The 60,948-nt window shown below is 41.6% G+C and overlaps 4 protein-coding genes across 6 annotated transcripts; 2 read left to right on the top strand and 2 right to left on the bottom strand.

Annotated features, from left to right (window-relative positions):
- Positions 1-421: 421 nt before the first annotated feature.
- On the bottom strand, positions 422-6,522 carry GMNN (geminin DNA replication inhibitor). 3 transcript variants are annotated; one of them, XM_065832500.2, is made up of 7 exons: positions 6,413-6,522; positions 5,808-5,871; positions 3,806-3,904; positions 3,299-3,437; positions 2,492-2,574; positions 2,302-2,412; positions 422-883 (listed from the first exon to the last, which is right to left on the bottom strand). In XM_065832500.2, exons 2-7 carry the CDS (start codon positions 5,850-5,852, stop codon positions 680-682), a joined length of 681 nt encoding a protein of 226 aa, XP_065688572.1. In that variant the 5' UTR covers positions 5,853-5,871; positions 6,413-6,522; the 3' UTR covers positions 422-679. The 3 variants fall into 3 exon arrangements, with proteins under 3 accessions (XP_065688572.1, XP_065688571.1, XP_065688573.1); XM_065832499.2 differs by lacking the exon at positions 6,413-6,522 and adding an exon at positions 6,148-6,204; XM_065832501.2 differs by lacking the exon at positions 6,413-6,522 and adding an exon at positions 5,961-5,984.
- Positions 6,523-16,792: 10,270 nt separating this feature from the next.
- C2H6orf62 (chromosome 2 C6orf62 homolog) lies at positions 16,793-23,859 on the top strand. The gene is made up of 5 exons (XM_065832201.2): positions 16,793-18,350; positions 20,269-20,445; positions 20,859-20,981; positions 21,903-22,037; positions 22,580-23,859. Exons 1-5 carry the CDS (start codon positions 18,222-18,224, stop codon positions 22,703-22,705), a joined length of 690 nt encoding a protein of 229 aa, XP_065688273.1. The 5' UTR covers positions 16,793-18,221; the 3' UTR covers positions 22,706-23,859.
- Positions 23,860-31,221: 7,362 nt separating this feature from the next.
- On the bottom strand, positions 31,222-38,584 carry ACOT13 (acyl-CoA thioesterase 13). Its single transcript, XM_065830687.2, has 3 exons — positions 38,434-38,584; positions 34,081-34,265; positions 31,222-31,944 (listed from the first exon to the last, which is right to left on the bottom strand). The coding sequence occupies exons 1-3, from the start codon at positions 38,512-38,514 to the stop codon at positions 31,788-31,790; spliced, it is 423 nt and encodes a 140-aa protein (XP_065686759.1). The 5' UTR covers positions 38,515-38,584; the 3' UTR covers positions 31,222-31,787.
- A 28-nt stretch (positions 38,585-38,612) lies between these two features.
- Positions 38,613-46,307, top strand: TDP2 (tyrosyl-DNA phosphodiesterase 2). Its single transcript, XM_065830690.2, has 7 exons — positions 38,613-38,876; positions 38,962-39,062; positions 42,158-42,325; positions 43,581-43,672; positions 44,145-44,263; positions 44,641-44,811; positions 45,622-46,307. Exons 1-7 carry the CDS (start codon positions 38,658-38,660, stop codon positions 45,901-45,903), a joined length of 1,152 nt encoding a protein of 383 aa, XP_065686762.1. The 5' UTR covers positions 38,613-38,657; the 3' UTR covers positions 45,904-46,307.
- Positions 46,308-60,948: the final 14,641 nt, after the last annotated feature.

Raw genomic sequence — 60,948 nt, 5'->3', positions numbered from 1 at the left:
AAGTGTAGGCTGCCTTGTCTCCACCTAAATTTTCAGTACAGCTGCTATTACGATCAAGAACACACAACCTTTAATTTACAATAAATGTAATTCTAAAAGAGACTGTCTAATACTTTGTCTTAAGCTCTCATCTGTACATCTTGGAAAAGTCTCCCTTAGAAGACAAAGGCAATTATTTCAAAACTCCTGAAACACATAAATCTAACAAGATTAAGTCTTGGCTCTTATTATCCATTCTTGACTTTCTGAAGCCTCACCAACAGCACACAAGTTTTGCTTTCCCCATCCACCAACACCATCTTCTCCAGAATGCTGCAAATCTAAGGACTTAAACTGCCCAGGCACTCCCTAAAAACTTGAAATCTTCCATCTATAGTAGTCACAATTGACTTACAAACCTAGAACTAGCCACTCAAAAGGCTGATTTGGTAAGGCAAAGATTTATTTATCAATTTTCATGTATCATGTCAGACCAACTGATATTTACACAACAGTTTGAAATACGTAGTGCGTTTACTATGCAGTATCCTGATACTCCCACTGATACATAATATTATTCAGTTAAAACCCAACATCTGTAATGCTTCCACAGGAGTTTCTATACCTGAGAAGTTTCACTATGTCCTTTCAAAAGGAAGTCTGCAATTAAAAGCCACATACATAAGCCTATTTAAAGTTGTCATTCCTGTTGCAAATGAGTTACTTCCTTTGAAGCAAGATCTGATATACTTTCCCTTAAGCCACATGATACTTGTGCTGGCCCTTCCTCAGAAGTGCTGTCTGCATTGTCTCCACAGTTAAGCTCTTCATTTTCTTGTTCAGATTCCTCTAGAGCCAGACTCTTCAGTGTCTCAAGACTGTCAGGTGCTTGACCAGTTAGCCTCTAGGGAAAAAACAAAAACACAAGTGTGAACTTAGTACTTTTTCTACTTAATAGCCATTCAGGTAAGACTGTTGTTGATATAATTAAAACATTCCTCAGTCACAAGTCTTAGACACTTGAGTTCAAGCCAAATTGCTACTTCCAACTCAGACCACATCTGGTTTGTTGACTATTAAATATTCCTTAGGTTCTTCAATAGGACAGGTTTTATCTTATGCAACATGGGAAACAGCTTCTCAAAAGTAAAAGTTACTGTAGAACTCTAAAGGTTTAATTTTAGAAAAATTACTACAGATTAAGCTTATAGTTTTCAATCAGAGAAAATGAAGCTACATTAAGTCTAGCTGAACTATAAGACCCAGCAGTTTCTAGCATTTGATGATCAGACTAAAAGTCTCTCACCTAACCTGATCCCAGGAAGAAAAACAGGACTGTAAGAGACAGCTTTTCAGGCTTCTAGTTGTTTGATGTATCACTTAACACTCATTAAAGCCTCAGAAGTGAGCAAAATCAACTCTTCAGGAACTGCAGAGAAGTTTCCAACATTAATCCTGAAGTAATTTAATTTCCCCCTGTGGGTTTATTACTATCAAGCAGCACTCCCTGAATTTTAAAAAAAAAATTGTAACAAAACAGGAGTCTTTCAAGACTGATCTAAATAATTGCACTAACTAAAAATCAGCTTGATTAATTCTTAGCTTCGTATCCCAGTTGAGAGCTCAATCCTTACAGAAACAACCTAGATTATGATTTTAATATCAAGGTTCCATGGCTATATACTTAGCTTCAGAGACTGTTACAGACAATATAATCCTGCTTTCATGGAGTCAGTAAAACAACTACCTGTCCCTAAGGAATCCTCAGAGGAAGCTGTTTTGAAATGTACAAATTTATGAACCCAATAGAGTTTGTTTGTGCACTGACCCTTTTTTGGGGCCACAAAACTAGCAATTCCTCACTGAAACCTTGACTTTAAGGAGCATATGTGCTCCTTCTTCCTCTTACCACTGTACTTTGTATATCACTTTTTCAAGCTTAGATCCTCAGGGGACAAAAGCAGAACACTTCATTTAGCCAGAAACCTCACACAACCTATTAAACACTCGAATTTAAATACTCTTGGAAGAGTGAAAACAAACTCTTCCTTCCCACATCACCATCTCTAAGATGCAAAGCCTGTTAAGACAAAAGGCTGAATCTTCCCTTCAGAAAAATGACCCTCTTAAGAACTTTCTCATTACTCCTGTTGAATTCAAACCAGAACTCCTTCTGTAGGAGCAGCTTTATGTCTCTGGATCAGAGCAATCCCACAGGCAACAGCTTAGATAATTTAAAATAAAGAGTTGTGTGAACACATAGAATTCACAGTTAATTAAAAATATTTTTGCTCTTTTCTCACAAACTGAAAATTCAAGTACCTCAATCATGCTGGTCATATAATGCACATGTTCAGCAAGGGACATCAGCTCTTCATTTTCTTCTTTCAGGCGGGCAATTTCACCATCTTTCTGTTCAATTTCTTTGTGCAGCTGTGTTCCAAGAACAAAATGTTAAAAACAGGAGTACAATAGCTAGTGGTACAGAAATTAGTTATCTTTCACTAGCTACCTTTTCATTTTCTTGAAGTACTTCATACAGAGCCTTCCTCCTTTCTTCAGCCACTTCTTTCCAATATTGAGATGAAGGGCTTCCTGAAATAGGCCACAATAAATCTGTGCTAAGACTGAATTCTTGAGATCTTAAGATATCTACCTTTTATACATGTGTTCTATAAAGTAATAAGAACTCACCCTGTATAGTATTTTCCCAGAGATTAGTTGTAAATTTACAACTAGAGACCTAATTTTACAGAAACCAGAGATCCTATACTGTATTAATGGCTATACAGACAGAGTCTTCAAGAAGCTGCCCCAAGCATGACAGCAGGCTTTGCAAAATGATGGTCACATTTGCAATTGTCAGTCTTTACAAATACTTTGTGGAAGACCATTCTTACTTCCAAGTCACTCTCCACACACTGGGCTTAATCAGCCTCTCACTGAACTTGAGATACTTTCAAACTGGTTCTGAGAAACTGTACACACAGCACACTATGCCAAAACAGACTTTCATTTCAATTTAATTAGACACTTGAAAGCTTGTCAATAAGCCAAAGGAACAAACTACAGGGCTTCTTAACACTAGTGCACATTGAGTTTATAGTAACTAGTAGATGAGACTCGCTCTTAAACATTAGATATCTATATTCTATTTACTATACTACAGAGGATATGTACCATTAATTCCTGTAAGCCATTATATAAAAACACTAAGGCCTCCTTATCTAATTGACAAAGTAACCATGTTTCAAGTTGTATTCCAATGGGAGCACAGCATTTTTAAGTGGACTAAAACATTTCAGGAAGTACCACATACCTTTTATCATGAGATCTACAGCTTGAATGGCATCATTCATATTCTCATTTTCTTGCTCCTTGTCCACAGATACCTCAGCTTTACAAGTCTTTGAGGTGACCTTGTTATTCAAGAGTTTCCTTTTGACTGAAGATTTCTTCTGCATAAAACACAGGAGGGTTTAACTTCAGAGCAATATTTCAGCTTTTTTTCTTTTTTAAACAACACAAACTTGTAAGCCTGCTCTCCAATGACTGCAAGTAAGTCTTTAAGCCCAGTTTCTTCACGTTACAAACATCATCCTTGATACCCACAGGTTTAACAAAAAAGTCCCATTTTCCCAAAGTACTCAAAATTTTCTTGTTTTTAATATTGCTCACTACTAAAATAATAGTAAGCTGAAGTTGTGACACACTAATTAGCAAATTACATTTTTCCAAATACTAGTTTTGAGTTCAAAAAACCTCAAAAGCACTTCACTATGAGTAGAAATAACTACACATGTACAGGTTATCTTCTAATTCCTACCTCATTACGTCTGCCAACCAGGCAGCCTGTTGCTGAAGGCTGGATCATTTTAAGAGTCCGTCTTGGGGCAGCATTGCACGTGGTGTCTGTGAGGTACTTCTAAAGAGACAAATATGGCTTCAGACTCTTTTCTGAATAAACAAACTTAGAGATTTGTCATATTTTCATTAAGGTAACCCACAGTTCATCTTATAAAAGCAAAAAGATTATACTCTAGTCTATGTTAAGGCTTGCACAAAGAAGGGGATCTAGTTATCTGTAGCAGAGATGGACTGTAAACACATGAAGCTACACTCAGTCCCTGTCTTGGAAAACCCTGTCCCTTTGTCAAGGAACTCAAACAGGTCTCATAACAGAAATATTCTGACTAGACTTCAAGGCCAGTTGTGGTGCAGCGATACATGTAAGCTTTATCTGAAGCTCCCAAAGTTGTATTTGTCAACAGGGGAAAAACAAAAGTGACTGTAATCACAAGTTTACTTGGTAAAGTCATCACTTTAGGCAGTATCTACTTTTGTTACCTGTGAACACACCTTCAAGTAGTGTTCACTTCAATAGATGTGTTGCTTCAATTATCCTTTAAAATGGATCTAAAGCTTGCTTCCATCCAGACAGGTTATTGTTTTGTATAAACAGTATGTTTATCGACTTTCCTATCATGTATAAATACCCATTTCCTTCATTAAAGCTTTCTGACCCGGTTGGTTACGCTGCCACCATGGGATAGCAAACAATGGCAGACAACCAAGCAAGAATAGCCAGAACACAATGCCACAGCAGCGTGAGAAAGTCACCGTTCCACACCGTACTTCATATGACAAGAGTTCGCCTTTCCCACGGTAGTTTCTGCCACCAATTACCCTCCTGTTGAACAAAAGGACAAACACTAACTGCTGTGGGAACAAGCAGCACACCGTCTCAGACACCACTTGCTGCTACTGAAGTTTAGGGTTGAGTATACTCTGCCAATAAATTACTGACTAATACCTGAGTTAACCCATTGAAAGTGCAAAAAGTCACACAGCAGAATTTATACCCTAGATTGACTGTAGGACAGGACCACCATGTGTATAACTCAAACTTAGCAAGTGGCAATTTTCATTAATCTCACTCCTGTGTGATCTGCTCTGGGTGAACCTACTTTAGCAGGTGGGTTGGACCAGATGATCTCCTGGGGTCCCTTCCAACCCCAACCATCCTATGATTAAGACCAGAAGTTCTAATTCACTCCTTCATGACAGAAGGCTACTAGTCTCTATTTTATATGGTATTTGTACAGTTCCAAGTAGTGCCTACATTAAAATGCTTAACAAATGAGTCTTGCAACAAGACTGGAATAGATATAAGCTTTAGTAACATCTTGGCAATCACTTCTTAAAAAGTTAAATCCTTTAAGCACTTCCACCAATTCCAAGGCAACTATGGTTCATGAGAGTGAGTTTTAAAAACACAGCTCCCTGCATTAATATTTCAATTAAGACATGCTCAAGTCAAGGCAAATTTAACTCTCAGTAAGTTCACTCCTATGAAGGACAGACCACAGAACCTACTCCACAACCCCTTAGCAGCCAGATTGAGTTAATAACTGAACTGAGGCAGATAATCACCAACCCACACCACACAAACAAACCAACCAACAACCACATAGAAAGACAGTAAGCTCAGTGTCAAACTAAAAAGGACCTGCTGAGCAATAAGAAAAAAAGTAGTCATAAGCACATATGCCCCAGCAGGACACAGTGTTCCCAAGTCCCACTGCGTGCCAGCTTATTGAAGCAAACAGGACATAAACCAGGTAGAAGCACATTGCAACAGATCCCTTTTGTATTCCTCCAGCGGATATAAAACTTCTGTCAGATAGAGAAACCATTTCCCAGAGAACTGAGCACAAATCCCTGAACAAAGCAAATCCTGTGTTTTGAGATACTCCCGATAAATTTAATCTTCTATTTTCTATCCCTTATCTGTTCCTGTATTCTAGCTTCGAGACTTTAAAGCATACCTGTAAAGATCCTGATGATTTTTCTGTGTTCGGTTTCTGTTTCATCTTGGAATTCGCAGGATCACTGGGAAAAAAAAAAAAAGTAGTCATATCTGGCTGCAACTGAAGTTCAGGCACACTAGCTACAGAACATGACAACTACAGTTTACCAACTTTTAAAACAGCATTTAAAACTCGGTCGTGAACCGCGTGTCCAGCAAGCTGTGGCAGAGCCCTTGGAGCCCCTCTTGGGGTTCCGCCCCCCCGAGATATAATCTGCAAACACCCTAAAACCGAAAGCCCTGAGGGGACACCCCGCGCGGTGCCACACCAGCCCACCACAGAAAACAGCCCCACACACCTCACCACAGGGATGGCGGGGTCGCCACTGACGCTCACCCAAGATGGCGGGGAGTGGGGGGGGGGGCGGCACCCTCACGCTCCCGCCAGCCGAGCTCGCAGCGCCCCGCCCCCGCTCGGCGGCGTGGCCAATGAGGATGGGAGCCCGGAGCCCGGCAAAACCCAAACGCGGCCACGAGAGCCTGCGGCCCCCACAACCGCCCCCAAGCGACACCAAGCCGCCGCCGAGTCTTCCCCCATCCCTACAGCTCACTGACCCCGCCCACCTCCAGCCGAACTCGTACGGCTCCCGACACCACACGCACCCAAAAACTATCTCCTGGTGCCCGGCGTGCGACTATAAGGAGGGCGGAGGGCGGGGTGGTCATGTGATCCGCCGGCCGCTATCTGAGCCAATCGCAGGCTGCGCTCCCTCATCCTGCCGGCGGAGCCACGCCCCGCGGGTCTCTGGCGGGAGGACGGGACCGGACCGGACCGGGGGGAGAGGGAGAGGAGGAGAGGGAGAGGAGGAGAGGGAGAGGGGGAGAGGGAGAGGAGGAGAGGGAGAGGGGGAGAGGGGGAGGGGGAGAGGGGGAGGGGGAGAGGGGGAGGGGGAGAGGAGGAGGGGGAGAGGAGGAGGGGGAGAGGAGGAGGGGGAGAGGAGGAGGGGGAGAGGAGCCGGCCTGCCTCAGGAGTCCGAGCCCTACAGCTTCACAGAATGTTCAGGATTGGAAGGGACCTTGAAGGAACATCTAGTCCAATCCCCCCGCCGGAGCAGGAACAACTAGATGAGATTACACAGGAATGTGTCCAGGTGGGTTTTGAATGTCTCCAGAGAAGGAGACTCCACAACCTCTCTGGGCAGCCTGTTCCAGTGCTCTGGCACCCTCCAAGTAACAAAGTTTCTCCTCATATTCAGGTGGAACCTCCTGTGTTCCAGTTTGTACCCATTGCCCCTTGTCCTGTAATTGGTTGTTACCAAGAAGAGCTTGGCTCCATCCTGTGACACTGACCCTTTATGTATCTGTAAACATTAATGAGGTCTCCTCCAAGCTAAAGAGCCCCAGCTCCCTCAGCCTTTCCTCATACGGGAGATGCTCCACTCCCTTAATCATCTTTGTTGCCCTGCACTGGACCCTCTCCAGCAGTTCCCTGTCCTTGAACTGAGGGGCCCAGAACTGGACACAATATTCCAGAATATTCCACAATATTCCTTCAGCTTCAGCAGAGCAAGTGCCATGGTAGGTGCTCCGGGGGCAGCTTTTGATTGTGAGGAAGGTGAGGAGAAAACTCAGCACTAGGATATGAGACATGTCAGCTGTGAGCTGCACATCATGGCCCTGCCGGTGCCTCTGTCTGGTGCAGTCTGACCCCCCTGGGCCAGAAGCGCCGGGGCTGAAGCTGTGGGAAAAGAAGCACTCAGGTATTGCCTGGTGCTTGTCTTGGCTGGTAACAAGTTACATAGAAAGCTGGTTCCATGTTCGAAATCTCCCTGAACTTCAAAACTAGACAAGATCTCTCTTGACTGCTTTCTCACTCCCATTATTCATTGTATTTTAGAAAGATACTTTACCAACCCAAATTTAAATCATGTTTCCACTTTATTGTTATCACCGCTATCTAAGTCACAGAATCACAGAATGGTTGAGGTTGGAAAGGACCTCTGGAGATCATTTAATTCAACCCACCTGCTAAAGCAGGTTCACCCAGAGCAGATCACACAGGGATGTGTCCAGGTGGGTTTGAATGTCTCCAGAGAAGGAGACTCCACAACCTCTCTGGGCAGCCTGTTCCAGTGCTCTGGCATCCTCAGAATCTGATGAAAGAAAGATAGAATATAAAAAATGATGAATTGGGAAATCTTTAAACAAGGGTAAGGAAATAAAGCTGATCTCTTTTGCATAAACTTGTTCAGTTTCCCATTGACCCACTTAAACTTTTATTGTTCATAACATCCTTTTGCAAGTAGTTCCAGAGCACAAATAGGCATTGTCTGAAGAACCCTCTCCTTCTTCTGTTTTTTCTTTTGAACCTGATTCCTATAACTTCAGTTGATGTCCCCAGTGCCTGTACTGGAAGACAAAGCAAACAACTGGTCCTCATCTAGGCTGCTGTTACACAGATTGCTCTCCAATTTTCTCTCCCAGGTCTCCTTAGCCATTCCCTACATGAAAGCTGTTCCATCTTTCTGCTCTTTTGTGAGCTGTATGTCCCTTGATTTGCTTTTTAAATCACTGCTGAACATCACGCTGACATTCTTGTGGAAATGTCTGTCATAACCCTGAGCTCTTATTCTTGAATGCTGGTCAGTTCGAAGTCTGTTATTTGATATATGAAATTAAGATTTTTTTTTCCTATGTATGTTCTCTTATGTTTATCTACATTGAATTTCATTAGCTGCTGTATTCATCAGTTACTGAACTCCATAATGCCCTTCTGCAGTCGTTCAGTCAGCTCCATTCCTGTTATCTTGAATCATATAGTGTCATCAGCAAGCTGTCACCTCAGTAAGCTTTGTCTTCTATCAGGAATATAAAAATAACATGGGCAGAAATGTCTATCTAAATTGGTATTGTTCTGTTATATTAGTGAAAAAATTAAAGAAGTGTTCATTTACAGTTCAGAACTGGAACAACCGCTTTTGGAAATGTTGATAATTAGAAAGGGCCTGAGGTAATGGGAGATGGTTCTGATGTGACAGTTCTATTTGTTTTCCTTTTAAATTTGTTCCTTGCTGGAGGCAAATGATCTGGAGGTTTATTGCAAAGGTGCCACTCCCTCAATTTATCCAGCTGAAGAACATGTCCTATTATGAACCACTGTGTCTCCGAGTTTTCCTTCAGTTCAGTTTCTTCAGTTTGAAAGGTTTGTAAAGAACCCCTTCATCGTGTCAGAAAGAACACCAAGAGCTTATTATCGGAAGCTTATTCATAGTCTTAACTGTGGGAAACCAGTATAATTATATAAAAATCTCACAAAAAGATTTCAGGTTACCTTGTTGTATGAATTGCCATTTTTGTGGCTGAAGGTTAAATTTAAATAGGGGTTATGGCCTTTTTACGTGTAAAAATCTGTCAACCCACTACTAGAGGAATCTGTCTTCAGATTGAGTGCAATATAATGCATTTCAGCTTGTTTGTTTCATAAAAAATAAAACTCTCTGTCATGAATACTTATGACTATTTGCACTTCAAGTGAGCTGAAGCAAACACGATGAGGTTTCCCATAGAGCTCAGCCAATTTGTTAGATTATTCATGGCAGTTGAGAAGGTGTACTTTTTAGAGCTTTTATACTCCACTGCTATTGATAAATGTTACCAGTTTTTACAGCAAATGACAGCAGAAAAAAAAAAAAAGCTTCTTGGTAGACTTCAGGTGCCTGGGGACGTGGGAATGGGTGGGAAGGCACTTCCAGGTCTCCAGTGGCTGTGGGGTCTTGCTTAAATTTGGCGTGTGGAAACTACCTAAGCATTACGCAGAGAGAGTTCGGACTTTGCTACCCAAATCAAGTACTCGCAAAACAGTATTTCTACTTGACAGTCACATTGTGCCTTTTGTCAGGGCCTATTGTAACCCACAGATAATTATCTAGCTCTGGGGTACTTACGGTCTCTTTATTTCTACCTGCCACATTGGGTACAGGTGAATTACATTGTCATTTTCTATTTTGTAAATTACGTTCTTATGTAAATATCATAAATGCTTTCCAAGTTATTAATATTTAATGCAAGCGACTCCTGTAACTGTTTTAGATGCAGGGAACTGCTGTGGAGAGCGTCAAGGAACTCAGCACAGTGTTGTGCCACTGGAGCATGTCAGTGCCATTATCTCAGCCCTGCCCTGGGTGCAAGCCCCGCAAAAGGGTCCTGGGAGGGAACCCCGAGACTGGGTTTGGGGTTTCTGACTCAATCAACAGGAGCTATGGCTCTCAGGGTCCCGTGGTGCTGTTCTCCTGGCCTTTCTGTCCAACAAAAATACCATTTATTTCAGGGCTAGGACTGCTCTCCGCACTCTGCCGGGTGACACTAGGTGGCAGCGTGGCATTATGTGTCCTAACCCTTCCCTCCCTTAGCCTTTTGTTTTTGGGGTATTAACGTTGTATTAGAATCATAGAATCATTTCAGTTGGAAGAGACCCTGAGGATCATCGAATCCAACCATAACCTAACCTAACTCTAGCACTAAACCATGTCCCCAGGAACCTCGTCTAAACGCCTTTTAAACACCTTCAGGGATGGTGAGTCCACCACTTCCCTGGGCAGCCTGTTCCAATGCATAGACGAGTGTTTCTTATGTTACCAACAAGTTAATGTTTTGTCTTCTTTTTTCTAGGCTGATCATCACAGAAGGCTGCACGTTTGTAAAACTCTGTCCAAAGAATGGATTATATACACAGGAGACTCCAGGTATAACTTATAATGCAAGCTGGTTTTCAAGGATGGCCACTGCTATTAATTCAATCTCCCCAGAGAGTCTGCAGTTTTCCTGTTTTAGAATAAAAGATTGTCCTGTGAACAGTGATCCTGAGTGCTTCAGAGGTGGAAGGTTAGAAGAAAAGTCTACATCTCGTCTTCTGAATTTGTCCCTAATTAAGTACTGTGCGAGTCACTAACACATCCCTTACACCAGTTAGATCCTAACCTTCTCAACTATGGATTTGCCTTAAAAAAAAAAAAACAAACACGAACATCATTTTGGTAGTGCTTCTAGATTTAAAAACAAAAAATTCTCTATAAAGGCTAGGAATTGCTAATCTAAAGCTACTTCCAATTCTGCTGACTACGAGTATTTAGAATATTATTTGCAGACTGAATAAATAAAATAAGTTGTTTCAAGTTTTATTCTTGCAAGCAGCTGCTGGGCAAACACAAAACTTAAACTGGAACCTGAGTCTGGTTTTGATACATCAAATCAGTCCAATAAAGACATGCATTTGCATAGCATTAATTGAGAACTTGAGTTAAAAATGAAGCAGCAGAGTGACAAAGAGTCACTAGTCTTTCAGATACCAAAACACTTTATCCTGTGAAATCTGAATTGCAGGTTTATGTACAAATTGGAAGCAATGTGCATTTCAAATATTTTCAGAATAAATGAAAAGTTTTAGAGACAGGACATGCATTTGTTATACTAAACAAAGGGCCAAGCTGTTTAACAACTCATGACTACCATATTTACAGAAGCAATTGATTGGGTGTCAGTGTTTTGGGAAGACACCCTCTCAGCGAATGCACTGAGAACCTTTAGTTACTTTTGACATCATAATCACCCATACTCAGCAGTCCTAAACAAGTCAGGAAAGCACAACCCAGACAAGCAAAAAATAAGACTAGACATAATCAAGTGTACTTAAATATATATCATAGAATCATTTGTTTGGAAAAGAGCTCTAAGATCATCAAGCCCAACCATTAACCTAACAGAGCCAAGTCCACCTCTAAACCATGTCCCTAAGAACCTCATCTACACATGTTTTAAACACCTCCAGGGATGGTGACTCCACCACTTCCCTGGGCAGCCTGTCCCAATGCCTGACAACCCTCCCCATGAAGAATTTTTTCCTCATATCCAATCTAAACTTCCTCTGGCACAACCTGAGGCCATTTCCTCTCATCCTATCACTTGCTACTTGAGAGAAAAGACCAAACCCCTCCATGCTACAACCTCCTTTCAGGTAGTTGTAGACAGCGATCAGGTCTCCCTCCCCTCAGCCTCCTTTTCTCCAGGCTAAACAGCCCCAGTTCCCTCAGCTGCTCTGCACAGGACTTGTTCTCCAGACCCCTCACCAGCTTTGTTGCCCTTCTCTGAACTAGCTCCACCACCACATAATTACTAAAATGGAACAAACCCAGCAAGACAGTAGTTGTAGTTCCACCAAAGTTTACGACCATATGCCAAAGAATACCTTGTCCATTTTATGACCACAGCCCTACAACTAGAAGGCAGGACATACGGAAGTCATGAATGAAGCTTCATATTGTAGCAATAGCTCTGCAGTGGGTATATAGTTGTCCACAGCATGATGTAAGGACTGTTTTCCACATGAAACATTTCCATTTCTCTACACAGAAGCATTCCCGTTGTGCCTTGGCAACTAATATTTGCTCTCAAGGCAGAAAGAGTGTACTCTGAAGTGTCTGAAAGAGTTTTAATTAATACCTAATTTGTCTTGTTTGAACTCAGAAAGGAATGCTACTTTATTTTTGTCTGATGCATAAACATTTGGCACTGAATTAATCACAGTTCTGTTTTTGAAGCAAGTAGCTTCAGGGCTGATACTACTTCTAACAGCCAGTACAGTATGCACAGAAAGTATAAACGGAACAATAATAGAACCCACCTCATCTCTTCCTAACAATGTTTATAACTAATATCTCAAGCTGCTACAATCTGTTAAAAAACTAATTATTAACTAGAAAATATTGTTTTAAGTAACTAATTATTAAGCTGGAAATTAAAAGCAGAGGCATTAGAGTATAATCTTGCCCACATGCTAAAGAACATTTAGCAGGAGTTAGACTCTGAAATCACATAAATTTTGGAAAAGGTGTTTCTATTTAGTTTTCAATCCTTTTCTATTTACAGAAAACACCACAACTTACTATGCAACTGAAATGTGAAAAAACCTATACAGTGCTTAACTTCACTGAAAACAGCAAGGAAACAATAAAAAACACAAATAGAAAACAAGCTTTTCAGAGCAGAAAAGGAAAAAATATCCAAGCAACCATGTGCATGCACTGGGCTCCCCAAAGACTACAGGACTGCAGCTACAAGGTAGCTGAGTGGGAGAAAGACCGAAAAACATCAGCTTGTCTTTGCTGTGTTAACCAAGCAGAAGCTGACTCACTCCACTGTTTTGCTCAGCTCAAATTTAACTCGCACAAGAAACACTACTTTTGCTGTGCCAAAGGGATTAAATCCTAAAAAAAGGATAGTTACATATTTTGCATACACTGCCACAACCTACTTGTGGGGTTTGTTTTGTATGCCACCCACATTGCTCTCTCCTTAATGATGAAGTTTATATAGTTTTAAACTAGATTTGAAGAGAGGCAGTCTGTCATTAGACCAAGTATTACAACTGTAAAACACACATGAGCTTTCAGGCACGCAAGCCTCTCTTATAAATGATACAACATTGCATAACCAGTAAGCAGCATAACAATCATACACAATGATCTCATTAAGAGAATTATGGATCAATAGCATACAAATATTTATTTTGCTAAGTCTTAGCCCTCCAGTCAGTAAGAGATTTTACTCAAGAATATATATTTTAACTAAGATGCTGATATTTTTCTACTATATGAGCTTCTTCATTGTGCACAGTGGAGGAACAGAACTACGATTTTATAAAAATAGAACAAGACTCAGCTATTACAGCTTTAATAATGCAGATACTTCTGTACGTATATGTATAATAAACATATCATGGTTGGTTGATGTACTCACTTGTGTAAATGCTGTCAGGATATCTTTATTAGCCAGTGAGCAAAAAGAAAATAATCTTCTCTGAGTTTGTTACGGGAGGTAGTTGCCTATATAAGGAGGAACAGAAGTCTATGCAGAGGGAACCTGGAGTGATTTCAGTTCCCCATCGCCTTCTGAAATGTTGTGAAAGGATCTGAGCAGCCTGTGTTTGCCAGAGACAGCTGGTGGCTGCTTAACACGTAATACTCTGTCCTCGATCTCCCATTTCCTTTAAATATATACATATATATTTCCTCTAAGTATATATATCCCTCTCCTCATAGCTCTTCTGCAAAGTCCTCCAGAAGAAAACCTGTTCTTGTGCCAGCACAAGAATTGTGGATGCATTTCTCAACCTGGGGCTGGGCAGCTGCCCAACCCCTTGTGACAAAGGGCAGTTGCTGTGGCTGCATCCCTGAGCTCCAGAGGGCAGCTGGAGTTACTGGGCTGGAAGAAAACTCCTTCCTTTCTCCTTTGCAGGTGGGCAAGGCGCCAGTTCCCTCAGCGGCCATTCCGTGCCGGGGCGAACCCTGCGTCAAGCAGAGCTGCTGTGCCAGGCCGCCTTTGCATCGGCTATGCCAGCACAAAGAGGGTCACAGGCCAAGCGTGAGTCATGGCTTAAAATAGCAGCGGGCACCGAAGGGAATGTCAGGCTGTGGCGCAAAATGCCGTACAGGGCAGCTCGGCAAGCAAAATCACTTGGAGTGAAAAAGCAGGTATCTAAACACAGCTCTCGTTGAGGCCAGGCTGATATTACAGATTAAAAATGTTGGCATTCTGCAGTAGTCCCAGCAGTGCACAGCTGATGTAATACTGTTACTTAGATGCCTTGCTTTTTGCCTCCAGATACGGTGTTATTTTCAATAGGCATTGCCCTTAGAGGTGAACAGCACTCTGTAAGTGGGTTTCAGCTCTGTTTCTGTTGAAACGAGAGGGGAGCGTTCTGGGTGGTGCCTGTGACAGGGAAGGCAAGATGGAGTGTTTGCACCAGAGGGCCTGACTGATACTGGGTGAAGACAGTGAGGTCTAAGGGCTGAGCCATGGCAGCTGCCCACCAAAAGACAGCCAGGAGGAAAAGTCAACGGGGTGACCAAGGGGAAGTGTGTGTAAAGGAAAGGTGCGCTAAAGAGGAATAAAGAATATGACAGGTCAGGAGAGAACAAGGGAAAACAGCAGAGACAAGTAAGAGCAGAGACCAAGGGGAAAAAAAAAAGACTGAAATCTACTGGAGATTATGTGAGAATGTCAAAACCACGGGCTTTGAAACACAATACAGTGCGATAGACAGTGCCTGTGCTTGTCTTCTCCTTTGTAATCTTTTTAATATCGTTGCAGTTCAGTGAGTCACAGGCTCCAGTTTACAGAGGGGAGGGGGGAGCGACACCTTCACCCTCCCCGGCAGCCTGTTCCTGGCCCACAGCCCCTTGGCGCACTCTGGAGCAGCACAGGGCGAACCAGCATTTTAGCAGCACCTCCCGTCTGGGCAGTTTTGGATGGTGAGGCTTTCCCTGGCACGGGTTGGGTGAGACACAAGGGACAGGCCACGGAGATGGTGGTTCCATCCCAAGGTAAAGCCATGTCCTGGCTCCTCTGTCGCTGCAGGGAAGGTGAAAGGTGGGAGGCACGAGCCTCTGCTTTTGGCACAGAAATGAAAATGCTTTGCTTTTCTCCCAGGAGCAGGTTTGCGTCTCTGGGACATCAATTCCTCAGGTCTGTAAATGAGGGAACACACATTGTCACACACAGCTGTGCACTGGGCTGTGCTGCAAGAGTAGCGCTGGAGGCACACCATCACCCCGACAGCTTTGGGTCAAGGGCTGCATTTATTTGTAATTTATTTACAGTTTACTTCACCAAAGCATGCTGGGCTGAATACAAACCCCAGCGAACGAAATGAAACACAAGGCACCACTGCAAAACTTAAAACCTTGTGTTTTCCAACAACAGTGGGACGCTTAAGGTTGAATCAAGTCTAAGTATTCGCTTTATCTACGACAGGACCCCAACAGGAGAGGGAAAGTTCGAGTTTGGCAAAGAGCCGCTGCTCGTGGGAGGGGAGCGGGGGACAGAGGCCCCGGGCAGATACCACCTCCGGCAGGGGAGGGGGGACAGGCAACGCTCCCTTCCCCCCGCTTTGCCTCCCTGCCCCCCTCCCTGCCCCCGCCCCGCCTTGAGAATTCCGTTGAGCAACTCCATCCGGGTCCTTGTCCCGCGGGCTGTGCCCGACTCGGCATCACGTGGGACATGAGGGCGGTTACACGAGGAGTGGCAGTGCGGGGGGAGAAGGAGCAGGGAAGCGCGACCCGGATTCTCGGCGTGGCGGCGGCTGGGAGGTGCTCTGCCGCTGTTGTTCTCGCTTCTATCGTTTGCCACACAGAGAGTGTCCGTGTCTAGTGAAGTTAACGCTGAGCCTTCCTGCCTGGAGCTCAACATTCTGTTTCCCCCCCGGGGAACCGAAGCGCTTGGTACGCGCCGGCAGAGCGCTGTCGCGCGGTGCGGGCAGGGCGGCGCCTGTGTGACTCAGGCGCTGCCATTTTGAGTGGTCGGTGCTGACCGCGCAGCTCCGCTCCGCGCTCGCTCCCGGGCCGAGGCTCAGCCGCAGACCCCGGCGCTCCCGCTCGCTCCTCCCGCCGCCTTCGAGGACGTCCCGGGGGCCGCGTGGGCGAAGAGAGGCTCTCAGCCCTTTCGTCCTTTTCCCGACCGCCCTCCGCCGCCGCTCCGGGATCTCTATGCCTGCCGCCCTCCGTGGGAGTCACTAGCGCAGGGACCCGCCGCCTCCTCCTGCCGCCGCCGCCACCGCCGTCGCCTCTTCCTCCTTCTCCTCTTCCTCTCTCCGCCACCATTTCCCCACTCCCCGGCACCGGGGCGCTGAGCTAGACTATGGGGACCAGGTTGGGGCCGAGCAGCGGCAGAGCGGGCGGCCCGGTCACCGTGTCCACTGCGGCAGGGATGGGGGGGCTCCGCGGCTTCGTGGCTTTATCTTGACATGGCTCCTCTCCGTGCTGCCAGCAGCGCCGCCGCCTCCACTGCTCCTCCTGCGCCCGCCGGCTGCGGGTAGCGAGCGGGCCGCGCTCTCGGCCTCCTGCCCGAGTCTCTCAGTCTCTTGCTTAAGTTGGGGGGGGAAGTTTTGGGAGGGGCTCCCTTTTTTTTGTTGTTTTTCTTTTCCTTTCTTTTTCAATTTTTTTTTTTTTTTTTTTTTGTTGTCAGGAGAGAAAAGGGTATACTTTACCCCCGTTTCTTAACCTGGTCTGACAGATTTGCTAACAGAAAAACTTTTTTTTTAACCTCGACTAATAAAACACCTTGGGGAGGGGAAAAATGTCTGGAGAGAGGAAGAAAATAACCTGATAATTGGGGATTTGCCTTTTTTTTTTTTTTTTTCTTATTTTAAGAGGGGAGGGTGTTTTAGAGGTTTAAAATTGCAACCTAGGCTTGCAATTAGAAAACCTCGCGAAAATTTTGGACACCGAAAATTTTTGGGAGCAAAACTCTCCATGTTTTCCAAATCCTGACCATGAAGTGAGAGGGGAGGCACCGCGCTACTGGGGGTGCCCCGGGCACAGGCCACCCGCTGCAGCCTCCGCTAGCTCGTGTAGGAGACAGAGGCCTCAGGAGAAGCCAGAAGCGTTTGCCATGCACAGCCAGGGCTAACCGTGCTCGCTGCGCAGCGCATCAGCGGCGGGGAGAGAAGGATCCCCCGGGAATCAGCAGCCTAGGGAGTGTGTGAGGTGTCGGGAGATGTAGGGTTCTCCCACCCGTAAAAGGAGCCCAGGTTTGGGGCGCTGGTTTGGGTTTTAGTCTCTAGGTGAGATAATACTGCCCCTTCAACCCCTGCCTGCCCCTCGTCTGTGGCCATCATGATCCCTCTTCTCTTTGGCAGCAGCAGCCTCAGGGCGATGATGTGCCTGATGATGAGCAGGATGAAGTTAGAAATGACTCCGCTGTTTTTTCTCTTTGCTGCCCTGCAAACCAGCGCTGTGTTGTCTGTAGTTGATTTTGTTGTTGGCAGAGAAATCTCATATCTCCCAGGATGTGCACTCCTCCTCTGCACCCTTTTCTCTGCTCTCCACCAAGTGTAATAATTTTAAAGAAAAAGAGGCAACATAGCAATAGCAGAAAGCTGAGTATAATAATCAGTAGAGTCATGAATCTGGCTGGGGTAAAACGCAGTTTGTGATTTCAGCTTCATTTTTTTTTTTTTTTTTTTTTGTAAGCAGAGCAAAAGTACCCCCCCATGGATTGGGCTTGTGCCAGTTGCTTTTTATTGTACACATAAATTGTGATAAGATTTTTTTTTTTCATTCTTACCCACACTTATTCCTGCAGCTTAACTGTTTTTCTTTTTTTTTTTTCTTTCCATGTTTTTTGTTTTTTCTTGATTTATTGTAAAACCTCTTGTCCAGCCATGGCTGGACAACTACTTATTTTATTTCTTGGCCCCTCTGATACGACATTCTCCTAAAAAATTGCCGGAGGTGCGGTTTTGGGTTACATTCGCATTTTATCTGTTCAGTCCTATTAGCAGGAATAAAACGACTTGTTTCTGTTGTACTTGAGTCTTACGAAAAGGTGCCCATAGTTTAGCAACAGTTTCCAAAGGCTTTAGTACCACCTATACTGCAAAATGGGGGACCCAAACTCCCGGAAGAAACAAGCTCTGAACAGACTTCGTGCTCAGCTTAGAAAGAAAAAAGAATCTTTAGCTGACCAGTTTGACTTCAAGATGTACATTGCCTTTGTGTTCAAAGACAAGGTAACTTGGTTTTAGTGTTTCTCTCTGTGTTGTCTATTCCGATGCATGTTAACTATGCTGTGCAAAGTCTTGCTGCCTGATTCCATCTTACAGTTTGTCCTTAATAGATTTCATTGACTTCTAAACTTTTTTTTTTTATTGCTGATTGCCGTAATATTTACTTCACGTTTGTCATTTTGGCTTTTTGTATGTTTGTAGTTTTGTAATGCAGAGGGTGTCAGTGCCTCATTAGATATATACCGAATACAAAAGTTACCAAGTAATCATTTGTTGAAGTTAATACTGTAATTCTTTAAGCCTTATTGGGGTCTGAATTGCAGAATTGTTGTCTGTGAAGAGTTGAAAAGGCAGACCTGGCTGGAGCGATTGCTAAGGTTTCTGCATTTATCTGGTTAAAGCAGAAGGGAGAACCTGGCAGTTTAAGCGAGGAGTCGCAAAATGCGATATTGAAATGGCCTCAGTGCGCTGGCACATATGAAACTGCTGCTGTTGTTTTGGGAGGGAGGGGGGAGGGCGAAAAGGAGCTGGTGTTTACTGTGCCAGCCTGGGGAGCCTGCTGGTGTTTCTGAAGCTCACTGGAATTGTAGGAGGGTTTCTGTCCACAGGTGAATAAAAGTAGGTGCTTATAGTAAGTGAATGTGCTGAGCAAATGATGAGTAAGTGAAGGTCGAGGCAAATACCAACATAGTAGATAATGCAGGAAGTGCATGTAGATGAGCGCTGAAATTGTTTGATCCCCTCAAATGTATAGTTTTTGCCTTCACTGTAATAGTTATGTGGTTTTTTTAATCAGGACTCTGAGCTTGTTAAATTTTATTTTTTTTTAAATTTCTGACTCCAATTTGCTTTTGTTTTTTGCAAACAGACATGGATATAGTGGGATGTAATTTCTTGGTACTGTCTCATAGTAATAAAGAGAAATACGAATGTTTAAGCAGTGGTAGCAATTAGATTTTTCTTAGATAATGACTTCAGTGGTTTTAGTTGGAACATTCGTACTCCTTTCTGGCTGCTTTGTAGAAATTCATTGCATATCTGTTTTAAATCCTGTAAAATTAACTTATCACAGTGAACTGAAGATGTCCATCCAGTACCAGTTTGCTTGAAGTAGGAGTTTAGCTCAGTGTAGCTTGTTCAGCAAATAGTTGCCTGTTATGTCTGTTCTGTCTGTGAGTGTGGAGGGTTATTTGATTAAATATGCTTTGTCTGTCATGTGATCCTTAAATAGGTCAAGGCTTTTTATGAGCTGTAAGAAAACTGTTAGAAGGAGACATTACAACTTTAAGTGACTTTTACGTACAGCAAAAACTGTTTTTACAAATTCCCCATAATGTTTTTACCTTGCTTGAGAGATATTGAAATATTTGTAGCGAGTATAAAAGTTATTTAGCAAATAAAAACAGTCATTTTTGAGGAGGTTATGGCTTATAGCTGACTTCTGGTTGGATCTCGTTCACCATTTGTTACCAAATGTGGCACTGAAAGACTTCACTCCTCTGAAAAGGCCAAATTTAAAGTGTCGAAAGAGGAGAAAAAGGTTACTTGATTTGTGAAGAGAAGCTTGATAGAGGGCTCTTGGTCAGCCCGAAATCATGTATTTTGTGTGATGAAAGGGTGGTGCTGTTAACGTTTAGATACAGCCTTAATGTTTGCAAGATTGGTGTGTAGATTCATGTCTTTGGAGACTACAAAAACATGTTCAACTTTTTTTGTAATAAAAAGTTGTTGGACTGATTCTGTTAAATTTCTAAATGTTTGCATGTTAATTTTAGTGTGGTTTGTGTCAAGTCTTAACTTGGGATATGCATTTCATACATGTATGCTAACAAAACCACAAATTCTGAAATAAACTGTTACCTATAATTGCCTAAAAAGGATTGTAATCCTAATGTAACCTGTGCTTTTTTTTTTTTTGTAGAAGAAAAAGTCAGCGCTTTTTGAAGTGTCTGAAGTGATACCAGTCATGACCAATAATTATGAAGAAAATATCCTGAAAGGTGTGCGGGATTCCAGCTATTCTTTGGAAAGTTCCTTAGAGCTTCTGCAGAAGGATGTAGTACAGCTTCATGCACCCCGCTACCAGTCTATGCGCAGGGTAAGGTTACTCTTTACAATTGCTGACTCTTAGTTTGTTTTCAACACTTGTGCTTTTCTTGGTGAATGTTAAGGATAATTTGGCTGTTTTGATTTTTCTCAACTCTTCTGCTGCACAAGGGTTCTGGTGGCCTGTGTTTATGGGGTCTGGGTTGAAGGATAACAGCACATGTATTCTGTAATTTTGTGTAAATATGTAATGCTCAAGTTTTACTTTTCATCCGTCTCATTCAAATATGCTTTGAGAATTACATCATCTTGCTGTCCTTGTATTACTGTGATCAATACAAATGAAAAATGACACAAACATGGTAATAAGTACCACCTTTAAATTATGTGCCTGTATAGAAAAGTTGGTTATCTGTGTCTTTGACTAATGGAGGGACTGTAAGTATGGAATTTTACTGCTTACAGGATGTGATCGGCTGTACCCAGGAGATGGACTTCATTCTTTGGCCTCGTAACGATATTGAGAAGATAGTCTGTCTCCTGTTTTCTCGGTGGAAGGGATCTGATGAACCCTTTAGGCCTGTTCAGGTATTTTGTTTTTTTTCTTTTTTAACTTCAATATGTAACTTACACCTGAATGGAGCATAAGTACTCTCTCTTAACCAGGAAGCTGATAACATATGACTTTTGTGGCCGTTAAAAAGTATGTTGTCTTGTTTTATTTATAAAGCAGTAAGTGTTTTGAATGCCAAATTCTGCTTCCTCTATGCACTGTTATATTAGTGCTTGGAAAATTTAAGTGTCTGAAGGACCCTTTACAAGTGGCATGTATGGATAAATACGTACGCCATGTTAGTATTTGTAGAAGTGGATCAGATGTGGCTCTTAGTACACTTGAATCTTTGTCTAACTATGAGGGTGTCATCGAGATTCTGTGGCTATTCCAAGTTGCTGTATTTTTGAAGATGGAAGAGGGTCTGAGATTGATGGAATTTTTGCATTATAATTTTACCTTGAAATAAATTTTAAACATCTTGGATTATTTTTTCAGTCACCAACTTTAGCTGTTTACATTCAGACTTTTGAATGATGGTGTATCTATTTTCTGTGCTGGTTCTGCATTAATAGTAACTTACTGGAAGAAATATGCTGTATTGTTGACGCTGAGGGATTTTATGACAGAACAAGCTAAATCTGGTTTTATATATGCAATTAAAGTTGCACTTTCAACTGCATATATAAAACCATATTTAAAGTTGTACCTTTTGAGCTGTTAATATGTCATTGTAATGACTAATAGCTGCGTTGGCAGAATGAAACTAGGCAATTCTTTACTTTGTGCCACAGCTCAAGTGCATCATTGTCACTGTGGTCCCTGATTTCTGCTTTTCATAGAGGAGAAAAGGAAAGAAACAGAAGTGGTTGGAAAGCCCCAGGTTGAAGGAAATTAAGTAGTTATGTGAGCTTCAGTTTAGTAAATATTTTATTCCCCTCCCTCACACAATGCAGGCCAAGTTTGAATTTCATCATGGTGACTACGAAAAACAGTTTCTGCATGTTCTGAGCCGAAAGGACAAGACTGGAATTGTTGTCAACAACCCTAACCAGTCAGTGTTTCTCTTCATTGACAGACAGCACTTGCAGGTGAGCATATTTTTGGTCCTCTTTTTAATGCATACGTTTTAATCATAAAATGTGTTTTCTTCTTGGGAACATCAGTTATTTTATTGCAAAATACTCAAGTAGAGTATTGATCTCATATTCATGCTTGCATTTCAGCAGTTTCAGAGGAAACTTGCACTATGAACCTGATTCACACATATGAAAACTAGCTATAGACTACAGATGTGTTCACATAGAATTAGTTTAATGTTCTTGTATTAAAATTAAATAAGTTCTGAAATAGACTTTGTTTTGAAAAGATTAAAACATTGGTTTAATTTGGGTGATATTACAAAAATTATTCAAGTGTAGAATGAACAGAATAGTGAAAATATTTAAGGCATTAGAGGTCACAGACTAGTTTTGAGTTCAGACTGTTTATACAGATGAAACTGTGGCTTTTAAATGCCTGTGGTGTTCCTTCACAACCAGCAGCAACCTAATAACTGGGTTGGATCTGCTGGGGGACTGTCTGTTATTCTTGAGTTAACTTCATGTTTAATAGTTTTTTTCTTTGTCTCTAGACTCCAAAAAACAAAGCTACAATCTTCAAGTTATGCAGCATCTGCCTGTATCTGCCACAGGAGCAGCTCACTCACTGGACGGTTGGTACCATTGAGGACCACCTCCGTCCTTACATGCCAGAGTAAGGTACTGGCCAGCAAAATGGGGAAGATCACAGAATGCAGCAGTGGATTTTCACTTTCCTCACCACTTTATTCTTTCAGAATTTAGAAGAAAATGGACTCATGTTCAGAACTATACATTGTGAAACTTGATCATCCTGGATTTTTTTTTTTGTCATTTGTATCTCAGAACTTTACAATTTTTTTTTTTAGATGTTTTCTGCATGGACCTTGTGAAAGAAAGGATGCTCTGCACACTTCTGCACTGCATCAGCATCTTACTATAATGTGAAATGAAGGGACTGTACACTGAAACAAATGTATCCGAAAGCACAAGGTGATCATTTGTGGTGGTGTTCCCATTTGTGCTGGTCATGCCCCTTAACATCTATAATGTTAACCATCAGTATTTGAAGGGTGAGAAGTGAATGTAACGGGTATAAAAGCCTTATAGCTTTGCTGTTAATGATTGTATCAAAGAGCACTATCACTCATTTTAATGAACAGAGAAGTGGCTATTACAGTAGGAAGTGTGGGGAAGAAATCTTTCTTTTTTTTAAAAAAAGCATCTCATTTAATGTTTAGGCATTTTTTGCCTCTTTTATTTTGCTGGGCCACGTCTAAGTTTACTGGCACTTTGGTTTTGGATCTCTTTCCCCAAGTTGCTGTATAACCATATGAAAGTATTCTTTTGAGTTGGATGCATTCATACAGGTGAGGCAGACCTGGAGTCTGAAGTTGCTAAAGCAGCTAAAAATAAAGTAAAATAGTAGCTGCAGAAACAATGTTGGTAGAGGATTATTTTTTCTTGAGAGTTGAGACTTGTAAACTTGCAGGTGAACTGTGCAGGAAATACTGGTTTCTAAAACATTTCTTACAGAAAACCCATTGAGGTTGTTTTCTTTTGGAATAGACATTATAAACCAATGTAAAATAGTGTTTGGAGTGTCAAAAGTTGGTTCTGACAGAACATTTTAAGATTGTGCAATGATAAAAGGAAGACTACTGTATAGTTTTGATGACAGAAAGCTCTGCTTAAGGGTTGAGTACTTTACTGGAGTAAAACTGCATAAGCCTGCTCCCTCTGGATTAAACTAGTGCTTACCTGTTTAAAACTTGTATTTAGCTTTTGTTTGGAATTGGAAAAAATGAAAGTTAAATAAATTAGGTGAAAGATGTCTGGCTTTCTTTATCAAGATCCTATGAATTGAATTTCTTAGTGTCTTCCATCTTGACAGTGTCACCCACTGCAAATATTGAAAATGTACAGACTGTAAAATGTTAAGATTAACCAAGATGAGTGGCAAAGATGTTCTTACATATGCAGGCAATATATCTCTTTTGAAAAGTAGCTGTCAGAAATAATCCAGTTACATACTATTTTTTAGTTCTTTTGTCATAAGGTCCTACAGGTTAAACTGGAGCACACTAGAAAAACACCATCTGAAAGCTGCAACTTCATGTTAATAAATGCCTTAAGTTACAAAGAAATATTTTGAAAATGCTACTCTACAGAATGTGAAGACTTTCTGGAATATTTAGTAACCACCATACTTGCTAATAGTACTTAATTTCCTAGCTAAATGTAAGCGCCTTTTCTTTGAATGGACTGTAAGACATGATACCAGGTGTCCACATGAAGCTTGAAATAGGATTTTATTTCTCTGTTACATGGAACAACCTGTTCAGTTTAATTACATTTTTTGTTTCGTATGAGTTGCATAAGATGCACAGGCTACCAAGTTGTTCTTGACAGTGATCCTAGAGTTAACTAACACTGTACTTTCTTGGGATAACATAATTTTATTAACCCAGCTGACAAACGTTATGCCTTTGCTGTACTATCAGATTGAGTTGATAGGCATCTGCATTGTGTGAAAAAAGATAAACAGGAACAACAGGCTTCAGAGCATGAGATTCTCTGGGAAGTGTGTGAGCGTTTATTGTGAAATCATTTGGCATCCTTGAAAGGTGTCTCTTTTGAGGGAAAAGTTTAAACTTCAAGTTGTTCCACTCTTTCTCAGTGGAACATCTAGTTCAATGTCAGAATATTCTTCAGCAAAATGCGCTTCAAAAGTGAATGGAAGCAGTTTATAATATCTGGCTTTTGGTTTCAGGCCCTCTTTATACCAGCTTAGTGGCTTTTTGGTAGGCTTTCTTAACTTCAAAGTGTAGGTTTTCTCTTGCAAATTAAGTACAGTTTACAGCTGTGTAAACCTAGTATGTTCAGTGGAGCCGTTTTTAAATACAGAAATGGCTCTTTTGTAACACAAGAGTTTTTGGTACTACCTGCTGTCAGCTCCTTGTGTTGCTCCTTTGGATATGCTAATCCCAAGAATTGAAATATGCTCAAAATCTAACCTGAATATGGGAGTTTTACCAGGCTATTGCTTGAGTATTTGTCATGTGATCTTGGCAAGTGTGAATGGGGCAGGGAAAAATGTGAAGGCAGCAAAATGAAGTAGATGGAGGCCTATTAAATCTGCACCTAAATGAAATGTCTGGTGAAGGGAAGCTTGTGTCACGTACTTCCCAGGTGATGATGAGAAACTTCTTGAATGTCATAGCTTGTATGTGGCTGTATAGTTTCACTTCACTTTTCAAGCTTCTTCAGCTGCACAGGTTTTACCAAAAATATGGTAAGATGGACAAAAGGGCTTGTGTAAGTGTTTCCCAAATGTAATATGCCTATAGCTAGTTGGAGTTGGTGCCCTTTTGTCACATGTCTGAAGCGTAAATTGCTTCTTGAAAGGTGTTTTGTTACACTAAAATTGCTGTGTTAGGTGATAAAACAGGTACTAGAAACATAATCGGATTATTCAGTGTTTCCTTTTAAAAAGTTTACTCAAACTGTGGAACTACTCTTTCAGCATTTAAAGCTTTTAGATCAAGCTAATGATCTCTTGCTGCAAGTTGATTTTTTTTTTTTTTTTTTTTGCATAGTGAGGTGTTAAGATTATTAGAAACAGAGCTGGTAGAAATATGCTGGTTTTGCCAATTACAATTTTCTATATTTTTTTTTAAAATTACATCTCTGAAAGACATACTTGATCTGTACTTCCAAAATACAAAACAAGCAGAGGACCAGTTCACTACAGGTAAGTGCTCTAGTCCTTGTGAATGACCACATCTTGTTGACACATTAAGGCATAATGTATTAGTTTTAAAATTATTTTATGGCACCTGTATCAGGTTTGAAACTCCTGCCTCTTGTACACGCTCCCAGCTTGTGACCTCTACAGGCATCTTTCCCTGCCCGCTTCTGTTTTGCTACTGGGAGGACACTGCATTTTCATTTGCTTGTCACATGCTGAGTCATTAGATTACTTGCAGTTAATGAACACCACCTCCTGTTAAATCTGGATCTCTGGGGGTTAAACAGTGAGAATGTTCACTTCAGGGTTTTTTGCTCTTTTAAGTGTGAGATTATTCTAATGGACTGTTACAGGGTTAATGTAAGATTGCACTAAGGTTCCTGCCACTAGCATGGTAGTTGTTGAAGTCAAGAACTAGTAGACTATGCTTATATCCACTAAGAAGACAGATGTGGTATGAGTTTACTTAATTGCTGTTTTCTTTCATTAGCCTGGAAAAGCTTCTCCCATTTTTGCGTTTACTGTAGCAGCAAATTCAGAAGGTGTATAAGCCTACAGATTCTGGAACAGCTTTCTGGCATGAAATAATAAAGGGCTTTAATAGTGTTTTACAAAAGGAAAAAAAGTTTAGCTTGCACATTTGAGGGATGGTAGTAGCCTGAGTAGCGTTTATTCTGCAATTCCTTTTGTGGAACCAATCTAACATTTTATTCTAGTAATTTTTATGTACAAACCACTGTTTCCCAAACCATAAGGCCAATTTTGCTACTTGTCCCTTAGGATCATTACCACACTAAAAGGATATTTTTGTGTATAGGTTTGGCCTTTTTTTGCGCCTGTACTACATGATGCTATGCTGGTGGTGTGAAAGCAAGGCCTCTTCTGTACCTGCCAGCTTGCTGCCACTTCACTGCAAGGGTTCAGTGTGATTGGGAGATACATACTTCAGACAGAGGGAGCCTCTGCACTAGAGCTCGAGTTCCATCAGCTCTTTCCCTGCTGTAGTGCACAGGGGCTTGGTGCTTTGTATTAATTTGGTGTTTAAATCATCCTTGTTGTGCTGTTCTTGGAGTACAGATGAATTCTACCTTCAGGAACACTAAGGAGGAAACTGCAGTTCCATCTGCAGTAGTCAGTACCGCTTGCTGATCTGTGTGCTGCAGCTGGGCGTTTGCAAGGCTCTGACCATCCCGCACTGAGGCTGTGGAGGGCTGCACCAGCTCTGCTGGTTATCTAAAGCAAGCTAAGTGATATGTGAGTGTGATTTCTCTTCTGCATGGCTGAGTGAAATGCTTTTTAGGGCTGAAGATATGTGACCTAGTTCTGCTTGGGAAGGATTTACATATGGAAAGGTCCCTTGATTTGAGGACAATTACTGTATGCTAGAGCACCCACTCTACAAGCTGTTTTTTTGGACTCTTGCAATCTGTTTGAGCAGCTACTGCTTTTAAGCAAAAGAAATCAAAGATCCAGACTCTTACTACTGTGGTACAGCCCCAGGTACTGTTTTGGTGAACAAAAGCGGTGGGGTGTGTGGTTTGCATGTGGTTTTGTTTTGTTTTTCTGGAGGACAGCCAGTGTTGTCTTGTTTAATCAGAGCTTGCAGGTAACATGTTTATGTTTAGGTAAGAACTGTATATGCTGTGGTGTCCCACACCATGGCAGTCTGGGACCTGGGGAATCTGCTAACAGCAGTTATTCAGTGAATGCACTACAGAATCACAATAAACGCCTTTGTCCCTGAACTCTTAAGTAGCCAAACAGGAATCAAAGTGCTTTTTTCCTTATTCCCATGGAGAGGTAAGGGAGAGGTTTTGGTGTTTCTTTCAACTGGTTACATGGTTTCTGCAGATTTCTGCAGAAAATTCTAAAATAGTGATAAAACACTGTTGGAAATTCTTCCATATGCCTTGGTAGTGGCTCAGAGCCAGTCAATGAAGCTGAATAGAATTGCTGTTCAGAACAGTTACTTAACAGCCTAATTCTCCCCACCTCCCCCATTCCCTTTAGGTGGTAATGCTTGCCAGTTTGAGAACTGTAAACCAACTAGCTTGTAATTAAATTGGCAGAATAGCCATGAGACCCCTGTGACAGATGCCTGAAACTGAAAGGTGAACAAGGAGTCCTGGTGATTTAACACTTGTTTCAGCAGTAATGTCCTTCTTTACCCCCTCCTCTCCCCAGTTTATCACAAGTTGCTTCTTTCCAAGAGCTGGAATTCTTAATGACTAAATCCATCCTCACAGCACCTTCACCTGTGATCAGTATTTGCCCTGATTAGTATCTGGAGTCTTGCTTTTAAATGCCAGTGGGAATGGCTCTAATTCCTCATTTTCTCAAGGGATCTGCAGTGCAGTTCTACCATGGTGCAGATACTTGGCTGTCAGTCTGGATGCATTCGTGCAATAAGGGTGACATGAAACCAGCACCAAACATTTGGCTGACCAATATATTGCGTGAAGTGGGAAGCTGCAGTTACTCTCACTGATAGAGGCAAACTGTTCTGTAACATGTCAGATACTGCTATGTGAAAAGTGTGGCCCTCTGTAAGGAGACCTCCAGACATCAAGGACTATGGTGTAGGTGTTTGATACGTTTAAAAAAAAAAAAAAAGGAGGGAGGGTGGAAAACAAACCAAAATCCCACAAAATATGGGAGGGACATTCTTACTTGCAGCTGTAAGATATGGAGCTTACAGAGGTCTGTCAGTTATTGGATATTTAATCTGGTATACTAATAAGAATCACAAGATGATCTCATCAAGCCACCTTATTTGCTTGCTTGTAAGGGAATTATACCTAAATCTGCAGTGATGGAACCAGGTCAGCCCCACAGGAAATGTTTGTTCTGATGCCAGATGAAACCATGTGCCATTTGGCTTTATTACAATGATTGTTTTCTGTTACTTCTTTTCAGACTCAGCCAAGGTAACACAGAGATTTTTCAAAATGTGGGTTAGGGTGAAATCAGGAAAGAACACCTCCAAATATTAAGTCTGATGTTTGACAATTTACTGCCAAAGCTAAGCAAGACCAATGGTCACAATTCCTCTATGATCATCTCCAAGCCTAAGCTAAGCTGCAAAATAAATTATGAGATCAGCATGCTGCTGGTGGTAGAGGGATAACAGACAAGGTCATCTTAAAATAATCAGTTTAATGAACTGCTTCTAGAATAAGTGGCTTGCATATTAATGATTTCCCTCTTTCTTATTAATTAGGCAGCACTAAAATATTCTTGTTGAATAGTCTGTTATAAGATAGAAGGGACTTCACCAGTTACCTCAGGAAGGTTTGTTTTTTTTTTTCCCAGTTTCCCTCTTGGCCTGCAGCAGTCCTTGCCAGGCTCAAATGGTAACAGAAGGATATAGTTTCTCTGTTGAGGTTTGCCACTCTTAATTTGCCTGGACACTTTTCAATTGTAATTATGTAGATGTGATGAATGCTAAGTGATAGAATGAGATCACTTAACTCTGGTAGGTTCCTAAGGCAACCAGCTTTGATTGAGTGATGTCATACTAAGTTGCAGTGGGACAGTTGCACTAGGACAGAGCAGCCCCAGCACACAGAGCTGGGAGCATCCTAAATCTTTTGGTGCTTCTTGAATCCAGCGCCTCCTTCATTCTCAGCCTCTGCCTTTTATTTCAAATAATCAAAATCACTCTTGTGTTCCAGGGAGGGGGGTGGGTTTATACTAGTTGGGGGAGCAGTTTTAATCCTCTCTTCTATTTCCTTCACCTCTTATACTCTACTACATGGGTAACCTATGGAAGTAATGTTGTGGTTGAGATGGACAAATGACATAGACCAAGTTCTTCCAGGATGAAAGTAGTAGATGCCATTTATTGCCACAAGTGCATTTTTATACAGTTTTACCAATTCATGTGTCTCTTCACTATTGGTTACAAGTTACAGCAGTAACATCTCATTGGCTAATTTTGCTATCATGAATGTTACTCTTCTACTCCCTTCTCTCTCACAGGTACATCCTTAACATCTCTGGATACTCCTTTACTCCTATCTTTCTCATGGGTAGGCCTTCATATCTTCAAGGCTAATTTCTGTTCCCATGCCCTCCGTCAGGGAATTCACGGACCCCCTGTAGTCCCCCACAATGAAAACTGGTCAACTTGAGAAAAAAAGCTGACTGGAGATGCCAGAACGTAACACGAAGATGACCAGAACAGCAATTGCTAAACCAACTAGGTGTGACATCAGGCTATGATGGATCCTCTGTGCTTGTTTATTCTAGTAATTACAGAGGAGCTGGAGATGCTTAGGACTCATAATTGATCTCCAGGCAGAGGAAGCTGTAAAGTCAGAAACAACACAGTGAAGCATATAGTTCCGCTGAGCAAAGACTTAAAACAAAAAAGGTTGCTCCTGTAATAACTGTCTTCACAGAACTGCTTTAGCAAAGCATTGTGTTTCTACAAAATGGGATTATGGGATGATTCTGAACATGAGTGCAAGTACTGGGAAAAAATAATTACGAATGTACTGCTGAAGGGAGCATGCTACTATTAAAAGTTTAACTAGCCACAGGCATGTAAGCCATGTGCACTTTCAAGAGAACCTCAGAGAAAAAACTTTAGTTGTATATACCATGAAAGACTGTTCTAAACTTGCAGCAAAAGCCCACTGTAGGTATTGTTTTTAGAGAACTTCCACTAGAAGGGTAAGTTACCAACTCTATCACTTGTTTGAAATCCATTTTGGAAAGATTGCTGATATATTAGAAACTTGTTCAACTTCATATTGAAAATCAGTTTGCGTGAACAGGTCACTTTACTCTTTGGAAATTATTTCTTTAGGTTTAGATATGCACAAAAAAGTGCCATAACTGCACATTTAATTACAAAATTCAAATCACTAGATACAGCGAGTTAATTCCCATGACAAAATTATGCATGCCCTTTGCTAGTGTAGATTAACTTTTCCAAATCTTCCACTACAGCAGAAAAACTAAGATTATGGTTTATGTAAACTTGCACTGCATATGTAGCATTGCTGTTTTTATTACAGTGTGATAGCCTTGCCAAGGATCGTTTGTCATCAGTTTGAGGAATGCAGTTAAACCTGCCCACAACAGTGCACAAGGAGACAAGTCTTCAGCTGATGAATAGCAGCTTAAGTCCACCAAATTCAACCCTAGTCAAATAATCTACAGCCTTAGCCTGATGAAAGTCTCACCAGATTTATTTTGATACATCTCTAACTCTCAGCTGATGATTTTTTGAAACAAATATAGCCAGAAACTCATGTACATAGAGTTAAAAAGCCTGGATGATATAACTGCATTTTCACATTCTGGAATGGCAGATTTAATCTCTCAGGTGAATTTGGATACAAGGGTTCCACCACACTCACTCTCAACCACTCCATACTGGGAAGCTTTTACTTGGTGCAAAGAGGTTACAAAACTATTAAATAATCTCTTAAAAGGTATTTTCAGAAAGCTTTATTGAATAATTTTGAGCTTGTAACAGCGTCAGTAAATTACATTTGTATTAGCCTGCTTTACGCTTTCAAACCCGTTTCACACTATGTTATAGAAAATCTGTACAATCATCTTACAGAATGGGTAGTTTAGTTTGTAAGCATATACAGTGTTGATTGCATGTGACTGTGATGGGCTTGAAGACAGGGTTGCTTTGTCACACAATGACACCACAGGCAAAAAAACCCAGATCTCTTAAAAAACTGTCATGCTGATAAGCCATATGGCTGGTCCAAAGACTCTTCCTTTCTGCTAGCTTGGCCAAAAATAGGTAGATGCATCCCCATGCTATCATACTGTGTTGTTCATCCCAAAATAGGCACTAATTTTTGGCTTGTAGCAATACTGGTGATAATCAAGATATTTGTTAATTTATTATGGAAGTGAGACTAATTTAATTCATATAAACTATTACAACTTCATGCAGATAATGTCTTACTGCATAAATGAGAAAACAATTCTATATGGGATTCTTAAGCCCAACATAATTATTTTTAAATTACTTTCTTATATTAATTTCCTATATACTTTGTATGTCTACCTTGTGCAATTAACTTTCCCGATGCCTTATTTGTTAAATCCACGGTGGCAAATGCAAGATTTCTTCCTTGCTTCAAAATCTGAGCTGTAATCAGTATCTCTTCTCCAATCTTAGCTGCAGAAGTATATCTTCAATGAAGAACAAAATTAACAGGTAAGAGGCTGTACAGAGTACAAATCCAATAATATTTCTGTATTTTAGATTATCATGAAGGGAATTAGCAAAAGTGAGTAATAAAGACACATCTCCCTCTAACGGCCTGCTTGCAAATCCCCACTTCTTAAAAGTCCTTGAGCTCCTCTAAGTACTTCAGTGGTAATTCAGTGTAAGAGTTCTCTGAGAAAATGGAGGATAGAAAGAAACCCATTGGCTTGGTTCTAAGGAAAAATCCATTTTGGAACAGAAACCAACTGGATATTTAAGACCTCAGTTAAAAATTCAGCTCCAAGTCCTATTCCAGCCACTGCTGGCTCCCTACAGCCTTTCTAAACCAGTATGCTGGGCTGAGCTACAAAATGTCTCCATTACAAAGGCCCCTGAAGGTCATTTCTGCATGAAACCTAAAAACAGATTAACTGCTTCCCATACCCTGGTCAGAGAAGTCATGGAAATCTGGGAGGCCTTCAGACTTCCCAGGTTTAATGCTGTTTCCATTAATTAGATAACTTTTTATTTACATGAATAAGAGGGTGTGCTTTTGAAATACACTCTCCAGGGAACAGGAAGAAATTCCCCCACAAAACAGCTGGAAAGAATTAGGAGGAACAGGATCCAACCATGATCTGAGGCAAGGGAACAATATTACAAAGCAGAATGTATAATTGCTGGATATAAATCTTATTGAGATAAATTTCCTCAGCCAGTCTTTTTTTACATGACACCATGTCAAAAGTATGTCAGTCATACCTAATGCTGATGCACTGCAAGCCCCATTAGTTGACAGGGGCAGGGTTTCAATCTTAGTTCATTTTCAGAGGCTACTGCTGATCCTCTTGTGATTAAAAAAAGTTTCTGTTTCTCTCTGTTCTTCCCATTACTGAAATAGTTTCCTCATGACAGCCTTTTAAAAAGCTCTTTCTCAAAATGGAAAAAGTTGTATTATAGCAATATTTGCTATCTAATATGACTTGTTCACTAAAAGCAGTAGTCTGGGATAAACAAAGCTAGTAATATTGCTTCAGATAACATTTCCTAAAGGTTATGCTACTCGGTCATTTCGGATCACCTCTAGAGACAGCACTTTCTTAAGATTTTAGCCTTTATGTATCTGAATAGGCATACTTGATAGTGTAAATAATTTAGATTTTGGCCTCTTGTTATACTACTGTAGGGGAAAAATACATAATCATAGAGGACTTTCAGGTTTTCGTTTCCTGGTAATCACAGTGGTAGTATAAAGCTTAAATAGATGCTCCAGTCCCACCTGCCCAGTGGAGAAATCAGAGGGTGCTGGGGGTAAAGGAGCGAACCTGGCAAAGACCCAGATCACTCCCCACGCACTTTTAAAGCTTTTTTTAATTTACAATTTAAAGACAGTTTTGACAAGGGGCTACTTTACCAAGATTTTTAATGCTCTGTGCTAGTTATTCCAAGTAGGATTACTTTAGTTCCAATCAGTCATAATCTCTTCATTAAAAGTAATGAAGCAAAGCCGACATGATCAAAGGTTTCAGAACATTTTTTTAAAGACACAGTGCTTTAAATTTGCATTAGAGGAAGAACTATTCTCAATATAAAACTACCTTGAAATGACCTAGAGCAAATGAATCTTCCCCCAGTGAGAAATTGATTCAATCTGTAATTCACCCTTTATGTGTGCATACAACAGAGCTAAACTGTTTCCTGTTTTAATATTTTATGGACTAATACTAAAAACAGGGCTTATAGAAAGCTGCTTACCTTAGATTTTGGTGTTTGAGGATGCACTCTAACATATCTTCACAAGAGAAGACAGAAATTGAGCCAATTTTATAAGACTAAAATTAACCATGTATCAACATCCCTTTACATTTTGTGTAGGAATGTGTACAGACTCTTAGATGCATGTAACAAATAAAAGCTTAAAGTCCAACTCAAATTTTGCAACTAAATGGCAATACCCCTACATACATTCCCCCCACTCATCAAAACAAGACTTCTCAAACCGAAGAAAACACCTTTTCTAAGTGAGCACTACAGTGTCGAAACGACATACAATGGAGTTGATACTGTGTTAGGGGAAGAAACGTTAGTGTGTTCTGGTAAATATGGTGGATGATACCTACGTGATGTTCATGTCCACACTGACCCCAGGTGTTGCTCTTTCTGTGTATATCAATGCTGTTGTTGACACCACATCTACAAGTGTGGCTGTCAAGCCTCCATGTAATGTGCCAAATCTGTTTGTATGCTCCTCCTCTACTTTCATTTCACAAACAATTTTTCCAGGAGTTGCAGAAAGAAGTTTCACCTGTATAACCAAAAAAGGAATAAAAAACTTACTGACAACAGTACCAACACCTGATACTACCCTGAGTTAAACTGAAAGTAAATCTTTTAAAATTCTCGACTCCTGGGACAAATTAAAAGATGGAAAATGTAGTAGTTCAACTGTCACTTCAGGTATTTCCATATCTGAGCCTTAGAAGAATTTGTACTTCTAGTGTAGATAAATATTTAAACTGACAGCTTAACAAAACTTCAATACTTGCTATGCTCTCAGGAACTGCTCAGAAGACAACATTCTTCTCCAATTTTCCTTTGGCTTTAATCTGTGACTGAAAAGCCAGATTAGATAGAACACAAAACGGCTCTGTGTGTACCATAGTTGTGAAAGTGTCTTTATTAGTTCACAAAATGGAAATGAGACTGACAGTAATTAATTAATCATTAAACTAGAGCAACCTCAGTAAAAAAATCAGTATTTTGAAATAAGCCTTGGAAATGCTAATCAAATTGGCCTCCCTGACCTGAAATTCATATTCCTGGGTAGAAGTATCCAAGGCTGTATCACACTGTATTACAGCATCATGACTTGCATACACACTTTTACTCCAGCCCATAGGTGTTAAATAGAAAAATTATGGTACATCTATGGTACCACACTTTCCCGTGTAACCAACACAAGAAGCTGGATCTCTGCGACCATGAAGTTATTGCAATTCATTATTTTAAAATATTTTTCATTTCAAGATTTTTTTAGTTAGTTGCACTGTATTCAAAATCTGAAAGATACTCAAAATCTGAAAGCAAATGCAAACCTGAGGTAAGTTCAGCATATATATTGACACCTACAACTATGACTTTAAAGTACTTGGATCACAAGTTAAATGTGAGCATAATATTTATTATAATTCCTACTAATTTTGTAATTTTTTTACTATTTTTTTTAACTTAAACGTTTCCATACTGTATCAATGGAGCTGACTTAAATCTTTTTAATCTTAAAAAGAATTAAGATTGAAATGTCTCCAGTTTCATTATTCCTTATTTATAATGCAGGGTAAGAACTCCGTTTCAGCCAATGTCCCTTTCTGATAGGCCAAAGTTTATCCAGATTTTGCAGAGAAATGATACTAAGATAAATGATGACACAGTACACAATCGATCTACGAATGGAAAAAGTTGGAATTAAGTAGAGGGGAAATCACAGAGGCAGTGTCCTAATAAAGAAACAGCCCCTTGATCAATGAAAATCCCAAGTCCTAAACAGGCATGCTGACTGGAGGCCTAAATTTCTGATGGAATTTCTAATGAGGATTTTACTGACGCTTGACAGTGGGAGCAGATAGTTTCCACTGCCGTCAGAGAGTGCTCCAAGCCATCAGCCAGGCAAGGAAAGCATCTGGTTTCATTTGTTATTGCTCTGATCTGGCACTAGCTGCCTGCTCTCCTTGATGAAAATAGCTCAGTATTTGAATGCTTCCAGGACTTACACAGCCAGAGCTGCTGCTCACAGCTTTTCTTGCCTGTCCTCCCACGCGTCTACCTCGGCGAACAGTATGCTGCTTTGGCTTCCAGCCACTACTGCGATGCTCTACTTCTTTGATGGAAGAGCTTTAAAAACCACAGTCATTAAGCCCTATGTAGATACTACATTGGAATTAAACCAAAAACTAGTCTGATGCAGGAGCTGTAAAGTTTCAGACTGAAATCTGTCTTCTCTAGAACAGGAAAAGTCTTTAGTCATATTTAGTTATGGTAAGAAAGGCTTCAGGTACCTCCCAGAAAAACATCATATACTTTAAATTCAAACAAAACTATACTTTTATTGTTATGTTCATAGTATCATAATTCTAGAAGGAGATTGCACAAAAAGTCTAAAAGTATTCTGGAGCAAAGCAGAAAGCCTGTCTCCCAAGGCTCACTTATAGCCAGTTACCTTTATGAGCTGAAATACCGCATTTGCTCTCCACTTGATAGGATTTTGAGGAAAAGGAGAGTAAAGTTATCACAGTGAAGAGGTGACTAATAACTAATTGGGCTCCACAAATAAATGAGCTTCTTGAATTTAAGGCTTTATACTTTTTATATACAAGACCAAAATGTCTTGGGGAAACAAGACAAGGACAGTTGCTTTGCAAATAATTACTTTCTATTAAATGTATCAGATCATGGACCTGTCAATAAAAACATGCTTCCAATATTACACTTGCTCTTTTACAATGCAAAACATATAAATCTGGACGTGGTTGGCTTTCTTAGATATATTTACTGCATCATTCCATATCACAGTTACACAAATAAACAGAATCATGCAACAGTTTGGGTTGGAAGGGACCTTCAAAGGTCATCTAGTCCAACCCCCCTGCAATGAGCATGGACATCTTCAACTACATCAGGCTGCTCAGAGCTCTGTCCAGCATCGCCTGGAATGTCTTCAGGGATGGGGCATCTACCACCTCTGGGCAACCTGGGCCAGCGTTTCACCACCCTCACTGTAAAAAATTTCTTCCTCCTGTCTAGCCTGAATCTCCCCTCTTTTAGTTTATAATCATTACCCCTTGTCCTATCGCAACATGCGCTGCTAAAACGTCTGTTCCCATCTTTCTTATAGGCCCTTTTTTAAGTACTGAAAGGCCACAATAAGGTCCCTCTGAAGTCTTCTCTTCTCTAGGCTGAACAACCCCAACTCTCTCAGCCTGTCCTCTTAGAAATAAAAGAAATATAACAGAAATTAAATGGAGAATTCTAACACTGCTAAATTTAATGAGAACACTAAAACTACTTCATAGGACCACCCTACACAGCAGCTTGAGAACACATCAGCTGCACACTACAAAATTTAAGAAGACACAGTAACATCATTTCAACTTTTTTTGATTGTAAGGTAGTATTACATTAGAGATGTACCAGTCAAATATATTTGTTTATACTAAGTCTTGTTAGGAGCTCACAGAGCACTTAAGTGCTTGTGGTTTTGGCCTCACTTCCAGGTGAAATGTCAGATGTTATAACAAGCTATTTTTTTTCTTTTTTTGACACAGAAGAGTAATTAATCATAATATCACAATCCTGTAAGTTAGCTAAGTCATAGGTACTACAAAGAGGAGAATACTAGTTACTAAATAAGTCATGGTAAGGCTATTCAGCACAATCTTTGTCTCCTGAGAGGTACTGGAAGGCAGCATATTTAAAGAGTTATTGAGTAATAACTGTTTTTTCTACTGTGCATTACCGTCAGGGCCCCACATTCCTGTTAGTTAATCATGAATCCAGGGAAAATGGAGGTTCCATCTGAATATGAAGAGAAAGTTCTTTACCTTGAGGGTGCCAGAGCACTAGAACAGGCTGCCCAGAGAGTCTGTGGCGTCTCTTTTTCTGGAGACAATTCAAGACCTGCCTGGACACATTCCTGTGTGATCTGCTCTGGGTGAACCTGCTTTAGCAGTGGGGGTGGACTAGATGATCTCCAGAGGTCCCTTCCAACCCCAACCATTCTGTGATTCTGTGAAAACGCAACAGCAGGGGAAGGCCTGCATGCCTGGGCTCCTGATGTGCCCACAGGCACCCCATGGCAGTTGGGGTTCAGCTAAGCCACCCACCCACCCACCGCAGGCCTCGGCCTCCTGCAGCTTGGGCAGCCTGGCCCTGGGGCACCGCTCACTGTGCTGTTGCCCACCCGAAGCAGTGCCTGAGGTGGGCACTGCCCTGGCCAGACAGCACGGGTTCACCAGGCCTCAGCTGAGCCTCGGGCTGCGAGACCGCCTGTAAGGAAAGTACACCTCATAGAATGTCCTGGGTTGGAAGGGAACTACAAGGATCATCGAGCCCAACTCCTGTCCCTGCATGTGACAACCCCACAGTTCACACCATGTGTCTGAGGGTGTTGTCCAGCCTCTTCTTGAACACTGTCAGGCTTGGGGCCGTGACACCTCCCTGGGGAGCCTGTTCCAGTGCTCCACCACCCTCTGGGGGAAGAACCTTTTCCTAATGTCCAACCTAAGCCTCCCCTGGCACATCTTCCTGACATTCCCTCGGTGCAGCTTTTTATTCCCCGAGGGGAAAAGCCGGCCTTTGAACAAACAGCCCCACCTCGGCCGAACCGGCGTGTCTGCAGTCAGAAGCTGTCGCTACCGTCAACGGCCGCGCCGGGCGGGAGACCCTCCCGCGTGCCCCTCCCGCCGGCACGCCCGTACCTTCTGGAGCACCCGGTCGAAGCCCTGCGACTCCACCATGTACTTCATAGCCTGCTTCAGGGACTCCATCGTCAACCCCATGCTGCCCCCCTGCCCGGCGGTCGCCCGCCCGAGGGTCACCCGCCCGCCCGGCGGTCACCCACCCGCCTGCGCCCCGGAACCGCAACCCCGGCGGGAGGAGCTTCCCCCCGGCTTCCGCCTGCAGCTCCCCGCCCGTGGAAGCCATGGAGGCGGTGGTGATGGGGCGACGGGAGGAGGACAAGGAGGGCCGGTGCCCGCAGGCGGGGAGGGAACCACCGCTGCCGGCGGAGAAGGAGAAAGAGGAGGACGAGTTGCACCTCGCCAAGCGGAGGAAGGTGCTGTGCTCTGAGTTCGCCGCCATCACCAGCAGCGACGCGGGGGTGGCGCGCAGCTTCTTGGCCGACAACGACTGGCACTTGCAGGTACGCCCGGAGGCGGCGGCGGGGCCGCGGGGCTGTCCCGGCGGTGGCGGCGGCCCCTTCCCTGCCGTCTGCCTCTGTGTTTCAGAGGGCGCTGAACGCCTATTTCGAGCCGCCGCTGGAGGAGGAGGATGTGGAGAAGGCGGCGGCAGGTGAAGTGCAGTCAGCCTGCCCCGGGCCCGGCAGCTGGTACGTGACACCTGAGGAGAGCCACAAAGATGATGAAGGGAGTGGAGCATCTCCCTTATGCAGAAAGGCTGAGGGAGCCGGGGCTCTTTAGCTTGGAGAAGAGGAGACTGAGGGGTGACCTCATTAATGTTTATAAATATGTGAAGGGTGAGTGTCACGAGGATGGACCCAGGCTCTTTTCGGTGACAACCAATGGTAAAACAAGGAGCAATGGGTACAAACTGGAACACAGGAGGTTCCACTTATATATGAGAAGAAACTTATTTTCAGTAAGGGTATCAGAGCACTGGAACAGGCTGCCCAGGGAGGCTGTGAAGTCTCCTACTCCGGAGACATTCAAAACCCGCCTGGACGCCTTCCTGTGTAACCTCATCTAGGCGTTCCTGCTCCGGCAGGGGGATTGGACTGGATGATCTTTTGAGGTCCCTTCCAATCCCTAACATTCTGTGATTCTGTGATGTGACAGACAGCGGGTCGGGGGCACCCGGGCTGGCGGGGCGAGGGGAGCAGTGCCCCCATCCTCCCCGCAGCTCCCGGTTGTAGGCAGGTTCCTCTCCGCGGGGGGGTGCAGGGCCCCCGCACCCGCGGAGAGGCACCTCCCGGGTCCTAGCGTCCCCCGCCTCGGGAGCAGCGCTCCGCTCTCCACCTGACCTGGCACCTCTGCTGAGCCGTGATGGGGCAGGTGGTTTCCGTGCCTCGCACTTAAGTTTCTGCCCTGGTTCTCGTTGTTTCCCAAGGCTGCCCCCTTCGAGGGGAACAGCCAGCTTCTCTTGAAAAGATGCCCCATTGCTCTGTGGATGCTTCAGCTGCCTTCCTCTGGGCTAGCAGGTGGGGAGTCTTTTTGGGAAGGGACAGGGTCATTTTCTTTTTATGGTCTTGCCTTGTGCAGCTATACGTATGCAGATGTTACTGTACATGCACACATTTGTATAAGTGTAAACTGAGCATATGTGTCATATACTAGATGTATTTATACTTCTATAAATAAAATTGACAGGTACTTGCACACCTTGTTAAATATATCTGTGGAAGTTAGGATCTGAGCTCTGTGCCTTACCTATACAGATGATCTCACAACATACCCGTGGAGCATACCAAGGGTATTCAGCTGTGTGTGGAATTGAGCTTTTACAGATCTCTGTCATTCATAGTCCCAAGGGAAGCTTTTTTTTCCAGTAGATTTATTTATTACAGACTTGCATGATGTGTAGGAGAGCCCTTATGATCTTTATAGTTATGAATAAGAGGTATTTAATAACAGCATACCTAGTTTTGCCTGATATGTATGTATGAAAAATGCAAGCCTACTGAGTATTAGCACTGGTTTCTAGGTAGTCTGTGATGAATCAGAATATATCTCTATCAAATTGGCAGTGCTTTTTTCTTTTCCGTCCTCTGTCTGTCTTTGCACTGTGGGTTCTGTCTTGAGCTGTTGCATGCAGGATGTGTTGGTAGGGAGGACTATTTGGAGATCCCCCAGTCAGAGGAAGATTACACAGACTTTCATGTTTCATCTCAAAATCCTTCAGGTTACAATATAAATATAAAAAATAGTCATGGAAATATTGGAGACATATACTGTTATTTACGTACTTCCTCTCTTTTGTTTTTGTTTTTCTGTTGAGTTTAGATTACACGTGCAAGGTAGTGGAATCTTACATTGTTTGTGCAGCACCCAGTACAAAACAAGTGCTAAATTCTAGGGAATAGATTTGTTTTGGTTCAAGACCTTATTTTCATGTATGTATACAAATTCTGCCTTTAAAACCAAAACTCTGGTATCCCAGCTTCACCAAAATACAGTTTGTCTAGTCTTAGCTATGCCATTTACTGTATTTTGTTACAGAATTTCCCTTCACTCTGGGAATTTACATTAGATCAGTGCTGTGTTTTAACCCCACTGGGCAGCTCAGCCCCACACAACCACTTAACCTCTTCTTCCCAGAGTGAGACGGAGAAGAGAATTGAAGGGTAAAAGTATGAAAACTCACAGGTTGAGATAAAGGTGATTTTATAGGTAAAGCAAAAGCCATACATGCAAGCAAACCAAACCAAGGAATTCACTCACTACTTCCCATTGACAGGTAGGTGTTCAACCATCTCTAGGAAAGCAGGATTCTTCCTCCTTTCCCTCTGCTTTTATTGCTGAGCACAATGTCATACAATATGGGATGTCCCTTTGGTGAATTTGGGTCAACTGTCCTGGCTGTGTCCTCTCCCAGTCTCCTACCCATGCCAGCCCACTCACTAGTGGGGCAGCCCAGGAAGCAGATGCGGCCTTGATGCTGTGTAAGCACTGCTCACAACACCTAACACATCCCTGGGATACCAACACTGTTTCGGTCACAAGTCCAAACCACATCATCATATGAGCTGCTATCAAGAAAATGTACTCCATCCCAGCCAAACCAATACAACTGTGTTAGAGTCTGGTTCTCTTTAGCAACACAGTCCCTAAACAGTTACTAGACAGGACACTTAAACTTTGACAGTGTTGCTTAGCCTTTGTCAGATCAACAGGATAGATAGGGCCTGTGTTTTTCAGGTGGGAACTGGGTTGAATATTCTCAAAGAAAAGAATTACCGGTTTGTTACAAGAGAAAGTTTGTACATGTACCTCCCCAGGGGGTTCCACGATTGAAAGAATCTCAGCTGTACTACAAAGATAGGCACATAAAAGCAAGTACTGGCTGTAGTTCTCTGTTTCTAATATGCTAAAAATGTGTTTGAAAAAGTAACATACGGAGCCCCTGTATATTTCAATGGGGAAGAGTTAAATTACTCAAGTGCTTTTGATTACATTGGTCACCATCCAATTAACTTAAATCAGAATGATAACTGTTATGTTGTGTTTATAAGGAAGAGGAAAAAACATTTAGTTCACCTGTGTACTAAGGCTGTGTATGACTGAGGTCTGTATGCTTTTAAATTATGTTGTAATCAATACATGTTAACTTATATGTTGGAAAAATTTTAGATGGCCACCTGTAATTTGTGATGGGTCTAAAACATTTTCCTTTAGAAGATAAGGAAGGTAATAGCAGAAAGAATAGTGTTGACAAACAAGTTGACAAACAAGTAAACTCTCTCTTCAGTATTGACCTCACAGGAGATGCAACTACAAGTAATGCTGGCGTCAATAGTGCAGACTCGAAGCAAAAAGAAGATGACAGCAGCTTCTCACTGATAACGTGGAATATTGATGGGCTGGATCTAGGAAATCTAAAAGAAAGAGCTAGAGGAATCTGTTCTTACCTGGCATTGTAAGTGTAGCTTCATCTTTGTATTGTTGTATACCCAGCTTTAAAGGAAAAAGCATCTTGTTTTAGTTATTTACAAATCTTCACACCCAAATTATCTTAACATTAGATGCAACAATGCAATCACTTTATAAATCCTAAATAGCTGGATAAAAGTTGATATACTGGTTGGAAGAGATGTGAACCTCTGCAGCATCCTGAAGGTTAGATACTTTGTGCATGCTAGTTTAAAAAGCTTTTTTATAATGCTACTTTAAGAAGCTTTTTTGTCTCATTCCAGTAATATAAATAACTCCACACTCAAACTGTTTGATACAACAAAAAAGGTTATTTTTTAGTGAAATGTGAAAAGTTGCTATCTTCCCATTACTGTTGCTTGTCTATCAAAAAAGAAAATGTGCAAGGCAAGAGAAAAGTCATAGAATGTGTGATTACCTTTTATAGATTCACCAGCGATAGTCTTCTATGAATATGTTTATGAGCAATTTAACAATTACGTAAACTGATTTTCCTTAATACAGTAACAGTGTAGATTAAGTTATTTAAACAAGCGATAATTTAAGTTCTTAAAACAGCAGAAATGCCATGACTACATCACTTTTCACTTGGTTTTGTTAATCTGGGGTGACTAGTTTTCTTCTGTAAATAAGACCTTAGGTTTGTCCTTCACCTGCTTAGAGGAGGGTTATTCAGTGGTGTAGCAAAAATACGGACAGCTGTAAAGTCATATCTAAACCAGTATTTTTGGGACTACTGCCCCACATGAACTGTTACTGATTGCATAACTTTAAGAAATAAAGAAGCGTGGTATTGATGAGACTGGAGAAAATTAACGGCAGGTTACCTGGGAGGATTTCTTGTAAGGGAATGAGGTGGTGGTTGGAATCTTCTGAAGAACTTGGATGTTGCAGAACATGTTCTAAAGCTGCATAAGTTGAATTCGTCATGTATGTGGTATATGAAACCTGTGCAAATGTTCGCAAGATCAATTTTGTTACCTTGTCAGTTCCATCTCCATAATAGTAATTGTTTCCTCCCTTATGGCAATGTGTCTATATGCAGCTAAATATGATGGAGGGAGTTTAAAAAAATAACAAAAAAAACCAACAACCAAACACAAACCAACAAACAAAAAACCCCAACAGATTTTTACAATATCTAGGAATATGAGCGCAAGGTGTACCTGAAATCTCTGATCCTCTTCCATTTGGCCCCAGACTGTAGTGGTTAATTTAAAATATTTTCTTGCCAATTTCAGATATAGTCCAGATGTTGTGTTTTTACAAGAGGTTGTCCAACCACATCTCCGTCTCCTAGAGATGAGAGCAAGCAGTTACACTGTTATTCCAGGTAAGAAATAACCCCCAGTTTCTAAAGACAGAAATCAGAAAGAGTAAGTTAGGTTTTATTCTGTCTCTCCTACCTAAATCTCTGACCATTTGTAGGAATGAAAAGAGGAGAGTGAAGAAGAAAGCACTTAAATTATTTTCTGTGTTTTGATATCAGGTTATAGACTGATGCAAATTATGCATGTGAAAAGCTTGCTTGCCTGGTGGTTTCCTTGGTATTTTTTTCTGCATTTTGAAAGACTGACAGCAAGGGTAGCCAAAAAAGTACCACAGAGAAGTCATTTCTTAATATTTGCTTTTAAAATACCTGAAAAATTCACACCACTATGACAAAACTTCTAACTAATGACTTAATTTTATAAATTAAGACGATTCTCCCAGGTCATGGTAAAAAGGTCTCTTTTAGAACCTTAACTTATTTATGGCATGACAGAAGATATCCTTAACAATTTTTTTCCCCTGTTCTTCTTTAGGCAACATAGATGGCTATTTCACTGTCATGATGTTGAAGAAATCAAGAGTGAAGATACTGAAATATGAGATAATACCTTTTCCATCAACCTCTATGATGAGGAACCTTTTGGTTGTGCATGTGAGTGAGTCAGTATGTACTGAACAGCTATGTTTCTCCCTTCAAAACAAAAAATTCCAGAAAAGGCTGGACTGGCTTTACTCTGTGGCAGTCTCAAACAGCAGAAAAACTCCAAACACAGAAACCCATTTGATGCATTTGATACTAACGAACTTAAATATTTATGTAAGTTACTGGCTGTGCTTTGTTTCCAAGTCTCATAAACTCTGAAAACAAAACTAAAAGCCTGTTAGCCACTTGTCAGCCACTTTACTTCAATGTAAAACTAATATTAACCAGAGCTTTGTCAATCAGTAATTTACTTCATGATTAGATTTTGCCTTTGAACTTCTTATCCTGATGTGGATAGTAACATTGCCTCTTTCTTTCATGCACAGGTGAGCATATCTGGTAATGAACTTTGCCTTATGACTTCTCATCTGGAGAGCACTAAAGATCACTCTAAGGAGCGTATGAAGCAGTTGAAAATAGTGTTAAACAAAATGCAGAAGGAGTCTGAGTCCACCACTGTTATATTTGGAGGTGATACAAACCTCAGAGACAGTGAGGTAAATAGAAATAAGCAACCTTGTTATTTTGAGAAGGTACCCTGACAAAATCTTCTGAGGCTTTTCTGTTGCCTTTATGAGAAATGACCTGCTTAGGCAGAACAGAGATATGCAACATTTATTCTTAAAAAGTGGAAGCACAACTAAGTAGAAGCTGTGACGTTGCTATGCTGAGGCATTGTTATAGCTGAGATCCTGTATATGAAGAGCTCCCCCCACAAATAACAAAATGCTTTATTGGTAATATTTATATCTGATGAGATGCAGGGGTAGTCAGTGAAGTTTCAACTTGAAAAGCGTCTTCTCATTTTGAGAACCTGATCTTTACTTGCTCAACTCTTTGATTCTCAACAAAAGAGTCAATGAAAGAAGAGAGTGCTCTGGAGAAATAGATCTTGGGAGTTTAAAATAAATCCCCCATCATAGAGATAATCAAAATTACAAGTTGTTTTTGACTGCTGATATTAAAAGTTAAATTTGTGCATTATTACTAAAAGGTCAGTGTTTCATCTTTCCCTATCATGAAATTTCATTGCAGTGAGCTGGAATGACATTATTTCAAGGAAGATGTTGTTGACCCCTGCACCTCAAAATTTCAGAGCTGAATGTTTATTTTGTAACATGTTTTGGATTTAGAAAGTATGATGAGAATTGGTCATGCTTTAGAGTATCCTGAGAAATACCAAAATTTAGAAACGTCTCCCATATCTTCGTTTTTAACAACTCATGTTTCACAGAAAAAAAAGCGCTGTTGTGGTTTTGAAGGTAAAATTTGCAAATTGTGGATTTTCCCTCCTCTTCTACTTTCAGGTTGCTAAACTGGGTAGCTTACCTGACAACATCATGGATATCTGGGAGTTTTTGGGTAAACCTCAACACTGCCGCTACACTTGGGACACCTACTCCAATACCAACCTGAATGCAGAGTACAAGTGCAAGTTGAGGTTTGATCGCATTTACTTTCGGCCTGCAGCAGACGGGGGACATATTATTCCACGAAGTATGGACTTAATCGGATTGGAAAAACTAGACTGTGGCAGATTCCCCAGTGATCACTGGGGTCTTCTGTGTAAGTTTGATGTGATATTGTAAAAACAAACAAACAAACAAAAAAACAACAAGCAACAAACCAAACAGTCTTGCATTGTTAAGTTTTAGGTGACCTGTTCTTGCTTTTTACAAAATTTTACCCTCTCAGTTTAAGTAGGACGTATTTAAATTTTCAACCCCAATACATTCTCTGCTCTTGACTTTTGCTGGAATGGCTCCATTTCAAGCCAAGGATCCCTTTACTTCATAGTGTGCATCTATTCTGGAATCACAGTTTTGGAAATTTACTTTTAGCAGTACACACAAATACAAAACCAAATTCTAGTCTTAAAATGGAAGGAAAAACCTGTAAATACAATTCATAAACATACTTGGTGATTTAAAACTCACTTTTATTTTGGCATGTATTATAATCTCATAATAAATGCTGCTTTTTATTTTAAGAATACTTTTATTATGTCTGCTTTGTTTCTTTTGGTAACTATTTCTGGCACCCTGAGTACAAGAAAAACATGGACCTGTTGGAGAGGGGCCACAGGAGGCCACAAAAATTATCAGAGGGCTGGAACAGCTCTGCTGTGAGGACAGGCTGAGAGAGTTGGGGTTGTTCAGCCTGGAGAAGAGAAAGCTCTGGGGAGACCTTATTGCAGCCTTTCAGTACTTAAAAGGAGCCTGTAAGAAAGATGGGGACAGACTTTATAGTAAGGCCTGTTGCGATAGGACAAGGGGTAATGGTTTTAAACTAAAAGAGGGGAGATTTGGGCTAGACATGAGGAAGTAATTTTTTACAATGAGGGTGGTGAAACACTGGCCCAGGTTGCCCAGAGAGGTGGTAGATGCCCTGATCCTGGAGACATTCCAGGCCAGGCTGGACGGGGCTCTGAGCAACCTGATCTAGTTGCAGATGTCCCTGCTCATTGCAGGGGGTTGGACCAGATGACTTTTGAAGGTCCGTTCCAACCCAAACTGTTCTGTGAGTCTGTGATTTCCATTATCCCTTACAACTCTGTCTTTTGTAGGGTGTTTTGTATTAGCTTTGCAAGTTTGTGTTGTGTATATGTACTTCTTCAGGCAAGGAGCTGAGGAAAGAATGAAGAGATTCTCAGAAAATAAGGGTTTCTTAAATAGGAATTAGACTTATATTGACCAAATTTAAGAATGATATGCCTTCTATTTGAAAAGAAAATCATATAGGCAGATACATGGAAGTTGTTCATGTGGGATGGTATATACCTTACTTTGTGTTTATTAACCTAGATATGAGTTGTAGATTAAAATGTGTTATTTTTCTAGTGAGCTTCTAGAAACAATGCTCTTGTAAACTGTTGTGCAAAGCCTGAGCAGCCCAAGAACTCACCGACTTTGCAAAAGATCAAACAGACTTTCTCACTCAAAGAACTGTGTAATCAATCTTGTATAAACTGTCGTTTCATAGTTATGCAAAGTACTAAACTGGTTTAAACTGAAAAGCGTCCTGACTTTCTGATGTGAAGTTCAGTGCACAGACATGGAGAAGCACAGACAACCTATGTCAATGATACAAAGTGAACACAGTAACTGACAGCCTGAATTCCTTTACTTGTTCATCTTTGGTCTTAAGCCCAAAGCTTACAAACAGCTTGTATTTTGCTGGACTTCTGTAGCCGGTTAGTCCCAGCTGGTTGCCAGGCTCCCACCCAGCCACTCATTCCCCTAATCCCTGGTGAGATGCGAAGAAGAAATGGGGAGAAACAGAAACAGGAAAGGTCATGGGATGGGATAAAAGCAGGGAGATCACTTACCAGTTACGTTCATAGGCAAAATAAACTTGATTTGGGGAAATTAATTGATGCCAAGTAATATACATGTATTACTGATTTGGATATTAGGAAACAAGAAGAAAAAACATTAAAATGTCTAGGGGAGACACCTTTTCTCTTTCCCAACATCAATGCCACCACAGGCTCCTCTCCTCCCCCTTGTTATTGCTGCAGGTTACACTGTCCCTTCAGCAGGGTAAGGAGTGGCAGGAAGGGGGTTATGGTCGGCACACAAATGTGCTTCTCAGCTGTGCCCTCCCTCTCCCGCTTCTCTGCTGCCCTGTGGGTCCTCCGTGGGCTCAGGCAGTATGTGCTCTGCCATGGAGTACCTCCTCTGACCCAGGTGTTCCCTTTGCTGTTTCTCTCTTTTTTTTCTCCTCCTCAGCCTGCACAGCTGTTTCTGCCTTGTCTTATGTATGCTTTCTCTAAGAAGCCACCATCTTGGTTGCAGGGCTCAGCTGTGCGCTGCAGTGGGTCCACTGGAGACAGCTGGAACTGTCTGGCATGGGGCAGCCTCCGCTGCTCCTCACAGAGGCCCCTGCAGCCCCCTCCCCGCCAGCTCCTGGGTATCTGCAACTAATGCCACTTAAAAAAAAACCACAAAAAACAAAAAAACCAGCTTGTCACACAGGCAAACAGCAGTGGCACAACCCTGCAGCCCTACCTGCCCAGCAAGGAAAACTCCACTGATCCGATTATTGCTTAGCTTAACGTGTCTGGCTGCACGCTTCAGCCAGCCAAGTGCCGGGGAAGGAGTGTGTCTGGACATTGCCCTTCTCACCTCTTGTCTTGCACCCTGCAAACACGGCGAGTGAGATTTGGGGCAATACAAAGTGGTCTAGGGCTTCCTCACAAGGGAAGGAGGAGGGGCAGGCAACCAGCAATAGAACCCAAGGGAATGTCAGGAAGATGTGCCAGGGGAGGTTTAGGTTGGACATGAGGAAAAGGTTCTTCCCCCAGAGGGTGGTGGAGCACTGGAACAGGCTCCCCAGGGAGGTGTCACAGCCCCAAGCCTGACAGTGTTCGAGAAGAGACTGGAAAACGCCCTCAGACACATGGTGTGAACTGTGGGGTTGTCACATGCAGGGACAGGAGCTTGGCTCGATGATCCTTGTGGTTCCCTTCCAACTCAGGACATTCTGTGATTCTAGGGCAGCAGAAGATGAATCTATGGATCCCTGGCCTGAAGGAATGGAATGGAATGGAATGGAATGGAATGGAATGGAATGGAATGGAATGGAATGGAATGGAATAGAATAGAATAGAATAGAATAGAATAGAATAGAATAGAATAGAATAGAATAGAATAGAATAGAATAGAATAGAATATTTCAGTTGAAAGGGACCTACAACAATCATATAGTCCTACTGCCTGACCACTTCAGCACTGACTAAAAGCTAAAGCACGTTGTTAAGAGCGTTGTCCCAATGCCTCTTAAACACCGACAGGCTGGGGGCATTGACCACCTCTCTAGGAATCTTGTTCCAGTGTTTGGTCACCCTCTAGGTAAAGAAATGCTTCCTCATGTACAGCCTAAAGCCCCCGAACAAGATCCAGCCCCTCCTTGTCCCAGGAATGAGGATGCCTGAGGTAGGTGTAGTTTTCCATTGATTCAACAGGAGGCCTAGGTGACCTTAATAAACAAGCAAATAAACCTCAGGATGTTAATTCATTTCCACAGAAATCAGCTGCAGAAATCTCCAGTTCTGCTTTCGCTTCTTTAAACAACAAACCCCAAATTCCTTTTACTAAAGTCAAAAGAGACTGTCTTGTTTTGGGAAGGATGTCATGTACTGATTACTCTCAACATATCCCATTATTATGTAATAACTCAGCTTCAAAAACAAGGAAGGAGAAGGATCTCTTCTTTGTAATCCCAAATAAATATTTCTATTAAAAAAAGTGAAAAACATCCACAACTGCCAGGATTTTCCTTCCAGGTTTAAAATGGGGCTGGCACAGTCACACTGTCTGACTTGCTGTGTGCTCTCTTTTTCCTCACCCAGAGACTTTAAAGAAATGTCATAGGGTTTGCTTTCATCACTTACACCTGCTCCTCCTCTACCTCCCTGGTAGTTACAGCCAAAGGGTTTGTGGGGAAGGTGCAGGCAGGAGATGATGGTTTAACTTTTCTAAAGATGTTGGAGAAGAGGAAAGCACAATGAACTCACAAGAAACACCACAGGTAGTCAGTGACAACATAATATTTTTATTAGGAACAAGCAAAGACATAACACTTTGTAAGGACCAATTAATTTTCCGAATTATAAAAGACAGGCAAGAAGAAGACTATGTTCAGTGCAATTAGTGGTTTGTCATTCTTTCAGAATGAGGAAATTATGCATATAGCCTTTAAAACTCTCCTTCTGGAACTACAGAAAAAAAGTGCTAATACTTGAATTTAAGAAGACAGAAGCGCTAAATGTTTTACTGATTCTTGAATGTGAAGCAATACGTCCTTAATTAAATATACTTTAAACCACTCAATAAGCATCCAAATTGCTGACAATCAAGAGCAGTCAGACCCCTTCAATTAATTTGCCTCTTAATTTAATCAGTGATGTAAAAAGTAAAATATCTGCTGAATACGGCAACTAAAACTTAAAGGGACAGAAACAACAAAGCTAAACTAAGCAAAATATTTATTGGCCTACAACTTGTGATTTGTTTTCCTGATGAAATAACATAATATAATGGTGTCTATATATCCCAAAGGACTTATACAGACATGTGAATGTGAGAAAATGCAATAATTCTCTCCTATTAATAATCAACAGCAACAATGGACCTTGTGGAAATCATGTACTATTGGAGGCATTATTTCGTTAATACTTTGATTCAGGTATCAAGAGAAGCAATTTCTTCTGATGATCCAACCAGTCTTAAACATCTCTATATCAAAAGAGCTTGAGCTTACTATAATAAAAGAGATATAGACAGAACAAAATAAAGAAATGTTAAACATCTAGGGAGGTAAATAATGGAAAAATGGAAAAATACTAGCAGGCGAAACTACGCTATCATGATTAAAAATTTATACCTAAAGGATATGTATACTTTTGGATGTAGGGAGTAATCTGAAACCATAATTCATAAGAATTTGTTTTACAAAGAGGAAGTGCATGAAAGATTAAAGCCATAAACATCAGACATCATATACGGGTTTGGAAGTCAATTTGATACAAGAACAGATAAGACATATCCAAAATTACTAGATCAAAATAGAAACACGATAACCTGTATTATGGCAACACATGCAGAGCCTATTGTTATTGTTGCTGTACAAAAAAAAAAAAAAGGATGAGAATAATTACACAGAAACAGATGGTCTCTGTTTGATGAGCAGTTGTAATGATTTTCAGTTGTATACGCTCAGCATGGTTGAAAATCTCCACAAAGTTTGTGTTATCACTGCGTAACTTAGCCTGCTTTTACCCTGCGGCAGGCAATCCAGTACAAAATCCTGCTGAAGACACAGTGCATAGAATCATAGAACAATTTGAGTTGGTGTGGACCTTCAAAGGTCATCTAGTCCAACCCCCTGCAATGAGCAGGAACATCTGCAACTAGATCAGGTTGCTCAGAGCCCCGTCCAGCCTGGCCTGGAATGTCTCCAGGGATGGGGCATCTACCACCTCTCTGGGCAACCTGGGCCAGTGTTTCACCACTCTCATTGTAAAAAATTTCTTCCTCATGTCTGGCCTGAATCTCTCCTCATTTAGTTTAAAACCATTGCCCCTTGTCCTGTGACAACAGCCCTGCTAAAAAGTTTGTCCCCATCTTTCTTACAGGTTCCTTTTAAGTACTGAAAGGCTGCAATAAGGTCTCCCCAGAGCTTTCTCTTCTCCAGGCTGAACAACCCCAACTCTCTCAGCCTGTCCTCACAGCAGAGCTGTTCCAGCCCTCTGATAATTTTTGTGGCCTCCTCTGACCCCTCTCCAACAGGTCCATGTCTGTCCTGTACTGAGGGTTCCAGAGCTGAACACAGAACTCCAGGTGAGGTCTCACCAGAGCAGAGCAGAGGGGCAGAATCACCTCCCTCAACGAGCATGTGGGTGCTGTTTTGAAATACCCAGTGCAGGTAAGCCCCGCACAGGGGTTATAGGGGTTAACTTCATTAGGTTAAATTTCCCTGGTTTTGTGTTAAACAGGAGTATAATAAAGACTTGTTAATTAAGATTCATAAATAGTGTCATTTTATTTATTGGAGACAAGGTTTGTTGTGTAACATCAACTCAGACAAAACACACCCAGTGACTTAGAAGCCATCGGTGTAATGCTGCCATTTCAGTAATGCCTGAGGAAACAGGAGGCTTAAGTAGGAGGTGCAACAAGCAGAAATGTTGCTGAATTACAACAACTGAAATGAAAGTAATACTGTATTTTCAACAACCCACAGTAACATCACTAGTGTTATCTTCGTTTATGTATTCATGCACATCTGACAAGAAACTGAGTTACTAACACAAGGAGATACAGTACATTTACAGTTTTGACCAAGGAAAAAGATGAGTATTTGTCTGCCTAGATGAAGGATAACATGCTGTAATGAAAGAAAGGGGAGAAGGATTACTCCATGTCTTTCTAACCTTCTCCACTATTAGATTTCCTGGTACAGTTACTGGTGGGGCAGACAAGCTAACAAAAACCTACTCAGAAATATAATTTCTTGAGGCAAAAGCTTTACCTGGGTGTGGTAGTAGGAGCTGCATGCGAGTATAACTGACAATGCTGGACAAACACAGCCAAGAAAGGGAACGCACCTTGTTGTGGCTTTTAAAAACTCTCTGAGTTATTGAAGAATGAGAAAAAAAATCTGTCTCAGATGCCTTGAAGGTGAATACTACCCTTTTTTTCAGTGTTGGCAGATACTTCCTTGAACTGAAACAGATCAAGTTTTTTACCCATTTAAGAGAGTCAGGGTAAAAGGGTGTTTCTGGAAAAACGCAACACAAGGTAACAAAAATTTGGTAACCAAACTAATGCATCTCTCTTTTCTTTTGGAATACTAATTGTACAGACAGTACTAATTGACAGGAAACTCAACATGAGCCAACAGTGTGCCCAGGTGGCCAAGAAGGCCAATGGTATCATGACCTGTATCAAAAATAGGGTGGTCAGCAGGACAAGGGAAGTGATCCTTCCCCTTCACCCTGCATTGGTGAGGCCACACCTGGAGTATTGTGTTCAGTTCTGGGCCCCCCCAGTTCGGGAAAGATATTGAGGTGCTGGAGTGGGTCCAGAGAAGAGCAACAAGACTGGTGAAGGGACTTGAACACAAGACCTATGGGGAGAGGCTGAGGGAGCTGGGGTTGTTCAGTCTGGAGAAGAGGAGGCTTAGAGGTGACCTCATTGCTCTCTATAACTACCTGAAGGGAAGTTATAGCCAGGTGGGGATTGGTCTCTTCTCCCAGGCAGTTAGCAATAGGACAAGGGGGCATGGGCTTAAACTCTGCCAGGGGAAATTTAGGCTGGATATTAGAAAGAAATTCTTTACGGAGAGAGTGATCAGGCATTGGAATGGCCTGCCCAGGGAGGTGGTGGACTTGCTGTCCCTGGAGGTTTTTAAACTGAGATTGGACAAGGCACTTAGTGCCATGATCTAGTAAATGGACTGGAGTTGGACCAAGGGTTGGACTCGATGATCTCTGGGTTCTTTTTCAACCCACTCGATTCTGTGATTCTGTGATTCTGTGATTCTGTGATGCTGTGATTCTGTGAATAGATGCCACATGGAAAACTTCAAAGCAGCTGGTCTAGTTGTGAGCAAGCTAGGTGAGAGGGCGAGAGGGGTGCAAGGTGATGGGGGGGCTGCTCTGGTCTCCTGCAATGGGAGGAGTTGGGTTAGGTTATGGTTGGACTCAATGATCCTTCCAACCAAATGATGCTATGATTCTATGAACTTCTCCGCAGGCTGCAGTAATGTTGTGCCTCGAGCCAGGACTTCCCTGCCACCTGCACCGAGGGGGTGACAGAAGGGCCATTTGGCGGCGATGCAGGGGTGCTTGTCAGAGGTATCCAAACTGTCTCTGGATATCTGGCTGTGAGTTTCCTGTCTTGGCTGATGACAGTTTAGCAGGGCTTTTATTTGACCAACTGAATGCACGTACTGCTGAAAGTGGCTGGAGGTAACCAGATCTACATTTACCTAGTGGGCTGCATTTTGAATCTTTAGTGGTCTTTAGATAACACTACAGCACACTTGGCCTATTATTTCATCCGTGCTACGTCTATTAGCTCATCAGTGTTATGAAAGGCAAGAACTGGCTCAGCAAGAAAACGTCACCTTAACCTTAGCCATCTGTACTCCTGCTTTCTTGGTCCGCTCCTCCATTTCATAATGTTTCTGTAGTGTGCAGGCTATAAATAGGCAATGGGTGCTGCTGCTAAGTTTCTCGAGTGGGAGCTGTTTGCTCTGGCACCATTGTGTTTGCAGGGGACTAACTGCATCCTGTTTGTGCAACCCAGAAGGAAGTCTGGGTGCAAGAAAGTCAGGGGCACTGGACCAGCTACTGCTGTGCAGGAAAACAAACAGGGACAGTTGCTACTTTTCATCCTTTTCTCCCTGCTTTCATTAAGATGCTGGGATGTAATTCCTACCAGGAAAAGAAGAGGGCTTATCTCCCTAAATCTGCACTGCACCGAGGACGTTTTTGCATATTTGTACAGATGGTTGAAAAATCACTAACTAGCATTGAGTATACAAGTGAATATACTTTTCTGCAGAAGAAATTTTAAAATGTGCAAAACTACATCTGTAACAGTCAGTAAAATTAGGAACTTGCAACCATGCAAAGCATTGGATGACTATCATCTTCCCCCACTGGGTCTGTAAATCAGCCCCTGTGGGTGCCAGGAAGGCTGCAGGGCGTGAGAAGTGGGGCTGTCTTGCAAAGGAAAGACAGCCAGGCTTCCACTCTCCACACACACTTCCTCTTCAAAGCTTAGCAGCCTTGGTCAGCATCAGAAAAAAATATAACATCCTCATTGATCCTATTGTGTTGTTATTAGAATTATTGTTTTTACATCAAATAAGCAGACTTCAGACTCCATAAGTCTGGCCTAAACATGGAAATCCCAGGAAGTGAGGAGTCAAAATTGATGTAACAACATAGCATGGAAAAAATGTATTAAAAAAATGTAAACAGGCAATTCCTTTAGGCTCCTTCATATTTATTTACAAGCAATCCAGTGCTACAGTTCAGAGATTCAATTCCTTGCTTTTCAGAGCCAGTACATGAGTTACTAGCTTCTTGTACCAAGGGAGGTTTTAGTAACTTCAGAAAATGTCATACAGCCTGTTGTTAAAAAAATGGCAAGGTGGGAATCAGAAGAAGAGTAAAAAGAGGAGGTAAAACCAGTTGTATGCTGAAGAGATGGCATTTTTACATCTTTAGAACACCTTTTTTTTTTTTTCAGTCATCCTGTAGCATCTGCAAAATACCATTTTTCTGAGTCAACCATTGTCAATTTATTAAAGACTAAGCGGAGCTCAGCAACTGATGGGAGCAGCCACAAAAGCAACCTGGTTATAAAAGGAAAAATACAGAACAGAAGAAGATGCCCTCTGAAATACTGACAGAGAAAAGCCCTGCCAACCTGGGAACCAGGAACATCCTTGAGAAGCACAGCTGGCATCTTTGAATGGAATTAGTACCAATAAACTGGAGACATCCAGTGATACCATTGGTAAGCAAAAAAATGAGGAACTGTAACAGCAACTTATCATCTGGAAAGGTGAAAAATAGTTTGGAAAAGGGGGGATACATCCTGAGAAGGTAGGAATTGGCAACAGCTATTGGCTATTCTACCTGGAAGAAAAGGAAAGCAATCCGGAAAAATAAAAATTGGTCTGAGAAAATAGAAATCGTCATCTATTGGCTGTCTCAGGTAAAAAATGGATATTAACAATGCCCATTGTCTGCTCCAAGTGATGATGTCCTATGACCCCTTATGTCTCTGCAATATAAAAACTACTTATTTTTTACCCAATAAGGAGCCTGTCTGTTTGAGGACTTCCCTTGGGAGCTGTGTTCCTAGTGCCAGGATCTGCAGAGGGATTTTAAACTGTGAGACTGGTCAAATGCAGCTGTGGGAGCCTGTGCCCTGGGAGCACCCTTGTCATAAATGTGCTCACATGGGGGTAGTTTCTGTACGTGGTTGTGGACATAATATGTGAAATTTGTCCTTCAACTGAGTTATCTGGCTTTTGGGTTTATCTTCAGGGTTCAGAGTTATTGTTTTGAGTGTCAAGGACTAAGAGATCAATAACATGAATACATTTAGAAATCTGTACAGAGTAAACACTGTCAAGGTGCCCCAAACGAAAATCTGCAGTGCTGTGCATCCTTGAAGTGAGACATCTGTGACATATTTATTGTCTTTTTAAAATTAGCAGTTAGCTATTGGTGTGTTAACAGGATGAGGTTTTTCAAGTCAGCAGTAGCTGGAATCTGGCTGTGTTGGAGATAAAATTTTTCAAATATTTATTCAATAAGTTAGGCCTGGCTCGACTCCTGATTTCATTGCATCTCTTAATTCTGCTATATCCTTTTTGAATGGGTGATGTTAGTCAATGAAGTGATATAACAACGTTCGAATTTTATTTCCACTCTTGTCCCAATAACTTCTAACAATTCTCCTTGACTTTTTGGCTAATGATGAGAATCAAACTGGTTTTGTTTGTTTGTTTGTTTGTTTGTTTGTTTGAAGACCTATCCACACTGACTCCTGTACCACCTTCCTTAGTGCCAGGTTAGTCCAGCACTGCATAGATACTGAGGTTATGATTCCATGGGGACACTGTTCTGCAACCTGTCCTTGCCTCCATCTATCAGATAAAAGCTCATCTAACAGGCTAACAAACAAGAATGTCAGGGAGGAAACTGGAGGAAATTTTCCACTGTGCTTCAGCAGCTTTTAATTCTTGGCCGACACCTGAGTGTTAAAACTGGGGAAGAAATAAACTCTGTGTTCCTTGCATGTCTCCATATAGCTACTGCACTTTAGTGCATAGTTTCCATAACTACAGTGTATGTTATCTTGTGGTTTTGCTTTTGAGGAAAATCCTGCCTTATTGATGTCTTTATTTTGGGGATGCCCATAAGCACAGGGAAAGGGTCAGGTCTGCGAAAACCTGGGAAACAGGTTTTGGATCAAGGTTGGAGAAAGGAATGGATTACAACCTGCCACTGCAAGGCTGTCACTTTTCTGGTGTTTGGAGAGCGGAAGAACCACCATTCTCCTCCTTCCTTCTTTTGCAGAAATGATATGTGTGCGATGTGTTTTCCACAGACCACCTGCTCCACTGAGTTGTGAGCTGGGATAGATGGATAAAACTTACGCATCTATCTAAAAGTTCCCCCACATCTGGGTGGCTTAGCTGGGCACGAGACATGCTCCATGTTGTACTACCATCTGCCATTAAAAAACAATCTGTGAAGAACATGGGCACTGAGTGAAGTGCAACATCTTTTATTTCATTTTTATTTCATTGCAAGGAAGGGGAGTTAATCAGGACTGTAAGGTGGTAGGCTGCTACTAATGAACTTTGCATGCTGTCTCCCTTCCTAAGCATGAGGCAGGGGAAAAAGAAAAAGCACCATTTTTGTTACAGTTATTTGCGTTCTAATTTACCAGACCAAAGACAGCCTGAATGACCTAATTCTCAATATACGACAGGACGAAGGTGAAGAACAAATCATAGAGAAACCAATAATTCCGTTTCAATGGGTCAGCTTCTCTGGTATTACCTTTTGGTCGAGACTTTTCAGATAAGTGAAGTAAACTAGGTTGAAAACAAAATGCTACTTTCTACAATGTAGTTTTCACAATGCCTTTTTTGTCTGACAGGAGCTTGGTAGCTTTTTTTCTGTCTGCTTGAGGCTTACTGAGCGGTACATACTGTGCTCTCTCAAAGCTGGGCTATTTGCAGCTCTGAGAGTAAAATACTCCAGTTTCTCCCATTGACTGACTGAAAAAAAAAAATCTATGATGCACGAACAAGTCTAAATGAAAGAATAATATCCTTAGCAGTGAAAAATCAGATTGGTAATAAAATAATTGAACAGATCTATTTCTATCCCCTTGGACTAGCCTGCTAAAACAGCCTGCTATTTTATTTAATCTCATATCAGAGGAATTACTTGCTGGTAATCCATCGTTAAACATCATTTAGAATGACAGATGAAAATGTCAGCTTTTCCAAGATCTTCAGTCCATGTCTCATTAACACGTATTATTTATGATTCTTCTAATGGGACCTGCAGGCGTTTCTAGGGGGAAATGAAGACATCAGCTGTTACTGAAATGAGATGGGATATACTGTAGCTTATGAGTTAATAACTGCATGTAAAAATACTTCCCCACAGTATTGTTTGTCATTTACCATTTGACAAATGAATCGAGTGCCGTGGCTTTCCCTCTTGGTGTGTATGGTAGCTCTTCCTTCTATTCGTTTTGTTAGTAATAATTCAGTGAGAAAAATATTAAAAAGCAACTGAGAAAGACTGTTTTGCAAATTATTTCTAAGATGTGGTGTGGGGAAAAGCCCTTGAATGTAAAGTAATAGGAAACACTGTACTGTTCTGTTGCTGCGGCTAAGGCCTTTGGGTACATTTTTCCCCCCTCAGTCCCTGTACAGACAAATCAATATGGTTCTTCAACTACAGTTGCATTTTAAGGATACTTTCTACTGTATTCTGCCTCAAAGATGAATGGAAAGCAAACCTTAATTTACGAACTTAACACAGCTGATGGTGCAGCAGTAGTCATGGTCACAATATCCACTGTTTCCTCCATTAAACCACATTTGAGAATCATTTCATGCTTCAGCTCATAAACATCAATAAAAGAAAATGAGTAATAAATGACTGTCTGGAGAGACCAGCTCATATTTCAGATGAAAATGAAGACAAAATATAGCTTTGATTTGCCAGTGGAATTCCCATTAACTGCACCTCTGGCAGTAGGGAGGTGGATCAATAGCTGGCTGGCTGCAGGATAAGGTTTCTGACTGTTCAGCAGACAGTGCAAAAGAAAAACTCTGATAGTGTGATCTTCATCAGGTTATCTTCATTACACCAGACCAATAATAAATGTATATGCTGGTCAGCTAGGAGTGCTTCAAATTCCTGGTCCTATTTGTGCTCTGAGCACAATGTGCTCACAAATTACTCTTTTATAGCCATGAAACACCTTCAGTGTTAATCTCTCTTGTTCTTTTTAGAGGTAGTGCATAACTGGGAACTTTTTCTTAAGACTGCTTTACTCAGAATTAAGAAAGTGCTGCATCAAACTTGTCTTTCTTCCAGCTGAAGAAGAATCTGCTAGTGCCTGTTGTGGTAATTGTTGAAGCTTGACTGAAAGATCTTCTGCATATCCTTCGGTAAGTTCTTGGAGGGTATTTTACTTTATTACAAACATTTCTGGACTTATTTGATCAAAGACAACTACTGGGTGGCAAGGAAAAGCAAACATTCCCTATTCACTGTTAACTTTCCAGGTGGCAGCTTGTATCTGTGGCAAACAATACATGAAGCAGAGTGATCTTGTGTTTTTCCCCACCCTAGACCTGCAGAGCAGAGATATTTTACTTCTTGTCAGTGTTCTGTAATTCATATAGCTTTACATTAGTGTATGCAAGGTGAGAATCTGTATACACAAGACAGCAATTGTGTCTGGTTTGGTGCATGATTCTTGGAAGAACAGGTTTTCAGAGCACAGCCCAGATTTTAAGAATGTTGCTACTTACAAATCTACAGTAGGAGGAAAAAATAACTTCTTCATGCAATGATGGCATGAATTGCATTATCAAATCCTCCAGCCTAATCCTAAAAGTAACCACATTGTTTTTACACTTATTCAGAACTCTGTCAGTGAGCTACTGCAAAACTGGTTTTGCAGAGTGTATCTCTTTAGAAATTACAGCGTCTTCAGATTAAACAGAGGCAGCTGAAGGAGTCACATATTGGAAGGTGGAAAAGATGTCTAACTATGAACTGGTTACAATTTTAAAATTGCAGAAAACAAATACTTTCACATTATATAAGTTGGGGAATGACCTATTAGAGAGCAGCGTAGGGGAAAGGGACCTGGGGGTCCTGGTGGACGGCAGGATGACCATGAGCCAGCACTGTGCCCTGGTGGCCTAGAAGGCCAGTGGCATCCTGGGGTTTATTAGAAGAGGGGTGGTTAGTAGGTCGAGAGAGGTTCTCCTCCCCCTCTACTCTGCCCTGGTGAGACCGCACCTGGAATATTGTGTCCAGTTCTGGGCCCCTCAGTTCAAGAAGGACAGGGAACTGCTGGAGAGAGTCCAGCGCGGGGCAACAAAAATGATTAAGGAAGTGGAGCATCTCCCTTATGAGGAAAGGCTGAGGGAGCTGGGTCTCTTTAGCTTGGAGAAGAGGAGACTGAGGGGTGGTCTCATTAATGTTTACATGTATATAAACGGTGAGTGTCACAAGGATGGAGCCAGGCTCTTCTCTGTGACAACCAATGATAGGACAAGGGGTAATGGGTTCAAACTGGAACACAAAAGGTTCCACTTAAATATGAGAAAATACTCCTTCACGGTGAGGGTGCCAGAGCACTGGAACAGGCTGCCCAGGAAGGTTTTGGAGTCTCCTACTCTGGAGACATTCAAAACCCGCCTGAACGCCTTCCTGTGTAACCTCATCTAGGTGTTCCTGCTCTGGAAGGGGGATTGGACTAGATGATATTTCGAGGTTCCTTCCATCCCTAACATTCTGTGATTACTAAACTTTATCAATATTTTAATATCATTATAACCCAAGAAGTTTTAAATTACGTAACTCTTCCCATATATTACTGTTATTTCAGTACATTTCAACCAGGTGAAGTCTCAGGTTTCCCTAAAAGAATGTGGACATTTGGTTGTATTCTATATTATGTTCTCTCCCACACAACCAGTTTTCTGAAAAAAAAAAAAAAAAAAAAAAAATCCTTTAAGTTTAATCTTTAAGGATCCTTAAGGATTTGTTCAAGAAGCTTTACAGCGACAATGGGGCAGATACTACCCTTGGCAGCCCATATAAGATAATTGTAAAAATATTAGATGAGGCCATTTTACTTAGCCAGCCCTTTTCAGTAAGGCTACCCCTGGGGCCTATTTGCTCTTCAGAACAGTCAAGAAATAATATCAGCAAGAGGAGACACACAGTCCACCTTTTCCAGTAATCTGAATATTTTTCCACAAATACTCAGATATTTTTTTAAATGGATGTTTTTCGTTTCTCTGAGTTCAATTTTGACAATATTGTGAAGACT

This window comes from Patagioenas fasciata, chromosome 2 (genome assembly GCF_037038585.1).
Source record: "Patagioenas fasciata isolate bPatFas1 chromosome 2, bPatFas1.hap1, whole genome shotgun sequence".
In the NCBI taxonomy this organism is placed as follows: Eukaryota; Metazoa; Chordata; class Aves; order Columbiformes; family Columbidae; genus Patagioenas; species Patagioenas fasciata.
This window is presented reverse-complemented; position numbering and strand designations above follow the sequence as displayed.

Coding starts and splice junctions, on each gene's coding strand:
- GMNN (XM_065832500.2), bottom strand. CDS start 5,852: ATGAAACAGAAACCGAACACAGAAAAATCATCAGGATCTTTACAG. Junction 3,438..3,805: donor TGGTTGGCAGACGTAATGAG/GTAGGAATTAGA, acceptor TGTTTTATGCAG/AAGAAATCTTCAGTCAAAAG. Junction 2,575..3,298: donor TGTAGATCTCATGATAAAAG/GTATGTGGTACT, acceptor GGCCTATTTCAG/GAAGCCCTTCATCTCAATAT.
- C2H6orf62 (XM_065832201.2), top strand. CDS start 18,222: ATGGGGGACCCAAACTCCCGGAAGAAACAAGCTCTGAACAGACTTCGT. Junction 20,446..20,858: donor GCTACCAGTCTATGCGCAGG/GTAAGGTTACTC, acceptor TACTGCTTACAG/GATGTGATCGGCTGTACCCA. Junction 20,982..21,902: donor AACCCTTTAGGCCTGTTCAG/GTATTTTGTTTT, acceptor CACACAATGCAG/GCCAAGTTTGAATTTCATCA.
- TDP2 (XM_065830690.2), top strand. CDS start 38,658: ATGGAGGCGGTGGTGATGGGGCGACGGGAGGAGGACAAGGAGGGCCGG. Junction 42,326..43,580: donor ATCTGTTCTTACCTGGCATT/GTAAGTGTAGCT, acceptor TGCCAATTTCAG/ATATAGTCCAGATGTTGTGT. Junction 44,812..45,621: donor CAAACCTCAGAGACAGTGAG/GTAAATAGAAAT, acceptor TTCTACTTTCAG/GTTGCTAAACTGGGTAGCTT.
- ACOT13 (XM_065830687.2), bottom strand. CDS start 38,514: ATGGGGTTGACGATGGAGTCCCTGAAGCAGGCTATGAAGTACATGGTG. Junction 34,266..38,433: donor TCGACCGGGTGCTCCAGAAG/GTACGGGCGTGC, acceptor TTGGTTATACAG/GTGAAACTTCTTTCTGCAAC. Junction 31,945..34,080: donor AGTGTGGACATGAACATCAC/GTAGGTATCATC, acceptor TCTTCATTGAAG/ATATACTTCTGCAGCTAAGA.